Genomic DNA, 72089 nt, shown 5'->3' on the forward strand with positions numbered 1-72089 from the left:
GATCTTGTGCAAAACGGAGAGGTAAGCTGGGAGATATTGTGAGATAAGATAAGAGATGTACAGTATGTTGGATTAGTGTGGTTTATAGAATTATGTGGAAGTATCTTATAGGGAAATCAGAAGTGATAGTGATGTGCACCGGAAATTTTTCGGGTTTTGGTTTTGGATTTGGTTCCGCTGCCGTGGTGGTCCGGAGCCACTGCGGGTGGAGGAGGAGAAGTTGCGGGGGTGCCCCGGGTGGGGGAGGGGTGGATGCGGCGGGAGGGGCGGGTGCGGGGTTCCTGCGGGTGGGGGAGGGGGTCCGGAGCTACCGCGGGTGCTGGAGGGGTGTGTGGGAGTGCCACGGATGGGGCCCGGAGGTACTGTGAGTGGGGGAGGGGTGAGTAATGCTTATCCTGCTTCTCCTCCTGTCAGCAGCTAAGCTGCTGTCCTCCCTTTGGCAGTGGCTCTCCCGGAGACTCGCACAGCAGCCAGTCACTATTCTTAGCTCCGGTGTCCCAACGCGCCGCATTACAGGGAAGAAGATGCACTCAATAAACTACAGCTCCCAGCAGCCCTAAGGGCCGGAATGCTTCGGGGCTAAGAGCTGCTGGGAGCTGTAGTTTATTTAGTGGGTCTACTTCCCTGTAATATGGCACGTTGGGACACTGGTGCTAACAATAGTGACTGGCTGGCAGAACTGAATGAATGACTGAATCAATGTAAAAGGTGAGAGTGCTGTGCAGTGTCAGTGACACTGCACACAGGCCCGGCGCTAGCCGCTCAGCAAAGGGATGCAGTGCAGGGAGGCACCAGGAAGAAGAGACATTCTCCCTGCTCTGCATCCCTGTGCTGAGCTTCTGCTGCTATCTCTGCTGCTGCCGGCTGCTGTCACACATGCAGTGGCGCCGGAAGCACAAAACCTTCTCTCCCTCTCGGCGCCGGCAGCACAAAGCCTCCTCTCCCCCTCAGCGCCGGCAGCACAAAACCTCCTCTCCCCCCTCCCCTCCCCTGTGTGACATTCAGTGGCCGGGAGGGAGCCAAAGGGGGTGGGGCTAGATGGGAGTAAGGGGCGGAGCTACACGGGACCATGCTGCAGCAGGAGGATGAGCTGCTACAGCTTCGGCCAGCCAGACTTCATTAGATAAGTGTCTGGAAAGGAAGTGAATGTGTGTGTGTATATACAGTGTCTGTGTATATTGTATATATATTAGAGATGAGCGCCTGAAATTTTTCGGGTTTTGTGTTTTGGTTTTGGGTTCGGTTCCGCGGCCGTGTTTTGGGTTCGACCGCGTTTTGGCAAAACCTCACCGAATTTTTTTTGTCGGATTCGGGTGTGTTTTGGATTCGGGTGTTTTTTTCAAAAAACCCTAAAAAACAGCTTAAATCATAGAATTTGGGGGTAATTTTGATCCCAAAGTATTATTAACCTCAAAAAACATAATTTACACTCATTTTCAGCCTATTCTGAACACATCACACCTCACAATATTATTTTTAGTCCTAAAATTTGCACGAGGTCGCTGTGTGAGTAAGATAAGCGACCCTAGTGGCCGACACAAACACCGGGCCCATCTAGGAGTGGCACTGCAGTGTCACGCAGGATGTCCCTTCCAAAAAACCCTCCCCAAACAGCACATGACGCAAAGAAAAAAAGAGGCGCAATGAGGTAGCTGACTGTGTGAGAAAGATAAGCGACCCTAGTGGCCGACACAAACACCGGGCCCATCTAGGAGTGGCACTGCAGTGTCACGCAGGATGTCCCTTCCAAAAAACCCTCCCCAATCAGCACATGATGCAAAGAAAAAGAAAAGAAAAAAGAGGTGCAAGATGGAATTATCCTTGGGCCCTCCCACCCACCCTTATGTTGTATAAACAAAACAGGACATGCACACTTTAACCAACCCATCATTTCAGTGACAGGGTCTGCCACACGACTGTGACTGATATGACGGGTTGGTTTGGACCCCCCCCAAAAAAGAAGCAATTAATCTCTCCTTGCACAAACTGGCTCTACAGAGGCAAGATGTCCACCTCATCTTCACCCTCCGATATATCACCGTGTACATCCCCCTCCTCACAGATTATCAATTCGTCCCCACTGGAATCCACCATCTCAGCTCCCTGTGTACTTTGTGGAGGCAATTGCTGCTGGTCAATGTCTCCGCGGAGGAATTGATTATAATTCATTTTAATGAACATCATCTTCTCCACATTTTCTGGATGTAACCTCGTACGCCGATTGCTGACAAGGTGAGCGGCGGCACTAAACACTCTTTCGGAGTACACACTTGTGGGAGGGCAACTTAGGTAGAATAAAGCCAGTTTGTGCAAGGGCCTCCAAATTGCCTCTTTTTCCTGCCAGTATAAGTACGGACTGTGTGACGTGCCTACTTGGATGCGGTCACTCATATAATCCTCCACCATTCTATCAATGTTGAGAGAATCATATGCAGTGACAGTAGACGACATGTCCGTAATCGTTGTCAGGTCCTTCAGTCCGGACCAGATGTCAGCATCAGCAGTCGCTCCAGACTGCCCTGCATCACCGCCAGCGGGTGGGCTCGGAATTCTGAGCCTTTTCCTCGCACCCCCAGTTGCGGGAGAATGTGAAGGAGGAGATGTTGACAGGTCGCGTTCCGCTTGACTTGACAATTTTGTCACCAGCAGGTCTTTCAACCCCAGCAGACCTGTGTCTGCCGGAAAGAGAGATCCAAGGTAGGCTTTAAATCTAGGATCGAGCACGGTGGCCAAAATGTAGTGCTCTGATTTCAACAGATTGACCACCCGTGAATCCTTGTTAAGCGAATTAAGGGCTGCATCCACAAGTCCCACATGCCTAGCGGAATCGCTCCGTGTTAGCTCCTTCTTCAATGCCTCCAGCTTCTTCTGCAAAAGCCTGATGAGGGGAATGACCTGACTCAGGCTGGCAGTGTCTGAACTGACTTCACGTGTGGCAAGTTCAAAGGGCATCAGAACCTTGCACAACGTTGAAATCATTCTCCACTGCACTTGAGACAGGTGCATTCCATCTCCTATATCGTGCTCAATTGTATAGGCTTGAATGGCCTTTTGCTGCTCCTCCAACCTCTGAAGCATATAGAGGGTTGAATTCCACCTCGTTACCACTTCTTGCTTCAGATGATGGCAGGGCAGGTTCAGTAGTTTTTGGTGGTGCTCCAGTCTTCTGTACGTGGTGCCTGTACGCCGAAAGTGTCCCGCAATTTTTCTGGCCACCGACAGCATCTCTTGCACGCCCCTGTCGTTTTTTAAAAAATTCTGCACCACCAAATTCAAGGTATGTGCAAAACATGGGACGTGCTGGAATTTGCCCATATTTAATGCACACACAATATTGCTGGCGTTGTCCGATGCCACAAATCCACAGGAGAGTCCAATTGGGGTAAGCCATTCCGCGATGATCTTCCTCAGTTGCCGTAAGAGGTTTTCAGCTGTGTGCGTATTCTGGAAAGCGGTGATACAAAGCGTAGCCTGCCTAGGAAAGAGTTGGCGTTTGCGAGATGCTGCTACTGGTGCCGCCGCTGCTGTTCTTGCGGCGGGAGTCCATACATCTACCCAGTGGGCTGTCACAGTCATATAGTCCTGACCCTGCCCTGCTCCACTTGTCCACATGTCCGTGGTTAAGTGGACATTGGGTACAACTGCATTTTTTAGGACACTGGTGAGTCTTTTTCTGACGTCCGTGTACATTCTCGGTATCGCCTGCCTAGAAAAGTGGAACCTAGATGGTATATGGTAACGGGGGCACACTGCCTCAATAAATTGTCTAGTTCCCTGTGAACTAACGGCGGATACCGGACGCACGTCTAACACCAACATAGTTGTCAAGGACTCAGTTATCCGCTTTGCAGTAGGATGACTGCTGTGATATTTCATCTTCCTCGCAAAGGACTGTTGAACAGTCAATTGCTTACTGGAAGTAGTACAAGTGGGCTTACGACTTCCCCTCTGGGATGACCATCGACTCCCAGCGGCAACAACAGCAGCGCCAGCAGCAGTAGGCGTTACACGCAAGGATGCATCGGAGGAATCCCAGGCAGGAGAGGACTCGTCAGACTTGCCAGTGACATGGCCTGCAGGACTATTGGCATTCCTGGGGAAGGAGGAAATTGACACTGAGGGAGTTGGTGGGGTGGTTTGCGTGAGCTTGGTTACAAGAGGAAGGGATTTACTGGTCAGTGGACTGCTTCCGCTGTCACCCAAAGTTTTTGAACTTGTCACTGACTTATTATGAATGCGCTGCAGGTGACGTATAAGGGAGGATGTTCCGAGGTGGTTAACGTCCTTACCCCTACTTATTACAGCTTGACAAAGGGAACACACGGCTTGACACCTGTTGTCCGCATTTCTGGTGAAATACCTCCACACCGAAGAGCTGATTTTTTTGGTATTTTCACCTGGCATGTCAACGGCCATATTCCTCCCACGGACAACAGGTGTCTCCCCGGGTGCCTGACTTAAACAAACCACCTCACCATCAGAATCCTCCTGGTCAATTTCCTCCCCAGCGCCAGCAACACCCATATCCTCCTCATCCTGGTGTACTTCAACACTGACATCTTCAATCTGACTATCAGGAACTGGACTGCGGGTGCTCCTTCCAGCACTTGCAGGGGGCATGCAAATAGTGGAAGGCGCATGCTCTTCACGTCCAGTGTTGGGAAGGTCAGGCATCGCAAACGACACAATTGGACTCTCCTTGTGGATTTGGGATTTCAAAGAACGCACAGTTCTTTGCGGTGCTTTTGCCAGCTTGAGTCTTTTCAGTTTTCTAGCGAGAGGCTGAGTGCTTCCATCCTCATGTGAAGCTGAACCACTAGCCATGAACATAGGCCAGGGCCTCAGCCGTTCCTTGCCACTCCGTGTGGTAAATGGCATATTGGCAAGTTTACGCTTCTCCTCCGACAATTTTATTTTAGGTTTTGGAGTCCTTTTTTTTCTGATATTTGGTGTTTTGGATTTGACATGCTCTGTACTATGACATTGGGCATCGGCCTTGGCAGACGACGTTGCTGGCATTTCATCGTCTCGGCCATGACTAGTGGCAGCAGCTTCAGCACGAGGTGGAAGTGGATCTTGATCTTTCCCTAATTTTGGAACCTCAACTTTTTTGTTCTCCATATTTTATAGGCAGAACTAAAAGGCACCTCAGGTAAACAATGGAGATGGATGGATTGGATACTAGTATACAATTATGGACGGACTGCCACGGTTAGGTGGTATAAAAAAACCACGGTTAGGTGGTATATATTATAATAATAATACAATTATGGATGGACGGACTGCCTGCCGACTGCCGACACAGAGGTAGCCACAGCCGTGAACTACCGCACTGTACACTGGTTGATAAAGAGATAGTAGTATACTCGTAACAACTAGTATGACACTATGACGACGGTATAAAGAATGAAAAAAAAACCACGGTTAGGTGGTATATATTATAATAATAATACAATTATGGATGGACGGACTGCCTGCCGAGTGCCGACACAGAGGTAGCCACAGCCGTGAACTACCGCACTGTACACTGGTTGATAAAGAGATAGTAGTATACTCGTAACAACTAGTATGACACTATGACGGTATAAAGAATGAAAAAAAAACCACGGTTAGGTGGTATATATTATAATAATAATACAATTATGGATGGACGGACTGCCTGCCGACTGCCGACACAGAGGTAGCCACAGCCGTGAACTACCGCACTGTACACTGGTTGATAAAGAGATAGTAGTATACTCGTAACAACTAGTATGACACTATGACGACGGTATAAAGAAAGAAAAAAAAATACCACAGTTAGGTGGTATATATTATAATAATAATACAATTATGGATGGACGGACTGCCTGCCGACTGCCGACACAGAGGTAGCCACAGCCGTGAACTACCGCACTGTACACTGGTTGATAAAGAGATAGTAGTATACTCGTAACAACTAGTATGACACTATGACGGTATAAAGAATGAAAAAAAAACCACGGTTAGGTGGTATATATTATAATAATAATACAATTATGGATGGACGGACTGCCTGCCGACTGCCGACACAGAGGTAGCCACAGCCGTGAACTACCGCACTGTACACTGGTTGATAAAGAGATAGTAGTATACTCGTAACAACTAGTATGACACTATGACGACGGTATAAAGAAAGAAAGAAAAATACCACAGTTAGGTGGTATATATTATAATAATAATACAATTATGGATGGACGGACTGCCTGCCGACTGCCGACACAGAGGTAGCCACAGCCGTGAACTACCGCACTGTACACTGGTTGATAAAGAGATAGTAGTATACTCGTAACAACTAGTATGACACTATGACGACGGTATAAAGAATGAAAAAAAAACCACGGTTAGGTGGTATATATTATAATAATAATACAATTATGGATGGACGGACTGCCTGCCGACTGCCGACACAGAGGTAGCCACAGCCGTGAACTACCGCACTGTACACTGGTTGATAAAGAGATAGTAGTATACTCGTAACAACTAGTATGACACTATGACGACGGTATAAAGAAAGAAAAAAAAAATACCACAGTTAGGTGGTATATATTATAATAATAATACAATTATGGATGGACGGACTGCCTGCCGACTGCCGACACAGAGGTAGCCACAGCCGTGAACTACCGCACTGTACACTGGTTGATAAAGAGATAGTAGTATACTCGTAACAACTAGTATGACACTATGACGACGGTATAAAGAAAGAAAAAAAAATACCACAGTTAGGTGGTATATATTATAATAATAATACAATTATGGATGGACGGACTGCCTGCCGACTGCCGACACAGAGGTAGCCACAGCCGTGAACTACCGCACTGTACACTGGTTGATAAAGAGATAGTAGTATACTCGTAACAACTAGTATGACACTATGACGACGGTATAAAGAATGAAAAAAAAACCACGGTTAGGTGGTATATATTATAATAATAATACAATTATGGATGGACGGACTGCCTGCCGACTGCCGACACAGAGGTAGCCACAGCCGTGAACTACCGCACTGTACACTGGTTGATAAAGAGATAGTAGTATACTCGTAACAACTAGTATGACACTATGACGACGGTATAAAGAATGAAAAAAAAACCACGGTTAGGTGGTATATATTATAATAATAATACAATTATGGATGGACGGACTGCCTGCCGAGTGCCGACACAGAGGTAGCCACAGCCGTGAACTACCGCACTGTACACTGGTTGATAAAGAGATAGTAGTATACTCGTAACAACTAGTATGACACTATGACGGTATAAAGAATGAAAAAAAAACCACGGTTAGGTGGTATATATTATAATAATAATACAATTATGGATGGACGGACAGCCTGCCGACTGCCGACACAGAGGTAGCCACAGCCGTGAACTACCGCACTGTACACTGGTTGATAAAGAGATAGTAGTATACTCGTAACAACTAGTATGACACTATGACGACGGTATAAAGAAAGAAAAAAAAATACCACGGTTAGGTGGTATATATTGTAATACAATTATGGATGGACGGACTGCCTGCCGAGTTCCGACTGCCGACACAGAGGTAGCCACAGCCGTGAACTACCGCACTGTACTGTGTCTGCTGCTAATATAGACTGGTTGATAAAGAGATAGTATACAATACATACAACAATATACTACTATACTGGTGGTCAGGCACTGGTCACCACTAGTCACACTGGCAGTGGCACTCCTGCAGCAAAAGTGTGCACTGTTTAATTTTAAATTAATATAATATTATGTACTCCTGGGGGCTCCTGCTATAACAACCTGCAGTGCTCCCCAGTCTCCCCCACAATTATTATAAGCTTTGCCTTTTATACATTGATGTGCAGCACACTGGGCTGAGCTGAGTGCACACAGACTGAGTCACACTGTGTGACTGGCTGCTGCTGTGTATCGTTTTTTTTCAGGCAGAGAACGGATATAGCAGAGAACGGATATATTATATTAAAATAAATAAAAGTTAACTAACAACAACTGCACTGGTCACTGTGGTAAACTCTGTCTGACTCTGCACAATCTCTCTCTCTCTTCTAATCTAATTTCTAATGGAGAGGACGCCAGCCACGTCCTCTCCCTATCAATCTCAATGCACGTGTGAAAATGGCGGCGACGCGCGGCTCCTTATATAGAATCCGAGTCTCGCGAGAATCCGACAGCGTCATGATGACGTTCGGGCGCGCTCGGGTTAACCGAGCAAGGCGGGAGGATCCGAGTCTGCTCGGACCCGTAAAAAAAACATGAAGTTCGTGCGGGTTCGGTTTCAGAGAAACCGAACCCGCTCATCTCTAATATATATATATATGTGTGACTGTGTATGTGTGTAATGTATGTACAGTATGTATGTGTGTGTTTGTATATATATATGTGTCTGTTGTGTGTGTATGTGTGACTGCTGCATAATGTGTGTAAGCGTCACTGGTACAGGGGCCGTTACGTGTGTAAGCGACACTGGTATAGGGGGCGTTACGTGTGTAAGCGTCACTGCTACAGGGGGTGTTACGTGTGTAAGCGTCACCGGTACAGGAGGCGTTACATGTGTAAGTGTCACTGCTACAGGGGGTGTTACTTGTGTAAGTGTCACTGGTACAGGGGGGGTGTGACATGTGTAAGGGGGTGTTACTTGTGTAAGTTTCACTGGTACAGGGGGGGTGTGACATGTGTAAGCGTAACTGGTACAGGGGGCATTACATGTGTAAGTGTCTCTACTACAGGGGTCATTATGTGCGCTGTGCCTTTGTAAAGTATGCAAGGGTGCAAATTTATAGTTTGCAGGGGGGCGCCGAACACTCTAGCAACAGCCCTGAGTGCACACCCACTGCACTGCACAGCACTGTCACCTTTTACATTGATTCAGCATCCATACATTACCCTCCGCGATATCACCCTCTCTATCCGCTACATTAGCCATCTCGGGGCTTCCAGGCTGGCAGGCCAGGTGCTGTGTTGCGGAGTCAGGGCCTCTGGGGATCTGGGTGCGCCTGTGGTGGGGAGGCACTTCTGTGACATCACACGCAGAGCAGGCTCCAGGGCTCAGAGAGTATGCGGCACAGGGAGGGCTATGAAAGCCTTCCGCTGCGTCGCTTTCACACACATCTATGCCGGTGGCCACAGCAGCTTTTGTTCCACCTGCGGCGCGGCTAGGGAGTGAGGATTGTTGATGCCGGAGGGGGCAGGTAAACTGGCAGCAAGACATTGGTGGTCATTCCGAGTTGATCGCTCGCTAGCAGTTTTTAGCAGCCATGGAAACGTTATGCCGCCGGCCACTGGGAGTGTATTTGAGCTTAGCAGAAGTGCGAACGAAGGGATCGCAGAGCGGGTACAAAAAAATGTTGTGCAGTTTCAGAGTAGCTTCAGACCTACTCAGCGCTTGCGATCACTTCAGACCATTCAGTTCCTGATTTGACGCCAGGAACACGCCCTGTGTTCACCCAACCACGCCTGCGTTTTTCCGAACACTCCCTAAAAACGGTCAGTTGACACCCAGAAACGCCCACTTCCTGTCAATCACTCTGCGGATGCCTGTGTGACTGAAAAGCATCGGTAGACCCTGTGTAAAACTACATCATTCATTGTAATAGTACGCCGCACGTGCGCATTGCGCTGCATACGCATGCGCAGAAGTGCCGAGTTTTTGCCTGATCGCTGCACAGCGAGCGAATGCAGCTAGCGATCAACTTGGAATGACCCCCAAAGGGCGCTGCAGTAAAAGGATGTTTTTTCCCCTATCTTTAGTGCAGAGACTTGCTGCAGATGCAGTGGCATACCCTCCAGCTGCACCTTTTTGGCAGGTGCAGTCCCTTTTTTTTTATGGTCTGTACCGTTTTTTGACTCTCCAAGCTTCCATTGAAAGTATAGGAAAAGGGGCGTGGCCACGCTGCTGTACCCATGGCCACGACCCCTTTTCGAATTTGTATTCATGTTTATGTGTACATTGTTGGAGGGTATGTTGCTGTAGATGCAGGGGGCCTATTTTGGGGTGTGGGGCTGGAGCTGCAGCTCCATCAGTCCCATTGCTAATCCTGCTCTGTGAAAACACAGCAGCCAAAGGGCAGAGCCTCCCACTGGATGTAACCTGTGTGGGAGGGTGTTTCTCACCCAATCAGCTGTGGACTGGGTGTGATAGACCTGCTACTAACCCAATGAGAGCTCCTAGCCACGCCCAGCGTTAGAGGCCCAGGCACAGAATCACAGGACTATTATATAGGAGATATATATATATATATATATATATATACTGCTAACTAACTGAATTACCCCTATTGTGCGACACTGTTGGTGAAGTCAACCGCAGTGTGTAATTATTATATACATTTCTGACTCATTTGTGCAATGCCGTCGGTGAAGTCACCCGCAGTGTGTAATTATTATATACATTTCTGACTCATTTGTGCAATGCCGTCAGTGAAGTCACCCGCAGTGTGTAATTATTATATACATTTCTGACTCATTTGTGCGACGCTGTCGGTGAAGTCAACTGCAGTGTGTAATTATTATATATATTTCTGACCAATTTGTGCGATGCTGTCGGTGAAGGTCAACCCCACTTTGTGTTGATAGAAATGGAGGCTACTAGTGCTGAAGCTGCTGCCACTAGTCATGACATTGACAATGCAAGTTCGTCAACGTCATCTGCTAGGGCAGATGCCCAGAGGCATAGAGGTCTTAAGTCATGGTATGTAAAATCATTTAAGTTTAGAGTGGTAAAGAAAAAAAAGTCAAAAGGAAAGTTAGCTGCAGAGGCAGTAAGACAAACTGCACATTCAGAGGCCCTCATTTCGAGTTGATCGCTCGCTAGCTACTTTTAGCAGCCGTGCAAATGCATAGTCGCCGCCCACGGGGGAGTGTATTTTTGCTTTGCAAGTGTGCGAACGCCTGTGCCGCCGAGCTGTGCAAAAACTTACTTAGCCCTTGCGATCACTTCAATCTTTTTGGTCCCGGAATTGACGTCAGACCCCCGCCCTGCAAACGCTTGGACATGCCTGCATTTTTTCCAAACACTCCCAGAAAATGGTCAGTTGCCACCCACAAACGCCCTCTTCCTGTCAATCTCCTTGCGATCGCCTGTGCGAATGGATTCTTCGTTAAATCCATAGCTCAGCAATGATCCGCTGTGTACCCGTACGACGTGCATGTGCATTGCAGTGCATACGCATGCGCAGTAGAGACCTGATCGCTGCGCTGTGAAAAATGGCAGTGAGCGATCAACTCGGAATGACCCCCAGAATACGAACCATCAGGCATTCTTGAGGAACATTTAGGGGTGTCCACGTCAGCTGACATTTCTCACACTGTCCTCATAGAGAAACCTCTTTCACCTCCTTCCACCATTTATGAACCATCTGCACATGTGGGGAGTAGTACAAGTAAAGATGATGATGAATCTGATGAGGAGGGTGATGAATCTGATGAGGATATAATACAAATTGAGGATTCATGTGTGGAAGTGGGACAGGATGAGGGGGATATGTGTGCACTATCTGACCGTGAGGATGATCACGATGTTGTTTGTGAAAGTCAGCCACCTGTGGCTACAATTGTTGACCATGATAAAGAGAAAGCCATTGCGATGCCTGGGCATAAAACCAAAAAAAGCCACCTCTTGGGTGTGGGATTATTTTTACCCCAATCCTGAAAATGTTTATGAAAGTATCTGCTCCATTTGTTAGTCCAAATTTAGTAGAAGTAGAAACGTTTGCCATCTAGGCACCTCCTCCATGTTACATAATTTGTGGCTAAGACATGACATTTATTGTAGAAGATTATAATGTAATTAACACCTCAACATCCTCAGAGTAATTACTTAATGGAGGAAGACCTTCTAGAAAAAATTTTTGTGGGGGCCCAAACAAACCAATCATTTCAGCCACAAGTGACAGTCCCTGTCATTGAAATGATTGGTTTATTAAACTGTGCATGTCCTGTTTCATATATACAACATTGAGCATAGTTTATAAAACTGCCCTACTGTCTGCCACTGCAGTGCCACTCCTAGATGTGGCAGGGGTGTGTGCTACCCACTTCTGTTGCTTAGCTTAGTCATCTAGCTACCTCGGTGCAACCTTTGGGTCTAAACTGGATAAAAACAATATTGTGAGCTGTGAGGTGTTCAAAATAGACTGTAAATGATTAGAAATTAATGCTATTGAGGTTTATAATACTGTAGGAACAAAAATACCCCCAAATTCATTAATTTTAGCTGTTTTTATGATTTAAAAAAAATTAGAACCAAAACCAAAACATACAAGGGCGGTTTTGGCAAAACCAATCTAAAATCAAAACACGAAGAAAAAACCCAAAACCAAAACCCAAAAAATGGACAGGCGCACATCTCTAGTTGTAAATGTCTCATTAACCTGTGTATTACCTTAGCAGTAGAAGGCTCTCTTCTTGATATCCTCTCTTTATGGGTCAGTCATTACCAGAACAATTTTTAGTTACTTTTTTATGACTTACTCTGTAAATTAAGCAAATACATTTTAAGTTTGAAGGCTTTACCCTAAAATAGTCATTGAAAGATATATAAAAGCAGTGAAATTTTTCATGGGATCACATCAATGAGGTCTTTAAGATCTCTTAGACACACTCTTTCAAGAGTTTCAGGTTAAATATCCTATAATTTCTATCACCAAACAAAAACAGGTTAAGATACAGTAGGTACTGTACTGTACAGAAGTTTACAGTAACTTGTGTTATAGATTTAGAATTAGGCAAGGGCTACTGTGTATTTGTTGGCTCTCACTTCATAGGGGTGCTTTTCTTCCTTTTTTAACCGTAGGGCACAGATTCCATCTGCACATGTGCATGACTCTTCTACCCGTCGGGGACCCAGCAATGCCCGGAAAGGCTTCGCTGAAGCCAGAAAGGTAGTGCTGAGTCCCCATTGCTGTCAGTGAGGACTATACTGCTCTTGCCATCTATAGAAAGGAAAGAGTGGTACAGGGGCAAACAGTTAGTTTACAGCTGTTTGATGAATACTGAAAGTAGGACATTCCCCCTTTAGCGAGTGCTGAAGGGGTTATGTCTCACAGATAAATGGGGCCCCATGTTTCAAAATCAGTGACACAATATGTCCTTTCTATGGTAAACCAAATTAGTGTTCAACTGAAAAAAAAAAAAAAAACTTGTATTGGTGCAAGATTTTGCACCAATACAAGTTTTTGTGATTCAAAAGTCTCAGAGTGCCGCCTCATCTTTCTATGGTATATCTACAAGGGATGACATCCCTGGGGAGGTCACCGGCGCAAGACTGTCATTTGCATGGACATCCCTAGAGCCGGAGGCTTAGAGAATATATATATATATATATATATATATACACACATATATATATATATATATATATATAACATCCAAAGTTAGACCCTGGCACTCCGGTCTTATGTTTCACCTGCTCAGGTGCCTTCCCATCAGACCAATGTCTGCTGCATATATTCCCAGGATTCGGGCGGCACTGAGAGACTTTCACAACTCAGATGAAATAGTGAACAAGCCCCGCAGGGCTGCTTTAATGTGACGTTTCGGGGGAAAGATCCCCTTCCTCAGACTGAGGAAGGGGATCTTTGCCCCGAATCATGACATTAAAGCAGCCCTGCGGGGCTTGTTCACTATTTCATCTGAGTTGTGAAAGTCTCTGAGTGCCGCCCGAATCCTGGGAATATATATATATATATATATATATATATATACACACCTTCAGACAGTGGCGGATTTAAGGGATTTAAGGGGGGGGGGGGGCAATTGGAATGAACGCCCCCCTTAGCAGAGTCCGTCGATGTGTGGAGCTGTGCTTCAGTGCTGGGATGGTGTGACGGTGTGTCGGTATGCTCCCAGTGCCGGGCGAGTAGTGGGACGCAACGGCGGACAGCGCTGGGATCGGGTGTCTGATCCCAGCGCTGGTGGAGCTGCAGGTTGTGGCGGTGGTCGGCGCTGGGGTGGTGTATCTGCCCCAGTACCTGTCAGGGTACAGCGGTGGGTAGTGGTGTAGGAGCGGAACTGTTTACATGGTGCCAATCCCAAAGCACCAGCAGCGGGATTCAAATGTTGGCACCCTCTGTGAGCCCATCATGGCTCGCGGACTGACGGCCAATCACAAGCCAACACGGCAAGCCAATTAGCACTCACCGTGTCATAGGCCCTGCCTCTGTCCGACATCAGACACTGGACAGGAGCCAAAGACGGCGCGGAAGAAAGAAGGGATCGCGGCGGCCAGAGAATGAAGAGGAGCAGTTCCAGAGGTTGCGGAAGAGGCTTGAATACACAGCAATCAAGAAGGAAGAAGAGGCTGCGGCAGTGCTGGCCAGGACAGGCCAGCTGCTGAAGATAAAAGTTGAGGACCAGGAAGCGCTGTAGTGGTGGGAAGAAAAAGAGCTGTGATACTCCCCACTGCAGCCTTCTCCAGTGGCACAGGTAGGCCCTCAGTGAGGCGCTCCTGTCACCCAGGGAATGGGAATTAGGCCTGTGGGGTCAAATCAGGCACTAGGCCTGTGGCGCACTAGGCGGGCCCTTTGGCCCGGGGCGCAGAGGTTGGGCACTAGGCCCGTGGAAAAGTAAAAGCTTAGGCCTGTGGGCACATCAGAGGGCACTAGGCCCTATCAGTTAAGTGTGGCCCCCACAGGTGTATAAGGTGACTCTGGGCATTAGGTGCAGGTCGCCAAACCTGCCCCATGGTATGTGGGAACTAGGTACACAGCTAAAAGTCAGGACTTAGGCCTTTGGTCAGTTAGGTGGCACTAGGCCTATTAGTTTGAGTGCCCACAAGTAGGCAGGCCCATAGGCCTGAGCCGTATATATGGGGTGATGCAGGGCGCTAGGCCCAGGTCACTGTAAAGGGAAGGACTTAGGACCTGAAAGGCAAGGTGCCAGGACAGGAAAGAGGAGGAGTCAGGATAAATAATGAAACCGTCTCCCCTAAAATTGAAGTCTAGATCTGCCCCTGCCTTCACAGCGGCACTCTTAGGATTTTTTCATCACTCAATTTTGCTACGTGTCTGTATTTTATTCCAACCGTCATCAAGCATATACAAAACATATAAAACAGCTTACCTTTATAACATACAAACAGCTTGTATTACTGTGCATAGACAGCCAGCTTCCTGGACTTCCACTGACATCACTCAGCATGGACCAACTCAGTGATACAATAATTAACCCTTCATCATAGGGCTAGGAATGGTTCAAAAACATACTAAAATACAAAGTCATGAACAATCAGGATGAATATTTCACATAACAGACTATTTTACAACAGACTTTATTTCAGTTTACTTAGACTGCACAATCAGATACAGGCTAAATTATGGGTGTGGTTCGTTTTATCGACAGTATCTAGGTCGACAATGTTTAGGTCGACCACTATTGGTCGACAGTCACTAGGTCGACATGGATGGAAGGTCGACAGGGTTTCTAGGTCGACATGTGCTAGGTCGACAGGTCTAAAGGTCGACATGAGGATTTTTTTTTTTTTGTGTCGTTTTCTTCGTAAAGTGACCGGGATCCCAAATTAGTGCACCGCGTCCCCTCGCATGGCTCGCTTCGCTCGCCATGCTTCGGGGCATGGTGCCTTCGCTCCGCTACCGCTTTGCTCTGCTCACTTTACCGTTCCAATAGTAGTCCACGTGGATCGTTAAGTATGAAAAAATCCCCCCCCCAAAAAAAATTTGAAAAACTCATGTCGACCTTTAGACCTGTCGACCTAGCACATGTCGACCTAGAAACCCTGTCGACCTTCCATCAATGTCGACCTAGTGACTGTCGACCTATAGTGGTCGACCTAAACATTGTCGACCTAGACACTGTCGATCTTCAGACCGGATCCCCTAAATTATATCTACAGATAAACACCAATGCTATCAAGCAGTTGTATAAAAAAATATACCTTTCAATTTAATAACTAATTTTATGTTCTATATCTATATAACAACTAGATGCCTGACTAATGTGTCTAAACCCCCATTGAGAATAGGACAGTTAAATTCAATAAAACCTTAAAGTTTCCTGCTGTCAAATTAATGAAGCACTGTGGTTCTATAAAAAAACAATGAAAGTACAGAGATTCATTAAACCATGTGGGACTATGGTATTGAGGCAATTGATCCAACATGCCTCACTTTGTAACAAAAGTCTACCCATGACACCTTTTCTCCTCCCTTCGGGGATACTTATATTGTAGGCTAGAAAGGCTATAGTAAATATAAATAAAATGTGGGCGCTAGTTACTCTAATGTTACAATGTTACAATCCGTAATAAGATATGGATTTTCTGGCAGCCCACAAAAGGAGGATCTGGGAGTCCACCGATAATACACACAAAATAAAAAATAAAGTAATGTGGGCGCACTATAGAAAATACTTTAGTGGCAACTGCTGGTTTTGTAAACACAGTTTTATTCTTAAAACATATAATAATTGATAAAACTTTCAATCCTTCACAACACTACATAAGAACAGTTGTAGTAAATTTGGACGCGTGTCCTAAAGCTAAAAACTTGCTAATTTAGCATATTACTGCTGGTTATATAGACAAAAATTGCATGCACACACTAGGGATTAGTAAATATTGCACTTTGAGCACAAATGAGGTGTTAGTAGGCACGGCAGTTCTTATATTATCGAAGCCAGTTTACAAGTATGAAGCCAATCCTATGATCCAGTTACATGTAGATGCACATATATCCTCTCATTGAATAGTATCCACGTGTATAATATAGTCCCATGTGCATGGAATATGGTCACTTGCTAACTGACCGGTTTGTATTGGCCCCTCGGCGGCGGTGCCCCGATGTTGTGTCCTGGGGCTCGGTTGGCATGTGTCTGCCGCAGCCGCGAGGTGGCTACGGTTGTAAGCAAGTCTGTAGCTGCAGGGGACGTTCGCTCGTCGCGTTCCGCGACTTTCGGGTTCGGGGCTTCCGGCTGCGTTCCACCTGCGTTCCAACAGCGTGTGTGAGTCACACACGCTGTTGGAACGCAGGTGGAACGCAGCCGGAAGCCCCGAACCCGGAAGTCGCGGAACGCGATGAGCGAACGTCCGCTGCAGCTACAGACAAATGTTTTGCCTTTGGTTGCTCAACTGATTTTCTCTCCAGTGCTAATTTAATAGCACTTCTATTTTGGGCCATATATGTTTGCTGAAAGTACAGGCTGTTTTACCACACCCTGATGATGTCCACAGGATGAAAATGCATTGGGTATTCTCTGAACGTACATCACTTTTAAAGATAAGCATCTACCATTTGATCTTTTATGTCTCTGTTTTTGGAGCCATTTTTCACTGTATTTTTTGCAAATTTTATAAAAAAAAATGTATTTAACATTTGTTAGCTTCCGACCTCTGTGACAGCATTTTATCAGTATATGTACATATATTTTGTTCAAATAAATTTATGTTTTATATATTTTAAGCTCACTTTTTTAGTATATCTAATTATCTATATATTTATGACACCAGTGGTCACTCATAGTATCCTATCCCTGTTGCTCTCTCTCTCTCTCTCTCTCTCTGTATATATATATATACATATATATATATATATATATATATACTTAGAAGAAAATAGCAGGCACTCTCTTTTCATACAGCCACCGGGGTGCCCTCCTAGCAAAGGAATATATGAATAGTATGGTCCCCTGGTTTGGACTAGCAAGTCTCCTCCACGATGTAGAGACCAGGCGGCACTCAACGGAATTTTGAAAAGCAATTTTATGAAGCTTTACATATTCAGTGCATCATATTGAAGACAGGCATTGTGCAAAAAAACCAACGTTTCAACGCCTCACAGGCGTCTTTTACAAGGTGCTCAGTGCTGCAACGTAACAAAACAAACACGTTATGTTACGTTGCAGCACTGAGCACCGTGAAAAAAATGCCTGTGAGGCGTTGAAACGTTTTTTTTTTGCACAATGCCTGTCTTCAATATGATGCACTGAATATGTAAAGCTTCGTGGAGGAGACTTGCTAGTCCAAACCAGGGGACCATACTATATATATATATATATATATATATTATATACTTGACAATAAAGATCCATTATGAATCAGAAATATATCCATCAATCAGAGAGATGTTGGAACAGAATGTACAGATACTTCTGTTTTATCTCAGCAAGTAATACACGGAGCCATGATAAAATTGCAGTGAATTGTAACACATCTTTCTGGAATGTCAAATAATGTCTTCCAGAGCTACTTAATTAATTGCAATCTATTCAACACATCTTTTTATCTATATATAAAATTGCCTAGAAGAATGTGACATGAGCATATACTCCCCTGCCTAATCCAAGGCAGAATACAAAGTTATGCTGAACTGTCATATATCTCTTTCCAGTTGTTTGTTATGAAAAGTTCTAACTTCCTTTTCTTCCGTGGATCTCTGTCTTCTTCTAGGGTGCCAAATGCGCCATGCTAATTGTCAGCACATATGTAGTATATGTGCATACTCTCAGGGGCGATTCTCCATAATGCACGGGACAGCTACACAAATTCAAATGACATAGGGGGTACTTCAGACCTGATCGCTAGGCTACGTTTTCGTACAGCGAGCGATCAAGTCTAAACTGCGCATGCATATGCACCACAATGCGCAGGCGTGTTGCCCTGGTAGAAAGCGGATTGCCGCTCAGCAATAGGTTTGTGCGAAGGATCCATTCGCACCAGTGGCAAACGCAGGATTTCTAGACGGGGGTTTCCAAATGTATTCCACAGTCTACCACTCTGCAGAACATGGAATACAGTATTAATATGTAACACTATAGACAGTCTATAGTATAGACTGTATCAAGCATTTAAATAATATACAGTAAATAAGATAAGTGGTCACGAAAAAGGTTAAACATACTATAATAAATAAATATGCAAACACAAAGGAATCAATACTACACTTTCTAAGCACACATTCTTCAACCTCATGATAAGGCTCCTGTCTCTTCTTCCTGGTAGCTACTCTCTGGTCCAGTGCACTGATTGGATGCTCAGATCCACACACAGCAAACTTGATAGAAGAAGCTGATACCACTGGGCATGTGTAGCAGCTCTGCTCCAGGGCCGGATTAAGCCCCTGGGGGGCCCAGGGCGCCCAAGACAGGGGGGCCCCCCACCAGCAACCACCCCCCGCAGGGGCAAAAGCAGGATTCGGAAGGGGGGTTTCCTTTGATGCACGCACGTGTGCGTGTGCGTATATATATATATATCCTCCAAAAGTATGGCACTCAGCGGACTTCTTAATCACATAGCACAAACGCCAGCTAGTTCAGCAACGTTTCGGGTTTTATTTACCCTTTGTCAAGCAGCACATACACGACAAGAGGGTAAATAGAACCCGAAACGTTGCTGAACTAGCTGGCGTTTGTGCTATGTGATTAAGAAGTCCGCTGAGTGCCATACTTTTGGAGGTTATGTGAAGGCAATGTAAAGAGCACCACGGCTGTTGACTAAGGAGAGGGCGTGCTGGCCTATCGATTTGTGTGTATATATATATATATATGTGTATATGTGTGTGTGTGTGTGTGTGTGTGTGTGTGTGTGTGTGTGTATGTATACATACATACACACACACACACACACACACACACACACACACACGTTACAAAGATCTCATACACCCACATACACACACAGACATAACATACACATAAAACACATACACACACATAGAAAATATACACACATACATATACACTAATAGAACATATACACATACACACAGTATACACACACAGAGCACACACTTACACTGAAACCTGCCCTGAGCCTGGAAAGGGGTGAGGATGCCGCAGCCAGGAGATATTGCTGGGAGCCAGCCAGGGACACAATTCACCATCAGGCCCCGCCCCCACGGCAAAAATGCCGCGATTCGCGGGTCGACGGGGAGGGGGCGGAGCCAATATGACGTGATTCAATATCAATTATCTCTTATTAGCTCCACCCCCTCTGCTCCGACCCCCGAATCACGGTATACAGCCACGAGGGTGCGGGGCTCTGAATGCCTGCCGTAGGACCGGACAGCGGGCATTGAAAACAAAAAACCTTTGGGCCACCTCCTATCTCCACCCTCCACTCTCCCAGCACAAAGCCAGCCACCGGCTACAGGAGCTGTCAGAGTCAAGGCTCCACTCTGCAGCAGGGAGGAGAAGACTCCCGGCTGCTGGGGAGGGAGGATTCCGCGCTGCCAGCGGGTGTGTGATGTCCCGCTGGTGGCTGTGCGTGTGGCTCCCTCCCCACTCCTCACGGGTCAGCGACTGATACAGGGCAGAGGGAACAGCAGCACCAGAGTGGTACAGACCAGCTTAGGCTGGAGGGCCCCTTATGCCAGGGGGGCCCGGGGTACTGACCCCCTTGGCACCCCCCTTAATCCGGCTCTGCTCTGCTCTGTCTCTTAACTTGCATGATGTGGCAGCAGCTCTAGTAATCATATTATATACCGTTGCTATTGTCAAAATGTGAGCCAATTGCCAAGAGAAGGGGGGTTTCCGGGCAACCAGAACCCCCCCCCCCCCCCCCCCCTGCGTTTGCCTATGCGCACTGCCGTTCGAAGGAGATTGACAGGAAGAAGCTGCTTGTGGGTGGCAACTAACTGTTTTCTAGGAGTGGTTGGAAAAACACAGGCGTGTCCATGCGTTTGCAGGGAGGGTTCCTGACGTCAGTTCTGGTTCCCAACAGGCTGATGTGATCGCAGCGGCTGAGTAAGTCCCGGGCTGCGCAGAGACTGCACAAGATCAGTTTGTACAGCTCTGCTACACATGTGTTCACACACTTGCACAGCTAAAATACACTCCCCCTGTAGGCGGCGACTATCTGATCGCAGCAGTGCAAAAATCGCTTGTTAGCGATCAGATCTGGATTAGGCCCATAATTCTCCAAAATACCAAGATTTTAGTGTGTCTTAAGTTATAGGGTAAGACATTGCTACTAAGCAATTAAGTTTTCACTTAAGAACAATTTCTTAACAGACCAGTTTAAAAGGAAAAACATTAATGTTTTCTTTCTGGAGAATCACCCTCAGGCTTAGGTATGTTCACACTAACTAATTCAGAGATGGACTCTGCAGTGTCTGCCCCTGTATCTGCTGGTGGATCCGCAGGAGCAATAATATGCAAATGCTAGTGTCAGCCTTCCCCTGCTGTGCCAGTGTGCATATGACTGTGCAATCGCTGAGATGTCTGCTTTGCATGCTGTGACAGCACTGGTTATTCTCGACACGCCACCATGGTGCCCCCATCATGCACACCATTGACCTATGGCAAGTGCAGGTTCTCTGACTGATCATGGCATCTGTGGAAGCAGCTACGTGTCTAAGAACAAGTAGATGCTATCACTGACATGCACAGGAACGACCATCACTTTGCCTCTCCATTTCTGATACCGTCTGACCCGATGGCAATAGCACCTTTTTGCATACACTCAGGGTAACACATGCACCGCAAGGTTTTCTGATTTTTTTCCACATGCAGAGTAGCAAATATTCGCTAACTACCTGAACATCGACATTGTGCGTGGCTGGCATATGACTCAGAATCAGGCTCTCACATTGGGGGTAATTCTGAGTTGATCGCAGCAGCAACTTTGTTAGCAATTGGGCAAAACCATGGCCCTCATTCCGAGTTGATCGCTAAGTTTTTCGGTCGCACAACATATTCGCAAAGTTGCGTTAATGTAGTAAATATGCGAATCTCCGCCCCGAACGTATTTTTGCACATTCGTACGCAGTATTACACAAAGTGGGCGTACGCCAAATGACATCGCAGTAATGCGAAACCATCGCAGCATTGCGAATCCATCGCAATAACACATACGTAATCGTAAAAATACTAAGTTTTAGTAGATTTACACATTTTACCGTAAAAATGCACACTTTTAAGGGAAAACGCACCAAATTTTTTTTTTTGCCTATTAAGTTAAATTACACCATTCCTTTTAAAGTCAACAAGCCCTTTTCAATTACGAATCCAATTAGTGTAATGATTGATAATGTTCCTAAACAATTAAGTCTGCAAAAAAAACCTGATTAACACTTTGTTGCCATAATTGCCCATCAACATGTAAAAGTGTAAAAATTTTTAATTTTTCCCATTGTTTGTTTTTAAAGGTGTTGTTTGTGAATGAAGGTGTTTACATGTTTCTTTACACAATAATCTCCTGTTTTTTGTGTTAATAATTATTTATTTATTATTTATTAGCAGTTTCTTATATAGCGCAGCATATTCCGTTGCGCTTTACAATTAGAACAACAATTATAGAACAAAACTGGGCAAAGACAGACAGACAGACAGACAGAGGTAGGAAGGCCCTGCTCGCAAGCTTACAATCTATAATAATGTAACGTTAGATGTGTGTAATGTTTTTTGCAAACAATTTCTGCCTGCCAATCAGCTGATCCTTTTTTGCATTAATAAACACAACACCCGGTTAACTTTAATCAACTTTTTTAATTTTTTAAAGATAAATAAATCTTTTTTTTTTTTAAATAAAATAAACAAAATCAATAAAATTTTTCCAATTGATCAACACAATGTATCAATCCTTGCAGGTGTTGGCGCATGGTGGAAAGAATGGCTCCCAAACTTGGAGGAACTCCAACTGCAACATCTGAAATTAAGATGCAAAACAAACATTAATAACTTAATTACATTACTTATTATCCAAGCAAGGCGCAAAGCACACTTAAATGCAGGCATGTCCAAACTGCTGGACTCCAGCTGTTGTGAAACTACATATACCAGCATGCCTTGACACAGTTTTGTGGTCAGGGAATGCCAAAGCTGTGTCAGGGCATGCTGGGATGTGTAGTTTCTCAACAGTTGGAGGGCCGCAGTTTGGACAGGCCTGCTTTAATGGCAAAGTTACTACATCCTGGCTGTTTTATGGTACAATCATTAGCATAACAACACACAAGCCTGCTCAGCCTTTTTATAAGATTTTAAATTGTTCCAGACCATGGGTTACATTTACTACTATGTGAGTTATATTTAAGATGGAACGTTGCCCATAGCAACCAAGCAAAAATATGAATATTATATTGTAGAAGTGGTTCCAAAGTTTTAAAGTATAAGCTTATTGGTTGCTATGGGCGACATCCCATGTTAAAGATAACTACCATCTTCGTCAATGTTACACCATGTTGGCATTCATTCCCATTTGGATTTTTTTTTTTTTATTTTTTTTTAGGGGGTTGGTCCTGCATCATCACACTGCATATCAACATCTTCAGAAGGACAACATATCCTAGCATACCCACACTCCATGAAAGCTGCCCTTACTAAATAAGGTCAAACAGGTTTGACTTTATCCAATAATCATTTTGTGAGTGTAACTTTCATACCACAAATCATTGTGTCGTTAGGCTGCCTAACAAAGTGAAGCATGTGATTTGTAAGTGTAAATATTAAGAATACACAGGCACAAGTGTAAAAGAACAACAACATACTAAACTCCACTCAGGTCTAACTGTTTCCCAGAAAACCTAACACATATAAACACTGTTGTCCTGCCAACCCTGTTGACCTAATGAGTGTCGACCTAGAGTGGACACACAAAACATGGCACACATAAACACTGGACATATAATGACACTCAAATAAATGTAAATGCAACATGTACACCATGAAGAAAAACACAAATAATTTTCCTTGGTACAAGAATTCCAACAGTACAACACTGCATGTTTTGTCATTGTAAGTGTAAGTAGGTAATCATTTTTTTCTAAATGTTAAAACACTTACTTTCCTCGGCAACATGAAGACTCCCTGAACTGGCTTCAGGGGCTTCCTCTGCCCATTCACTCGGTGGGGAAGGCGGCTGGATGGGGGAAGGAGGAGGGATTGGGGAAGGAGGCTGGATGGGGGAAGGAGGCTGGATGGGGGAAGGGGGCTTGATGGGGGAAGGAGGCTGGATGGGGGAAGGAGGTTGGATTGGGGATGTAATTTCAGAGGGTGGGTCTGATTGAGAGGGCGAGGGGGGCGGTGAAAATGTTAGGCCAATAGAGGGTGAGGGGGGCTGAGAAGGTGAGTTGGAAGTAGAAGGAGAAGGGGTATGGGAAGGAGGAGAAGGGGTCACACAAAGAGAAGGAGAGGTTGGCTGAGAAGGGGAGTGGAAAGTGGAGTGGTCCTGGGAAGCTGAGGGGGCCTGGGAAGCTGAGGGTGATTGGGAAGCTGAGGTGGATTGGGAAGCTGAGGGGGATTGGGAAGCTGAGGGGGAGTGAGAAGGGGAGGGAGTGAGAAGGGGAGGGGGAGTGAGAAGGGGAGGGGGAGTGAGAAGGGGAGGGGGAGTGAGAAGGGGAGGGGGACTGGGAAGTGGAGGGGGAGTGAGAAGGGGAAGGGTGCTGAGCTGGTGCATCATGTGGTGCTTGCCGTTGTGGTCGTCCTAGAATGATTGGTAAAATATAATTAAATTTGCATGTTAAATTACATACTAATCACTTATAATTTTCACTGTTCTGTTCCATGTTAAATTTTTTTGTAAAGTGTTTTTTTTTTTAAAAATTATTCAAACCTCTTCATGTTGCCCACTGCAAACTAAATTATGTTTAATAAAACTTTTGACGGGCATTCCTGTATCTATTCCCTTGAGACATATTGATTTGTCTAGCCAACATCACCAGATCACTATTCAAGCTACCTTATTATATAGCCAGCACTGATCACGTTTTTTGGTACAGTTTCCTGCCTGGTTACTAATTATGTAAAACATGCACTTGTTTAGGGACACTTTGCTACAGTCAGTAATGTTTGCCCTAACCACACACACTGTCCTATTTTTACAAAATGTTCACTCAGTGTTGCAATTAGCCTACCACTTAGTGAAAATTTGCACTATTTATGCTAATAATCTTATGTAATGTTACTTACTGCGTGCATGCATAGTGCGGATTTGCTGGCGGATCTCCGCCAACAGCTCTGGAGTCCTCCTTCGGAGATCACTCCATCTCCGCTCTAACTGGATAATGGTGCGCCTGCTGCGGACGCGAGACCGCAGCAGGCGACGGACCTCCGCGTAGGCCTCGCGCTTAACACGATTGGGGATGAATCGCCCAACGCGGCCTACGCGGCGGTCCATCACCGCAACCAGTACGCGGAGCTCCCGCCTGGTGAAAGGTGCCGCACGCATCATGGCAATGGCGTTTTCCTTATTTGGGCATATATTTATAGTGTCTGTTAGCATGTGATTGGTCCACAATCTATGCTGTCATGTAATTTTTAATAACTTTATTGATCTTTGCAATGCTGTGAAGAGCAGAGTGTTATTTCGCACGAGCGGAACTACGCATTCGCATAAGCAAAATTTAAGCAAAACACAACCAAAAAAAAACAAACCACAGACACAGACACACACACAGTTTTAGATCAATGTCTAAACATATCTGAGTACTCACCTCAGTTTGTGTGGTCTTTCAGCTGGACATTCACAAAGTGGTCAACATTCAGTTTCATTTGTTTGTGTTTTTGTGGAAATCATCATGATGTTAGAATATTTAAAAAATAAGGACACTATTTAGCAACATCACAGTATTGTTTTTCACAAAATTAAATTGTTGTTATGCACACCAGTGCCTGCAGGAAAGTACTAGTGTCAGAACTGTTATGCACTCCAGTGTCTGCAGGAATGTACTGGTGTTTGAACTGTTATGCAAAACAAATGGACTCACAGACAAACTGGGGAATATGACATAACGTACACAGAAGGTGATAGGGTAACAAAATACACACACAGTGAACAGAGAAGCCCAGAGGCTAAGGAACTGGGTATCTCCCTTGTATTAGAACTGCTCAGATGTAAAAAGCAAGATGTTGTGTTTTAATACGTAGAGAACCCGAAATGCTGTTGCTAAGGGCAACAGCAAAACCCTAAAGGGTTACCAACGGGTGTGGCAGTAAACTCCTTGGTCAGAGATGGAATGATAGACACAAGGAGAGCCTCCACAATCCTGATTCTCACTTGCAGTGCACAGGTTTAAGCTTACTGCCACTAAACTGACCCCTGACACCTAGCACAGTGAGACAGGATTAGACAGGCAAGTGTTAGAATACAGCCGCAAACTTGCTAAGTTCACAGAGTAATAACAGAACCCCAGCAAGCTAAACGACTGACTCCAGTCTTACTGCTAGGTCTGGATTGGCAGAGTGTAATACCAAATCCCCAGGCCTATTTGCAGTAAGCAACAAACAAATACAAAGCTACACAGTACTGGCTAACTTTCATGAACTGACTAACCAACAGAGATTCAGCAGCATCTGCTTACCCTGAAAAGAGGCCTTATAAAGCAGGTGCTGTCCACGCCCCACTCAGACCTCACAGACTGTGAGCACAAAAACCAGCACCGGATCCCCTGCCGTGCACAGAGCCTATAACCACTGCACAGCAAAAGACCCGAACCGGAGTATCAGCTGCGCTCAGGTTACTCCACTAGCACTTGTCTCCCGGTTGCCATGACGACGTGGCAGCACAGGGCAGGAGACCCTAACAGTACCCCCCCTCTGACGAGGGGTCAAAGAACCCCTACCACCGGGTTTATCGGGGAACTGCGAGAAGAAAGAGCGTATCAGTCTGGGGGCATGAAGATCACAACTGCGCACCCACGACCGCTCCTCCGGGCCATACCCCTTCCAGTGCACCAAAAATGACAGCCGACCCCGAACCACCTTGGAGTCAAGAATCCTTTCAACAACAAACTCCCTCTGGCCACGTATCAGAAGAGGGGAAGGTCTTCCACTGGAAGAAGGATTACTAATCGCCCGTTTTAAAAGGGAACAATGAAATGTTTTATTGATACCCAAAGAACGGGGCAGATCTAACTGAAATGCCACCGGATTGATAACCCTGGTGATCTTATAAGGGCCGATGAACCGGGGCCCTAACTTATGAGATGGCTGTCTCAACTTCAAATTCTTGGTAGACAACCAGACGAAGTCTCCTAATTTGAAGCTGCAGGGTCTTTTCCGCTTATCAAAAACCCTTTTGGTCACTAATGACACAGACACAAGGGCTTTCTTCACTTTCCGCCAAATACCTCTAAGGACCGAAACCACAGAGGAACCACCAGGCGTGGAGTCCAGGGGGTCAAAAGAATTGGCCTTAGGATGATGCCCATACACACAAAGGAAGGGAGAGATCCCTGTAGCAGAGTGAGCCGCGTTGTTATAGGCAAACTCCGCCATGGACAGATGAGCAACCCAGTCAGTCTGACACTTGGAGACATAACACCTGAGGAACTGCTCCAAGGACTGGTTCACCCTTTCAGTCTGCCCATTAGACTGCGGATGGTAGCCTGACGACAAGCTGACAGAAATCTGGAGATCGGAACAAAATGCCCTCCAGAATTTGGCCACAAACTGGGATCCGCGGTCAGAGACCACATCAAGTGGCAACCCGTGGAGACGCACAACATGCAGCATAAATAATTCAGACAGGCGTCTGGCTGATGGCAGCCCAACCAGTGGAACGAAGTGCGCCATCTTCGAAAACCTGTCAACGACAACCCAGATGGCTGTCATCCCCGAGGATTTGGGCAAGTCCACCACAAAATCCATTGAAATGTGGGTCCATGGCTTAGATGGGATAGAGAGTGGATGTAATGGGCCAACAGGAACCCCTCTAGGAGTCTTCCATTCATCCCCCTCTCTTATTCGGATTAGATTGTACGCACCGCGTAGGTCAATCTTAGAAAAAATGGTGGCAGTACGAAGCTGGTCAAACAAGACCGAAATGAGAGGCAGTGGGTATGAGTTTTTAATCGTGATACGGTTCAATTCCCTGAAGTCGATGCAGGGTCGCAACGAACCGTCCTTTTTACCCACGAAGAAGAACCCCGACCCAACTGGAGACTGTGAAGGTCTGATAAATCCCTTAGCCAAGTTCTCCTGAATGTACTCTGCCATAGCCTGAGTCTCAGGACGTGACAGGGAGTACAACCTGCTCTTGGGAAGCTTAGCATTTGGCAACAAATCAATGGCACAGTCATAGGGGCGATGGGGAGGTAGTACCTCTGCAACTTTTTTGGAGAACACGTCCGCAAAATCTGCATAACACCCTGGCAATCCTGGCAAACTTAGCTGCGAGAGCCTGACTGGAAGGCTCAAGCAACTCCTGAAACAATCAGTACCCCAACTAAGAATCTCCCCAGAGACCCAGTCAAATTGAGGATTGTGGGCCCTTAACCAGGGTAACCCCAATACCAATGGGGCAAAAGTACAGACAGTCACATAAAAGGACAATTTTTCAGAGTGTGTGGCTCCAATAAACAAAGAAATCTGGCTAGTGCAAGAGGTAATTTTACCTTGGGATAATGGTTCCCCGTTTAACCCACAAATCTCAATTTCCGATGCCAAGGGTACTAAGGGAACAGAGTGTTTTAGGGCGAATTGGCGGTCCATAAAAACCCCGTCGGCCCCACTGTCCACAAAGGCCTCAGTCTTGACAGTTTGACCGAGGATCTTCAAGGTCACCGGAATGATAAAAGTCTTCTTGGGAAATTCTGACTTCTGGCCTGACAGGATATTTCCCATCACCCTCAGGCCCTGAAGTTTTCCGGCTTTTCTGGGCATGATACTACCACATGACCTTTATTCCCACAGTACAAACACAACCCCTGCTGTCTCCTCCACGTCTTCTCACGCGAGGAGAGGCGGGTAGCCCCAATCTGCATAGGCTCCTCAGAAAATTCCTCAGAGTCTGAGGTTCCCTTGGGAAGGAAGGAAATCTCAGTCTCCCTTTCAAGCCTACGCTCTCTCAGCCGTCTATCCACCCGGATGGATAACTGCATGAGCTGATCCAAGCTATCAGGCAAGGGATATTGTACCAGTTGGTCCTTTATCTGGTTAGAAAGACCTCTTCGGTACTGGTGTCTCAGGGCTGGGTCATTCCACTGGGTATCATGGGCCAACCTCCGAAACTCCGTACAGTAAACCTCAACTGGCCTTCGCCCTTGCTTAAGGATCGAAATCTGAGCCTCGGCTGAGGCCGTCTTGTCAGGGTCATCATACAACATGCCCAGTGCCGTAAAAAAAGCATCAACACTTTTAAGCGACGGACAGTCAGGCTGCAACCCATATGCCCAGACCTGTGGGTCTCCTTGTAGCAAGGAAATCACTATGCCCACCCGCTGAATCTCCGACCCAGAAGACTGAGGCCTAAGCCGGAAGTATAGCTTGCAGCTCTCCTTGAAACAAAAGAACTGCGAGCGATCTCCAGAAAAACGATCCGGGAGATTTACTTTCGGCTCCTTAACCCCTGCAGGTGCTGCTGCTGCGGGAGCTCCGCCAGCAGCCTGGGAGGTGTGCATTTTAATGGACAAATCATTAAATTGTCGAGTCAGGACCTGCACCTGATCGACCACCTGTTGCAACGTATTTTGAGGGGTATGCTCCATATTCCCACAAAATTTCAACAGGAGTATTAGGCTGCTGAATATGTTATGCACACCAGTGCCTGCAGGAAAGTACTAGTGTCAGAACTGTTATGCACTCCAGTGTCTGCAGGAATGTACTGGTGTTTGAACTGTTATGCAAAACAAATGGACTCACAGACAAACTGGGGAATATGACATAACGTACACAGAAGGTGATAGGGTAACAAAATACACACACAGTGAACAGAGAAGCCCAGAGGCTAAGGAACTGGGTATCTCCCTTGTATTAGAACTGCTCAGATGTAAAAAGCAAGATGTTGTGTTTTAATACGTAGAGAACCCGAAATGCTGTTGCTAAGGGCAACAGCAAAACCCTAAAGGGTTACCAACGGGTGTGGCAGTAAACTCCTTGGTCAGAGATGGAATGATAGACACAAGGAGAGCCTCCACAATCCTGATTCTCACTTGCAGTGCACAGGTTTAAGCTTACTGCCACTAAACTGACCCCTGACACCTAGCACAGTGAGACAGGATTAGACAGGCAAGTGTTAGAATACAGCCGCAAACTTGCTAAGTTCACAGAGTAATAACAGAACCCCAGCAAGCTAAACGACTGACTCCAGTCTTACTGCTAGGTCTGGATTGGCAGAGTGTAATACCAAATCCCCAGGCCTATTTGCAGTAAGCAACAAACAAATACAAAGCTACACAGTACTGGCTAACTTTCATGAACTGACTAACCAACAGAGATTCAGCAGCATCTGCTTACCCTGAAAAGAGGCCTTATAAAGCAGGTGCTGTCCACGCCCCACTCAGACCTCACAGACTGTGAGCACAAAAACCAGCACCGGATCCCCTGCCGTGCACAGAGCCTATAACCACTGCACAGCAAAAGACCCGAACCGGAGTATCAGCTGCGCTCAGGTTACTCCACTAGCACTTGTCTCCCGGTTGCCATGACGACGTGGCAGCACAGGGCAGGAGACCCTAACAATTGTCAGCTTAACGTGTAATTGTTTTTTGAAGATTAAAAAAAAAAAAGATTCAAACACACAAAAAGCATTACACAATGACCTTACAATAGCAAACACAATTTATACATTTAAATAAAAAATGATGCATACTGTGCTTTTATTTTGGTAACAATAGAGTAAAAATAAACACTATACCTGAAAAATTCTGCAACAATGCTTGCCCTGACTTGGCTCCCCCTCCTTGTAACACTCCCCCCACCGAAGTGTCGGACAACCCCTGGCTCCTCATCAGGCAATTCCTCTGTCTGAGGAAGCTCTACGCTACTCCTTACCGCGATATTGTGGAGTATAGCGCACAGGACCACTATTTTACTTGCCATCTCCGGCGAATACATGATGTCGCCACCAGTGCGGTGGAGCACACGAAACCGCCCTTTAAGGACCCCAATTGTGCGCTCCACCAGCTGCCTAGTGGCAGTAAGCGCGGAGTTAAATGCCGTCTGTGGTCCTGGCCTGGGATTACGGTAAGGAGTCATGAGCCAGGGGGTGCAAGGATATCCACGGTCTCCTGTTTGAGGAAAATCAAAAATTAGAAATAGACAATTTTGAAAAATATACAAAATGTTGATCAAAATATGTGCAACAACTCACCCAATAACCACATGTCTGCTCGTTGACTTGATCTTAATCTGTGCCATATCCCTGATTGTCTAATGACATACGCATCATGGGAACTTCCAGTAAACTTGGCGTTCAGGGAAAGGATCTGGAGGGATGGCCCACAAACAACCATTACATTCAGAGAATGAAACAGTTTCCTGTTTCTATAAATTTCTTCATTATGTTTTGGTGGCTGAAGAGCTACATGTGTGCCATCCACAACCCCAATAACATGTGGGAAGCGACTACCACCTTCCGCAAATTGCCGCTTCACCACATCTAGGGCACCAACATCCAAAGGCATAGCAATAAATTGCTTCACACGCTTGAGGAAAGCCTGGCAGACACGCCGCAGGACCTTACTGAACTGGCCCTGCGACATGCCAACCAGGTCTCCCACCACATGCTGGTAAGACCCTGTTGCCAAAAAATGTAACACAGCAAGGAATTGTGTCAATGGTGGTATTGCTGTAGGATACCGAATTTCAGACTCCAGATCACTCTCTATTATGGAGAGAGTGTCTAGGATTAGATGTGGTGGCAGCCTGTATCTACGTACAACCACATCATCTGGCATCCCAAAAAGTAGGACACGGGCTCGAAAAATTGGTGGCCTAGCACGCCTCCGTTGCCTTGGTTGATGAGGAGCCGGTTGTGGTTGTGGGGCTGGCGGTTGGGGTGGGAGTGCTGGCGTGGGTTGGGGAGGTAGGGCTTCTGCTGCGATAAATATAGACATCACACACTTTTAAAAAAACAAAAATAAAAAGTTTAATAAGACAAAAACAAAGTCCAAAAAATATGCAAACAAAAATTTTGAAACAAAAGGGGGTGTCAACTTACTGCAGGAGCGTAAGACATTTTTTCTGGCTTCAATTCAGTACCAAAACGAATATTATAAAAAAAACAAAAAAAAAAAATTATAATGACAGCTACATATGTTAAATTGTAATTGTTAAACATACTATTCTTTGAAAAAAAAGAACATCAAACACATCACAAACAACTACTACAAAATTAAGAATAATTGGTTAAAAACATTTAAAGAAAACAAAAAAAAAATTAGCCCTTTAGTAGCTAGCCCAGACAAGAACAACACTACTTTGCTGTTCAATCCTGGTAAAAAACATAACATTTATTATCAAGATGGAAAACAAACATAATCAAAACACTTTAAACAAACACAAACAGGCACCAACACAGGCCCAGGGAACTTACCTGATCCAAAATAAAGAAAAGAACTCTTTGTGTTATATAACACCCAAAAAGAACAAAATATAATAGGGTTACGTCACCCCAAAAAACACTCCTACAAGAGAGCAAATATGACAGTCAAAAACAACATACAGACCAATAAAACAAACAGCCACCAACACAGGCCCAGGGAACTTACCTGAACCAAAATAAAGAAAAGAACTCTTTGTGTTATATCACACCCAAAAAGATCAAAATATAATAGGGTTACGTCACCCCAAAAAACACTCCTACAAGAGAACAAAAATGTCAGTAAAAGCAATGAAGCACAGGTTTATTTGCAATAATGGACTAGCTAAATATATATGTGTACAAAATAATAACAAACAATCAACATAAAATACACACTTTTAAAACAAAAAATGAACAACAAGACGAATTCAAGAATACTCACAAACGAAAATTCACAGACAAAATGCGACACTGACTATATTCTAAACGCAAACGAAAGGACAAATGTATGCTTTACTATTACTCACTCTGAAAATTCCGATAGCACCTTCACGCACAAGCAACCAAACTCAAGTGAAAGAAACTCCAAACTACCTACACTCACAGCGTGCAAAGTAGGCACTTAAATAAGCAGTGCAATCATTAACAAGATTAACAGTGTACACCTGTGTGAATTAACGCTACGCACGTAGGTATATAAGCACACACCTGGGCGTACACACTTCATCACAAACATGGCTTCTCGTGAGCAAATCGCAGCAGAGATGGACCGCATTGCAGAGCAGGAGATGGCATTGCGGAAAAGACGCATAGATTGCCAACGGCGCATGCTGGAATACGCCTCTGCGGATGTTGAAGAGGCAGGACCTAGTACTCTGCAAATGTCTGCTTCTGAACCACAACAATTGACTGGGGATACTCTGCCACACACACAAAGTGACCAAACTGAGGGAGAATTGGCTTTAGCCACACAAACACAACAGACAGAAGCTGCTAGTGAGGAGGAAGATGGTGATGAACAACAAGAAGAAACCTCACAGGCTACCTCCAGATGGAAGAAAAGACAGCCTGCATTCACTAAGAGGGAGTTGCGTGTCTTGGTCACGCAGGCCATGTCCAAAATCCATAGAGGGCCAAAAAACATGGGGGCTGCTTTAAAAGAACGAATCTGGAGAGACATCACAAAATCTGTGAATGAAGTTGGCTCTGTCGTCAGAACATCACAGGAAGTGAGACGACGGTAAGTGCATATTGACAGTCCTTTTTCTGTGCTAAGTTGACTAAAAAATGTAGTTACATGTGATGTTATGTCTAGCAAACACAAGCAGAACACGTGTCCTATATATTAGCTTAGACAAATAATAAGACTCTACTTTGTCCCTCTTTCACAATACATATGTAGGTGGGCCGACTTCAAATCCCGCCTGAAGGCAAAGAGGGCTGCGGAGTGGAATGCCTCAAGGGCTACAGGTGGAGGAGCACCTGTCGCTGTGGAGTATACTGACTTGGAGGAGATGGCGATGCCCTGTGTCAGTTATGAGGAGGGCCAAGGGGTGTCTCATATGGACACGGACCTGCCTGAGATCCTGACGGGACATGACTTGGAAGGTAAGTTTACACATTTAGTTGTCTGTAATTTTGACAGTATTTATAATAATAAACTAATTTTGTATCCTACTTTTTTCCCACACATTCTTCTATTTGCTTGCCACAAAACACAGCACAGGGGGGTGATCCGTTTGAGTCACAGGACGGTTATGTGGTTGAGGCTGAGGTGGAGGGACCTAGTGAGTCTGGCAGTGTGGGCCAACAAATCCCACCTCTGCAGGTTCCTACTGGCCCCCCCACCCAACCCTCTGCTATCCCGGAGATCCTGCTTGAAATCGCTAGGTATGGTGAGAGCCTAAATCGGTTTCAAGACGGGGTCATCCGGGAGGTAAGCCAGATAGCTGTCCGGCTCACTGAGCACCGAACCTGTGTTGAGCAAGGTGTTGCTCAACTCTGCCAAGGTCTGGCAGAGATCAGGCAGGGCCAAGAACAACTTGCCTCCTCATTCCAAACCCTTGCAAATAACATCTTGCAAGGGCTCCAGGCCATCGCTGTCTCCCTTGCCCACAGTGGCAGAGAGCCACCCACATCGGCTCCCTCCCTTTCCCCTGCCCAGGAAGAACAGCCCACTGGGCAGGCCCAACGAAGGTCGCTCCGCAGACCTTCCAAAGAAGAACAGCCTCAGGCGGGGAGAAAAAGAAGAAAATGATGTCTATCCAGATGGGCAGCACCCATGTTTTTGATGTTGCCTCTATGTATTTTTGGAGTTGGCTTGTGTGACCAGAATGGATAACTCCCTCTTAGTGAAATGTATTCTTTCTGTTTGGATGTATTGTAGCCTGTGAGTTTATGTGTATAAACACCAGAGCCATCTTCCTCTTACTAGTGTGCTATGTATTGTTGTGTTTGTGTGGTGGATCCTAATTCTTTCTCATTTGGTTTAAAATTTGTGTGTGGCAGGGTGTGTCATGTTTTATTTATGCTTTAAAAATATACTTTTGTCAGAAGCAGAATTTTGCAGAGTACTGAGTTCTGCTATCTAATGATTGTCAGTGCCATCTGCTTGCTGCTTGGTCCATCTCTGCCTGTGCGACTCACGTGGAGCCATGTTTAAATGTTGTCAAAAAATTATATAGTAATAAAAAATATATTTCAAACATTTGAGCAGTTTCTTCCAGGTAATGCAGTTCCAGAAAGATTAGGTCAGCATACAGACACTTGTAGACCAATCTGCTAATTCTCCTTAAAAATTGAAAAAAAAAAAAAAAAAAAAGGTATGCTTTGCACCACACTTTAATGTCCATATTAAGTAAACAGACACGACGCTTTTTAAAAATATCTAGGGTCAACAGGACATCATTTCAAACATTGTCAGATATTATAATCAAATATTATTGTGACTTTTAAGACTAAATTAAAGTGTATGCTGCATTATGTTGGTGTTGGTTTATTTTTAAACAATTTTGCAGATTTCAAACACTTTCACAAATATTTTCATTTGCTTGTATTTGGGAGTCTTACACACATTAAAACAAGTTTTAAAAAGGCTTACACAACAAATTCCCAAAAAAACACACCCTTATTTGGCAGTGTGTGAGATTTATATGTGAGTAGAATAAACATGTAATGTGTGTTCAGACAATTGCTGGTTGGTAACTTTCATCTGCTCATTAATTAACAAGTAATTGGACATCAGATGAATGTGATATCCAATTAACTGCTAATTACTGCATACACACTTGTACCAGTACTTCGCAAATGTAGAGTAACTGCAGACCTACTCGGCTGCTGCGTGAATGTTGCTACGGTTTCCTATGTTAGATTTAACAGCGACAAGGTATAATTGCGAAAAACACGCCCATTGCGAGTTGCATACTCCCACACTGTACGCCCACTTTCACGCCCATGTCGGAGCATTGCGAAGTCTCGCCTCCGCCACGCCCACGCCACTCCTCGTTTTCGTTTGCCAGTTACGGCTTTTTTTTTTCTGAGTAATTTTGCCCCGTTGTCGTACGTATGTACTCGCGCGTGCGTAATCACGCATTTGCGCATGCGCAGATACTTACATTTCGTACATTTGCGTTGCGAAGACTCTTAGCGATCAACTCGGAATGAGGGCCCATGTGCACTGCAGGGGAGGCAGATATAACATGTGCAGAGAGAGATAGATTTGGGCGTGGTGTGTTCAATCTGCAATCTAAATTGCAGTGTAAAAATAAAGCAGCCAGTATTTACCCTGCACAGAAACAAAATAAGTTTAACCCACCCAAATCTAACTCTCTCTGCAAATGTTATATCTGCATCCCCTGCAGTGCACATGGTTTTGCCCAACTGCTAAAAAATTTCCTGCTGCGATCAACTTGGGATTACCCCCAAAATTTTGCTATCCATTCACTGTGACTTGTCCCTGGAGGCAATTCAATTAAGTGCACGTTATCTTGCAGATCATTTTAATGCGGGTAAAATGCTGAGACCTATTTACCACCACAGGAGTTACAAGCATAAATGAAGGATGTTTTCCAGGGCACTGCTCATTGCCGAACTAATAACTGAAGGGGTCTTGGCAACTTGCACTTAATGTAATCGGCCATTCTATATCTAGCAATCATCTTTTGCTTATAAATGACTGCCCTTGATTACCTCAGCCAGTTTATCCCTTGTTTCATCCCTGAGTGTGATTCTGCTACTGTGTTCCCATTACATCTTACCATAGCATTTTTACCTTACCTTAGCTATGCCACATGGTTTCATTAGATAGCTTGGCTCCAGGCCAGAGGCAAGTTCATTAATGTACTGTGGGTCTGCAAGTTTTCTTATCTTTGCTTGCTCTCTGTTCTGTCTTTTCTCAGGTCTAGTATGCCCCTATACTGTGTATTCCTCAACAAAGAAGATCAATGCCATTGTAACTGACAGTACATTTTTCATTCTCAAAATGAAATACATTCATTACAGTAGACTGAGATTATAACATTAACAACAAGTCAGCACAAAGGTGCTAATTCAGATTTGGAAGCTGCTTTAACCATACAGTACCTCCCAACATGCATCATGGTGAAGTAGTAGTCTTATTATACTATCTCTTTAAACCGGGACACACATGGATTACGCAGGTTCTCTAGCTGAGTAAAACCAGTTGAAATGCAGATTTGGGGGTTATTCCGAGTTGATCGCTAGCTGCTGTTGTTCGCAGCGCAGTGGTCAGGCTAAAAATCGGCATTTCTGCGCATGTGTATGGGCCGCAGTGCGCACGCGCGACGTACTTTCACAAAAAACTATGCAGTTTCACACAAGGTCTAGCGACGCTTTTCAGTCGCACTGCTGATCGTTGAGTGATTGACAAGAAGTGGGTGTTTCTGGGTGGTAACTGACGGTTTTCCGGGAGTGTGGTAAAAAATGCAGGCGTGTCAGGTAAAAACGCAGGCGTGCCTGGGGAAACGGGGGAGTGGCTGGCCGAACGCAGGGCGTGTTTGTGATGTCAAAGCAGGAACTAAACAGACTGAAGTGATCGCAAGGTAGGAGTAGGTCTGCAGCCACTCTGAAACTGCTTGAAATTTTTTTAACCCCGTTCTGCGATCCTTTCGGTCGCACTTCTGCTAAACTGAGATGCACTCCCAGAGGGCAGCGGCTTAGCGTTTGCACTGCTGCAAAAAGCAGCTAGCGAGCGATCAACTCGGAATGAGGGCCTTGAAGTCAGCCAGCCACTGAACCTGTGTAATTCATTAGTGTCCCGGCTTAAAGGGATAGTATGCTAAGCCAATGATATAAGGCAGGCATGTCCAAACTGCGGCCCTCCAGCTGTTGTGAAACTACATATCCCAGCATGCTCTGACACAGTTTTGCTGTCAGAGAATGCTAAAGCTGTGTCAGGGCATGCTGGGATGTGTCGTTTCTCAACAGCTGGAGGGCCGCAGTTTGGACATGCCTGAATTATAGGGACTCCTGCTTGTGCATCTGAAAAAGGGCATGGCCTTGTCAAAAGGGTGTGTGGCTTCATGGGAATGCAGCGATAGCGAGCCACGCCTCCCATTTTCGGCACTGTTGGGGCATGCCCAGTGCTCTGTAAGCAGCTAGCCATGCCCCTAGCCCCTGTGTCTCCCGTGAATAGACTCTGATGCGCACAGCATCTATTCTTCGTTGCTCTGCAGAGCAGCGAGTGACAATGTCCTTCCAACTTCCACCCCCCTCCCCACCACAGGACAGTGTAGCCCACAGGTGGGACAGCGGGACAGTGCCCAACATTCGGGACTGTTCCGCGCAAAAATCAGGACAGTTGGGGCAGAGCCGGCCATAGGCATAGGCAAACTAGGCAATTGCCTAGGGCATTTGATATGCCTAGGGGCATCATCAGCTTCTGCTGAGTAAAATGATATGCGGCATGCCTATATTCTGTATGTAGCATTTCATATGCAGATACAGCCACAGTCTCACACAGTATATAGGCATGCTGCATATCAGTTTAATCAGCAGAAGCTGCTTGTGCATCCTAGCCACATAGCAATGCAAATAAGATGCATTTTCATTAAAAAAAAGGTGCCTGACGTTAGCACTGAGGCATGATTTATGAGGACACATCTGTATCCAAGCAGAGGCAGAGGTCACAGTGTTAGTGGCAGTGTGATTGCTGTGGGCATGTGAGTGGGTTGGCTGTGCAGTAGTGTTCGGAATATGTGTAAGGAGCATTATGTGTGTCATATAAAAATGCATTAATAATGTGCAACATATGTGTAAAGGGCCACTATGTGTGTCATTATGTGTATAAGGGAATTAATAATGTGCGGCATATGTGTAACAGGGTACTACTGTATGTGTGTCATTATGTGTATAGGGGCACTAATAATGTGCAGCAAATGTGTAAGGGGCACTATGTGTGTCATTATGTGTATAAGGGCATTAATAATGTGCGGCATATGTGTAAGGGACATTATGTGTAAAAGGGCATTAATAAAGGTTATCATAATGTGTAAGGCACATTATGTTTATAAGGACATTAATGTGTCTCATATGTGTAAGGGGCATTACTGTGTGGAATTATGTGTATAAATGTGTGGCATTATGTGTATAAGGTGCTCTACTATGTGGCATTGCATATAGAAAGGGCACTACTGTGTCATCTAATGTGAATAAAGAGCAATAAGGTGTGGTGTAATGTGAATAAGGAGCAATTCAGTGTGATGTAATGTGAATAAGGGGCTCTACTATGAGGAGTAACGTTTATAAGGTAAAGTGATACTACTGTGGGATGTAATATGAATTATGGACACTATCGCAAGATAAAATGTGAATAAAGTTGCAGTACTGTGTGGCGTAATTGGAATTGGGGTTACTATTGTGTGGCCATGCCCCTTCCCAGCAAGAAGATGCCCCTTTTTGGGCTGTGCGTCAAATGTGCAAACTGTTCCTATTTAAAATATAGGGGGTACAAGGACTGCTATGGGTGAGGGGTGATGGTGCTGGGAAAGAGGTGCAAGGTCAGAGGCAGAACCAGCGGTGGTGCTAGGGGGCACCAGCCAAAATTTTGCCTAGGGCATCATATTGTTTAGGGCCGGCTCTGAGTTGGGGGATATGCTTTAACAGGTTTGCCTTTTGCTGTAGATGCACTTGTGGCTTTATGCTAATGTAGTTTCAGTCAGTGTCAGACTAGGGCATGAAGAGCCCACCAGGGGAATGCAATCAAAGGGGCCAAGTAAGAGGTTTGGCCAATCAGATGAAGGGGTGTGACTAACCACCAGAGAGGTGTGGCCAGCCATTATAGGAGTGTCATAGTAAAATATATACACAGTAGAATATAGGGGACATAGGTATAGGAGAGGCAGAGAGCTGTATAAGGGCCACAACCACCTGTGGACCTTATATCTATAGGGGGACACAGGTATAGGGGACAGAGAGATATATAGGGAACACAGAGAGGTATGAGGTACACAGGTATAGGGGACACAGAAAGGTATAAGGGATTCTGGGAGAGGTATAAGGGACACAGGTACAGGGGACAAGAGAGAGGTGTAAAGGATACTGAAAGAGGTATAATGGACATAGAAAGAGGTATAATGGATACTAAAAGAGGTATCATGGACACAGGTAGAGGAAACATTGATATACTGTAGGTATAGGCAGGGCTGTAACTAGGTGTGTGCAGAAGGTACATTGCCCACAGCGCATTTGCCCTGTGGGTGCATCTTATACATACACCCTGAGTGGCAACATATTCCCCCTCTGATGGACACTCCTCCTGCTCCCACTCCCGCTCCCCTGTGGCTGGTGTCAGCAGCTCCGACCAGTGGGAAGCTCTGCCACTGGTCACTGCATATAGTCAGCGGCAGCCCTGGCCAGTAAATCCCCCATGTGCTGCACTCCCATGGCCCGCCCCCTCTCTTATCCTGCAGTGTACAGAGGGAGTGAGTTCTGGATCTGGAGCCGGCAGCAGCGCAAACAGAACGGAGAAATTATGTAAATGCCTACACACTACACTACTCTACACTATATTACACTATACTATACTACACTACACTACAGTACACTACACTACACCCTAAGGGTAGGAGGGGGATGTAAGGTGCTCTGCCTGCTGTAATGTGTAAAAGGGGACTCTACCTGCCGTAATGTGTAAAAGAGAGCTCTGCCTGTCATAATTTGTAAAAGAGGGAATCTACCTGCCATAATGTGTAAAGGGGAGCTCTGCCTGCCATAAAATGTAAAAGGGGACTCTACCTGCCATAATGTGTAAAAGGGAGCTCTGCCTGCCGTAATGTGTGAAAGGGGGCTGTACCTGCTGTAATGTGTAAAAGGGGACTCTACCTGCCATAATGTGTAAAAGGGGACTCTACTTGGCAAAATGTGTAAAAGGGGCTCTACTTGGTGTAATGTGTGGTAGGGGCTCTACCTGGAGTAATGTGTAAAATGTGTCTCTACCTGGCTTAATGTTTTAAATGGGGGGGTGCCGATGCTGTTTCTTGCACACAGCGCTAAAATGTCTAGTTATGGCACTGGGTATAGGGGACACTGTGATATGTATAGGGGATACACAGGTATACAGGACACAGAGAGGCATAGGGAACACACAGGTATACAGGACAAAAAAGAAGCATAGGAGACATTGAGATACTGGTTGTATAAGGGACAAATAGAGACAGTGAGGGGTATAGGGGACACTGAGAGCAATATATTTAAAGAGAGGAGTCAGATGCCAATGACAGCTTACAGAAGGGATCAGATTCAGTACTCAATGTAGTCAACCCGAACCACTGCCTCAGTCTGCAGAGCAGGCACAGCCTCACAAATAAGTCACTCCCATGAGGCTGCACTATAGGCTCCTCCAATCAGATATCAGCACATGCTCCTCTGACCCGTCTGCAGTGTCTCATGGGAATTATTTCCCAGTAGTGCACTGCCCACGTCCTCATTAACCCATCCGCTTCCTGTAGCCGCCAGCCAGGTCAGTTAGACAGTCAGCAGCCTCTGACCTGGCTCCTCTGTGTCTCCTACAGCAGCCTGGGCTGAGCTCCTTTCCCTGCTGACATCACAGCATATGCAGCCACCACCAGTCAACAGCCTCTGGTGACTGCCGGCAAGCAGCTGTACTGTGCAGCCCACTATAGTGAATGGTGCCGGTAAGTTGGTGACTTGTGCTAGGCCCTTCCCTCCCATGATAGAAGAGGTATCTAAGAATCACCAGGGCCGATCAGTGATTTCCAAGATTACCCGGCAACCCAATCTGAGCATGGTTTCTGCCTTGTCTATGGTGTACAGCCATGGGTCAGAATGCTGAAGGTCTGGGACTCTTACTTTGAATGTCTGCACTATCAACCATCGGAAGCACATTTGGGACTTGCCCCAGTCCAATTCTAGATGCTGAATTTATGTCAGAGTATGGACCCCAATATACATGATCATGCATCTGAGTCCAAAAACCAGACCTGCTCTATTCCCGTAACGCATCTACTGTATAAGACAGAAGATATTTGTGTGGCCCAACTCACAATTACCATCCAATACATTCCAGAGTTTGTGCCGCTTTATTGGCCATGCAATTGTGTGCAAAAGCACTGTGGGATGCATGCGCAGTGTGACTTTTAGGGATTTAGTAGCATGTGCAGTGGCATTGCTTCTGTCTCAGATTCAGACCCAAAAACAAGCTGTAATTAGTAGTGTATCCAGTGTATATCACAGAGTTATTCTGTGCTTCCCTACTTGGCATGTAATGTTGCGTAACACGTAATAAGCACATCTACTTAACCTACTTACTGGATTCATTTCCTTGTTCATAGGAACATTTTATTCTGATCAGGACAATATTTACTTTGAAATCGGAGAAAAATAGCTATTCAATGTTGCTTTTCCTGTATGCAGAATTTGTTGTCCCACTTTTACTTAGAATTTATTTTATTTTCCTACTTCTTGTGCAGAAGTCTTTACATGACGTATAAGTCTGAACTATTGTTTATTCAAAAATTTTTAGCTTTAAACAAGCCTAGTAGAAATCCAAGGTCATCTGAATCTTAATGTCACTTACTAGAGTATTCCTAGAGTAAGATGACAGGGGTAATATCTTTTGATTAGTTTGCGCTGAGCCACTGGAATAGCTTGCCAGTGGATTTGAAAAATGCAGAGAATGTTTTAAAAATGTTTTAAAAATGTTACAAAAAAACCTTTACTGTATCATTGCTAAATGATTACTGTAATGGGCCCTACAGACTCTGCGATGTGCCGCCGAGCTGCCCGGCCGCTTATACGGCAGACGGGTGACCCGGCGGGGGGGGGGGGGGGGGCAGTGACGGGGGGAGTGAAGTTTCTTCACTCCCCCGTCACCCGGCTCCATAGCAGTGCAGGCAAATATGGATGATCTCGTCCATATTGGCCTGCATGCACAGCCGACAGGGCACCAGCAATGAACGAGCGCGGGGCCGCGCATCATTCATCGCTGCTGCCTCCACACTGCACGATATGAACGTTATCTTGTTCATTAATGAACGAGATCATTCATATCGTGCAGTGATGTCGGCCAGTGTGTAGGGCTGATTAGACAGATTTTGTTTATGATGAGGATCATTACTGTCGATCTTGTTTATATTATATATCCATACTTCACAAGTCATCCCTAAAAACTGAACTGTGGGGTGCCTTGAGGACCGTGTTTGGGAAAGTTAAATAAATAATACAAGTAGTGCCTGTGTACTTTACTTTATTTACCATTATATACACAACCACAGCATACCAATACTAATGGACACAAACAGCAGTTAGTAGACTGACTTAAAGCCAGAGCATGTGCAGGTGTACGGGAACATGGCACCCGTGTATTGTTCCTGGGGACACCTCTAAAGCACATGAGCAAATCACTCAGAAATAACTTCACCGGCCATTTTCCAAGTGATTTGTGCCCATACTGCAGAGCAGTCACAGCGGGACTCCGAAAGGGTAAGTATACTCTATGGGTGCAGTATGTGCTGCGTGGCCCCCTACGGACATAGGGACACATGTGCACCACACACTGCACCCATTATAATAAATAACAGTTTGTATAAATTTACAGTAATACAGGTTGAGTATCCCATATCCAAATATTCCGAAATACGGAATTTTTTGAGTGAGAATGAGATAGTGAAACCTTTGTTTTCTGATGGCTCAATGTACACAAACTTTGTTTAATACACAAAGTTATTAAAAATATTGTATTAAATGACCTTCAGTCTGTGTGTATAAGGGCCCTCATTCCGAGTTGTTCGCTCGGTATTTTTCATCGCATCGCAGTGAAAATCCGCTTAGTACGCATGCGCAAAGTTCGCACTGCGACTGCGCCAAGTAACTTTACTATGAAGAAAGTATTTTTACTCACGGCTTTTTCTTCGCTCCGGCGATCGTAATGTGATTGACAGGAAATGGGTGTTACTGGGCGGAAACACGGCGTTTCAGGGACGTGTGGCTGAAAACGCTACCGTTTCCGGAAAAAACGCAGGAGTGGCCGGAGAAACGGTGGGAGTGCCTGGGCGAACGCTGGGTGTGTTTGTGACGTCAACCAGGAACGACAAGCACTGAACTGATCGCACAGGCAGAGTAAGTCTGAAGCTACTCTGAAACTGCTAAGTAGTTAGTAATCGCAATATTGCGCATACATCGGTCGCAATTTTAAGAAGCTAAGATTCACTCCCAGTAGGCGGCGGCTTAGCGTGTGTAACTCTGCTAAATTCGCCTTGCGACCGATCAACTCGGAATGAGGGCCCAGGTGTATATGAAACATAAATGAAGTGTGTGAATGTACACCCACTTTGTTTAATGCACAAAGTTATAAAAAATATTGGCTAAAATGACCTTCAGGCTGTGTGTATAAGGGCCCTCATTCCGAGTTGATCGGTCGCAAGGCGAATTTAGCAGAGTTACACACGCTAAGCCGCCGCCTACTGGGAGTGAATCTTAGCTTCTTAAAATTGCGACCGATGTATGCGCAATATTGCGATTACTAACTACTTAGCAGTTTCAGAGTAGCTTCAGACTTACTCTGCCTGTGCGATCAGTTCAGTGCTTGTCGTTCCTGGTTGACGTCACAAACACACCCAGCGTTCGCCCAGGCACTCCCACCGTTTCTCCGGCCACTCCTGCGTTTTTTCCGGAAACGGTAGCGTTTTCAGCCACACGCCCCTGAAACGCCGTGTTTCCGCCCAGTAACACCCATTTCCTGTCAATCACATTACGATCGCCGGAGCGAAGAAAAAGCCGTGAGTAAAAATACTTTCTTCATAGTAAAGTTACTTGGCGCAGTCGCAGTGCGAACTTTGCGCATGCGTACTAAGCGGATTTTCACTGCGATGCGATGAAAAATACCGAGCGAACAACTCGGAATGAGGGCCAAGGTGTATATGTAACATAAACGCATTCTGTGCTTAGGCTTGGGTTCCATCGCCATGATATCTCATTATGATATGCAGTTATTCCGAAATACGGAAGAATCCGATATCCAAAATACTTCTGGTCTCAAGCATTTTGGATAAGGGATACTCAACCTGTACATAAATGGATAAAGAAGCTTTCACAAATAGACAAACACAGAGCAATACACAGCAGTCCTTGCATACAGGTATTCTGTACAGTATATACACCTGTATGATCATACAAAGTAAAAGAAACACTTGATACTGTACCATGTGCATGGCCACATGATTTTAATGATTAGAATTTAATTCAGAAGCCTCCTAAATCACCAGATCTCAATCTGATAAAGTACATGCGGGATAATATGAAAAAAAGTTGTTCATAGAGCCACACCTAGCTAAGTTACAGCACTGTATTTAAGAATCTTTGAATTTTGGCCCCAAAAAGTGAAATTGCTTAACACCCGTATTGCAGTGATAATAATGGACCTTACTCAGAGGGGGACACTATTCCGATTCGGTCACAAATGACCAATGGTTTTAGTTCTATGAATGCGTTAGAGCCATATTGCATATATGTCACGATGCTCTTGCGATGGCGTCGCAATGCAGCTCTAGACACAGCTTGATTGACAGGTTGCTGGTGTTTGGGGGCGGTGTCGTATTGTGGAGAAAATGAAGGCGTGATTCCTCTGTTGTGGGTGGCATGTTTAAGACAGCTAATGCATCATCCGACGCAGATTAACTGGCCGTGGCAGCTTAGTTGCAGTGATCCTACGGGTTGCTCAGTTGTCCAATCATCTGCATGATGTTCCCCATGTTGATCCAATGCTCACTCTACAGACACAAGCAGTGAATCTGATACGTCACAGATGGCATTGTTTTTAACAAAAGATGGCTCTTGTGTGGCATTGGCATATGTCCCTCTTGTGTCCACCTCTGAATCAGGGACAATGTCTTTTAGGTAATATCTATGAAAATTCTGTTGCTGGACAGCGTCTTCGCGAAGGTCTCGTCCTTGCTAAGGGTGAACAATAAAGTTATATTTTTATACCTCGTATTACTGCCAGATTTGTTCATCTGCATCTCACTTACCAGCGTGCTGGTGTGCAGGACTCTGGAGGTCATGGCCCCAGTTGCGGCTGCATGGATGCGCTGACTGTGAGCGCCATCTCCTATGTCACTGAGTACCCCTGAGTCTGGTCCTGTGTGTGTATTCTGCAGTGTGCCGGCGTCCGGCCTGTGTGGACGCTGCCATGACACCTGCACTCAGCTGATCCAGGCATCCAATCCAGTGCTGTGCTTCCAGCCAGAGTTCAGTGACCAATCACCGCAGAGCATGGAGTATAAGTTCCAGTCTGTGGCTCACTCACGTCGCCTCGGACAACGAGTCACATATGGTGTGTCTAGTTCTCCTGGTTCCTGTGTTCCTGTTTCCAGCGATTCTCCGTGGTTACCTTCACTGTTCCACACATCTACCGCTCTCCTGTTTACTCCGGACTTCAACCACAGCAAGTTACAAGCTCATCAGCAGTCAGAGACTCTCCTCAGGTGTTCCTTTCATTGCCTTACCTGTGCACTTCATTATCAGTACATCAACCTGTGTTTCTCAGCAGTTTACCAACTAATTGCATTGAGACTGTCTCCTGCTTGGGCCTAGTGTGGCCATAAGGACTTGTGCTATATAGAGACTGTTCAAATCCATTTGCATTCAGTTATCCGTTCATTTCATATTGTTATACAGAGACTGTGCTTTCAAGTATTACCGGAGTTTTGTTTATTCATTTGCATTCAGCCAATTAAGTTTTTTTTATATTCTGTTGCAAGAGACTTTCAGTTACTTTTGGATTCAGTTATCAATCATTGTTTGGTACATTGCCGGTCTTCAGTTATTATTCATTGTTATACCATCTGCTCTGTGACCTCGCACCAACACTGACCCACTAGTGCCCCCACTGGGGACAGATAAAACCAGAGACCTGACAGTTTGTCCAAGGTCCATGGACCCGGACGGTGGTCAGAGTGTGGGGTCAGGGGCACTCCAAAGTTTAGTGTCATGACTGGATGGTCAAGAGGCTGCGCAGCAGCAAATTATACAATTCTTGCAAGAAATGTCTTCTCGTTTAGATACTCTGCAACAATCCTTTCCAACTTCAGCTTCTCCAGTGTCATCTTCAGTTTCTGCTCCAGTTCCTAGTTCCTCAGTTTCCAGCTCTCCAGTTGCTTCTGTACCAATGTCTCGCATTCATCTTCCTACACCAAGTAAATTTGATGGTAATCCTAACATGTGTCATGGATTTCTGAATCAATGCGAAGTCCACTTTGAATTGCTGCCACAGAACTTTCCAACACCCAGAGCAAAAGTTGCATATATTGTTTCCCTTTAGTCTGGCTCTGCTCTGAACTGGGTCTCTCTGCTGTGGGAGCGAGCAGATGCACTGCTGAATAACTATACGGAGTTTGTTGCCGCATTCCGATGCATCTTTGACGAACCTGGGCGTACGACTTCTGCTTCTTCAGACCTCCTTCAGATCTGCCAGGGAACATGTACTGTGGGTCAGTACGTTATCCAGTTCCAGACATTGGCATCAGAGGTGAAGTGGAACAACCAGGCATTGGCTGCCGCCTTCTGGCATGGTCTTTCCGACCGCACAAAGGATGAGTTGACTACCCGAGATCTACCAGAGCAACTGGAAGCCCTAATTTCCCTATGTGTCAAGTTGGATTTACGTTTACGCGATCGAGCCTGTGAACGTTCCAAAGGTGATCTACGCAAGCACCGAGTTATGCCTCATGTACAGTCTCTACCTATTACTGCTGATGAACCGATGCAGGTAAACAAGTTTCGTTTAACACATAAGGAGCGGTCCAGAAGATTAAGGGAAAGACTATGTCTCTATTGTGCTGCTTCTGGTCATCTGATTGGTTCCTGCCCTGCTCGGTCGGGAAACGCCAGGTCCTAACTTGTAAAGGAGGAGTCAAGTTAGGGACCTTAAATAAAGCTCCTTCATCTCAAGATCTTATATTGCCTGTCACTTTGGAAATACAAAATGGTCTTCAGTCTTTGTCTCCTTTAGTGGATTGTGATGCTGCCGGGAATTTTATCACACAAGCTGCAGTGGATAGACTACATCTCCCAGTGTTAAAGCTGTCTCGTCCAGTTTATCTTACTGCCGTGGATGTAAGCCGTATTGCTGAAGGTTCCATCACTCAGCAAACCAAGCCGGTAGTTCTGGGAGTGGGCTTCCTGCATTCTGAGCTCATCGAATTCCTGGTCATACCAAAAGCTACCTATGAGATTGTACTGGGTATGCCCTGGCTCCAATTGCACAATCCACAATTTGACTGGTCTACATTACAGTTGACGGCATGGAGTTCTTCCTGTCTTCATTCATGTCTAGCTCAAGTGTTTCCAATAAAATCTGCAAGTGTAAAACCTCAGTCTGGCCTTCCAGAGGCCTATCAGGAATTCACTGACGTCTTCAGTGAGAAAGCTGCTGATATCTTGCCTCCTCATCGAGAATGGGATTGCCCCATCGATTTGGTTCCAGGGAGCAAGCCACCTAGAGGGCGCACATACCCTTCTCTCAGTTCCTGAGACCCAAGCAATGAGTGAATATATAAAGGAGAATCTACAGAAGGGGTTTAGCCGTCCATCCTCTTCCCCGGCCAGTGCGGGATTCTTCTTCGTTAAGAAGAAAGATGGAGGAATACGCCCCTGTATCGACTATCGGGGTTTAAATGACATCACGATTAATAATAGCTACCCGTCACCCCTCATTACAGAATTATTCGACAGAGTCAGAGGTGCCAGCATCTTCACAAAACTAGATCTTCGCGGGGCTTATAATCTCATCAGGATCAGAAGTGGTGATGAGTGGAAAACCGCCTTCAATACTCGTGATGGCCACTACGAATATCTAGTGATGCCCTTCGGTTTGAGTAATGCCCGGCTGTGTTCCAAAACTTTGTCAACGAAGTGTTCAGAGATCTTCTGTATAAGTGTGTGGTAGTTTATCTCGATGACATCTTGATATTTTCCCGTGGTTTATTTTCTCATCGCCAGCAGGTAAAAAAGGTTCTTCGACATCTTCGACCGAATCATCTGTATGGCAAATTATCTAAATGCACGTTTGAAGCTCCTTCAATATCTTTTCTGGGATATATAATTTCTGGGACAGACCTTCAAATGGATCCAGCTAAATTAGAAGCTATAGAGAACCAGTATCTTCCAACAACACTCAAGTCAGTTCAACATTTTATTGGCTTTGCTAATTACTACAGAAAGTTTATTAAAGGCTTTTCCACATTAATAGCTCCAATTACCTGCCTTACTCGGAAAGGGGGAAACCCTTCCCAATGGTCTGACGAAGCACTGTCTGCTTTTCATAAAATTATAAGGCTTTTATTTCAGCTCCTGTGTTACAACAGCCAGATGTCTACAAGGCTTTCATTCTGAAAGTTGACGCCTCAACGGTTGGTGTGGGCGCAGTCCTGTCCCAGGTGGGCATTGATGGTAAGACTCACCCTTGTGGGTTTTTCTCTCATAGATTCTTGCCCACTGAGATGAACTATGCCATCGGAGACCAAGAGCTGTTGGCAATTAAATTGGCCCTTGAAGAATGAAGGTATTTGCTGGAAGGTGCGAGATTCCCTATTATCATCTACACGGATCACAAGAACCTCCTCTACTTAAAGGCAGCGCAGTGTCTGAATCCCCGGCAAGCAAAGTGGGCGTTATTCTTCTCTCGTTTTGACTTTAAGTTAATGTTTAGACCTGGCTCACAAAATGTTAAGGCAGATGCATTGTCTTGCTCTATGAGCTCAAGTGAGAATCGTCAGAACAAACTTCTCGACCAGTACTAAATCCTGTGGTATTTGCAGCTATGGGTGTGTCTCAAGTTCCACCTCCAGGCAAGATGTTTGTTTCTCCTGAGCTTCGTCCAAACCTTCTGTCCTGGGCTCATACGTCCAAATTTACCGGTCACCCTGGTGTCTTAAAGACTTTCAAGTTCCTATCTCAAACCTATTGGTGGCCTCACATGAAAGTAGATATCCAATAATTTATAGCTTCATATCCCAAATGTGCCCAACATAAAGTTCCTCGTCTGGCTCCCGCTGGCCAACTACTACCAAATTCTATTCCCAGGCGTCCCTGGTCTCAGTTATCGATGGATTTTATTTCGGATCTTCCTCCTTCTAAAGAGTATGATACCATCTGGGTAGTGGACAGATTTTCGAAAATGGCACATTTTGTTCCACTCATTGGGTTGCCCTCTGCTCAAAAACTGGTACAGTTATTTCTTCATGAAATATTTAGGTTACATGGAGTTCCAACAGAAATAATATTTGATCGAGGTGTACAGTTGTGGCAAAGTTCCGGAGGGCTCTGTGTTCTGCGCTAGTTAAGTTAAACTTAAATTCTCCACGGCCTATCACCATCAAACAAATGGTCAGACAGAGAGGGTAAATCAAGAGCTTGAGACCTATTTGAGACTTCATATTTCTTCTTCACAGGATGAGTGGGTAGATTTATTGCCTTGGACGGAGTTTGCTCATAATTTCCGTTATCATACTTCTACTGATACTACTAATTTTTTCGTAGTTTATGGTCAGCATCCTAGAGTGCTGGATTTTCAAGATTTACCCATTATAGATGTGCCTGCGGCTGCTTCTGCCCTTCAACGGTTTTCTCAGATTTGGAAGAAGATTCATTTATCTCTTAAAAAAGTTTCTCAGTGGTATAAAGTTTTTGCTGATCGAAAGAGACGAGCAGTCCCTAGTTTAAAGCCTGGCGACAAAGTCTGGTTATCTACCCGTCTTAGAGTTCCCTCAATTAAATTTGCTCCACGGTTTATTGGGCCATTTCCAATAGAAAGTGTTATTAATCCGGTGGCTTATAAATTAAAACTGCCTTCTTATTTGAAAGTTCCCAACTCATTCCATATTTCTCTCCTCAGACCATTAATTCTAAATTGTTTCCAGAGAACTCTTCCAGTAGCTCCAAAGGTACAGACTCATCGGGGTGTGAAATACGAGGTGGAAAAGATCTTGGACTCTCGATATCGCTATGGTCATTTGCAATATCTAATTGACTGGTCTGGATATGGTCTTGAAGAGAGGAGTTGGGTCAATGCCACGGATGTGCACGCTCCACGGTTGGTACAAGCCTTCCACAGACTCTTCCCTGCCAAGCCTCGTGGGTGTTCGGTGCCCACCCATAAAGGAGGGGGTACTGTCAGGAATCGGCGTTCATCTGCATCTCACTTACCAGCGTGCTGGTGTGCAGGACTCTGGAGGTCATGGCCCCAGTTGCGGCTGCATGGATGCGCTGACCGTGAGCGTCATCTCCTATGTCACTGAGTACCCCTGAGTCTGTTCCTGTGTGTGTATTCTGCTGTGTGCCAGCGTCCGGCCTGTGTGGACGCTGCCATGACACCTGCACTCAGCTGATCCAGGTATCCAATCCAGCACTGTGCTTCCAGCCAGAGTTCAGTGACCAATCACCACAGAGCAAGGGGTATAAGTTCCAGTCCGTGGCTCACTCACATTGCCTCGGACAACGAGTCACATATGATGTGTCTAGTTCTCCTGGTTTCTGTGTTCCTGTTTCCAGCGATCCTCCGTGGTTACCTTCACTGTTCCACTCATCACTCTACAGCTCTCCTGTTTACTCTGGACTTCAACCACAGACAGTTACAAGCTCATCAGTAGTAAGAGACTCTACTCAGGTGTTCCTTTCATTGCCTTACCTGTGCGCTTCATTATCAGTACATAAACCTGTGTTTCTCAGCAGTTTACCAACTAATTGCATTGAGCCTAATGTGGCCATAAGGACTTGTGCTATATAGAGACTGTGTGTTCCTAAACTATACCGGAGTTCTGCAGTTCAAATCCATTTCCATTCAGTTATCCGTTCATTTCATATTGTTATATAGAGACTGTGCTTTCAAGTACTATCGGAGTTTGTTTATTCATCTGCATTCAGCCAATTAAGTTATTTTTATATTTTGTTGCAAAAAACTTTCAGTTACTTTTGGATTCAGTTATCAATCATTGTTTGGTACATTGTCGGTCTTCAGTTATTATTCAATGTTATACCATCTGCTCTGTGACCCCTGTGCTAATAAACATCAGCGCATATGCGCAGGACTTTTATATTGCCTCCACGCTTTGTACATCGCACCAACTCTGACCTACTAGTGCCCCCACCGGGGACAGATAAAACCAGAGACCTGACATCGGGATCCTGGCGATCAGGAGACATCGGGATCCCGACAGCCAGAATATAATCGGTGACCACAGCATGTCCCCTTGCAGCGCTCACCACAGGGTTATATTCCCTGGTGGCATGGTACTTGGAGAACCACAAGTACCAGCATGTGGGGTAGTATTAAGGTCCCATAGGCCCCATGTAAAAGACATATTAAAATAAAAAATGACACCAAATGTTTTAATATTTTATTATGCAGCACCTTCACCTGGGAGGCAATGGCCTTTAAGCTCTTTTTCATGGCCACTGCCCACCCAGGTATTTCCTGGCATCTTCTCTCTTCAGGAGCTCTTCACCGCTCCTCCTTCGCCATCAGTCGTTGCCTCGCACTGGCTAATATTAGCCAGCACAAGGGGGTGGGGCGATGATGTGGTGAGCCGTGATTGGCTCGCTGCAGGCATTTAGAATTTTTGCATGCACTGCTTCCTTTTTTGAAACTGGAAGCAGTGCCCCCCTCTATTAAGCATGCCGCCGCTGCCGAACTCTGCACAGGTAAAGTCAATTGTCTCGGCACTTTGCTCCCAGCCGCCATATCCTCCGTGGATGGTGCTGGCTTTCCTTCGGATTACACAATGGTGATAATGTGCTGGGCTGCTGGGGTGGGAGATCAGTCGCCTACTCCAGTGTCAGCAGCCTACACACTACAGTGTCAGTCGCCTGGACAGCAGCGGGTCTCCTAGTTTTTAAGAAGGTTTAAAAAGCAGGAAACCCGACAGGTGACCAGGATCGGGTGTGCAGGTCAGTCGGCGGTTGCCGGGTACACACTTGTGTTTAGTGTTTTAGTGTTTCAGGGCTGAAACTGACGGGCAACAATGCAATCATGCAGGACCTTTTGATAGTGTTACGGGAGTGTTTTCGGCGTGTACTATATATAGAACTCCATGTGATTCTGTTTCTGATGAATCTCTTGCACCTATAATGAGATTGGTGCAACAGTTGATACTAATCATGATGGTTGCTGGCGTAAAATCAAAGGATGGCCCGGCTTTCCACTTGCAGTGATATGGAACATCACATGAGCTGAATGTAATCTTGCATTAGCATAGAGTACGGCATGTGTGCTTGCCGGCATATACGGTTACTTTGCAAGTGATTTCTAATTAGCCCCACGGTCTCCATGCACTCACTGATATAGGATGAACTGGGAATCTATTTACTGGTTTACTTCAATGTACCCTATATACAGTAGTTGTTACACACTATATAAGCACAGTGCTGAATACTAACATTTGGAAATTGCTTTACTATTAAAAATTGCAATTTAATTAAAAAAATTATCACATTTTGCATTAATCATATATTTTACATTGTGCTTGAATGCATATTATGTAATTGGGTACTGGGTCTGTTAACCTATAATAAATATTTTTATAGGTATACTATAATTTATGAATGTGTATGAAGGAACCTAAGAAGCTATGGATCTGCAGTGTTCCGTTCCCCATACCACTGCCTGCAACCTGCCTCTCGCAAAGACTATAGTGTAAGACGGGTATATGTTACAAATGCTTGCGATTGCAGTTTCAATAGAAATACATAGTTCATTAACTTTTCAACAGTAATTTTCTGAGAAGTGACCTTAATGTGTGTTAGCAATAGGGATGTGAATTAATTAATTTCTATGTTTATCCTTCATGTCAGATCTGCTATGAGTGTTGAACTGTTACCAATTTCTTTTTTTAGCAGCATTTACTACGGGAACCTTGTTTCCTTGACAACCACAAACTTCCCTGAGCTACTTTTTTACTGAGTTCATCTAAGGACAGACACAGTAGACAGATTTAGATCAAATTTGGGAATATATTTGCATATATATTTAAACGATAGGAAATATTGCTGAATAGTATTGTTGAATATTAACATTTTCTGTCACATGAATACGTTGAACAACTTTATTAATAAAATGCATTTTTTTTTAACAGTATCTAAATATTAAAATATTCATGAAAAACAAAAAGGTTTTGCCAAAATTTTCCTTGGTTGATAGTTCATATGTAAAGATTAGCAAGATGTGAACTTTTGTATGCCTATGCTTGAGTAACACAGTGTATACACTATTATAGATATGCAAAGCTAATATAGCTGAAATATAGGTGACTATATCATTGTATCTAATCCCTATCCTGTATTACTATACTTGTTGTGTTAAATAAATCAACAAATACCCCACAGCTGTCTTATATACAGTGTATGTTTTATTTTTATTTCTTATCTCCACTGTACCATTCTTCAACATTCTAATCTATTATTCCACTTTCTATCCTTTTTTGCCAAACTCCCTTTAGCCCTTCATCTTTGGCTCAACTTCTTTGTCTTAAGCTGGGTACACACCAGGGACATGCAGGGAGGTACATAAAAACATAGAATTTGACAGCAGATAAAAACCACTTGGCCCATCTAGTCTGCCCCTTTTTTTTATCGTTTAGGCAATCTCAACCCTTTTTGAACCTTAATTCTTTGTAAGGATATTCATATGCCTATCCCAAGCATGTTTAAATTGCTCTACAGTCTTAGCCTCTACCACCTCTGATGGAAGGCTATTACACTTATCCACTACCCTTTCTGTGAAGTAATTTTTCCCTAAATTTCCCCTGAACACCCCCCCCCCTCCAGTCTCAGTGTATATCCTTGAGTTCTAATACTTCTCTTCCTTTGAAGAATGTTTCCCTCCTGAACTTTGTTAAGACCCTTGATATATTTGAAAGTTTCTATCGTGTCCCCCCTTTCCCTTCTCTCCTGAGATGGTAAATGGCTGAGGAGGCACTGGCTAGTATCAGAGCCATACACACAATATATGAGTCAAGGGGTTCATGGGGCATTATACACAGGTGCAGCAGTATATACTGCTGGGAATTTGGTGAGTTTTGATTAGAGATGTGCGGAAAGATAGGCAGGTGAGGTCATAGACTTTTTACTTCAGAGTTTTGACTATAAAAAATACTAGAATAATACACAAAATGTATTTCTAAAATATTCTTTGTATTTTTCATATACTTTATAAAGTCAAAACTCTGGCTTATACATTATTATGACAGGAAAGACTCTGCTTCACCTGCCTCACCCCACCGCACGTCACTGGTGCACACTGAGCGACATATAAGTTGTTAATTCGAAACCCCGGTGTGTACCCCCCAATATGCTTGTGAACAAGGTTGTTTACAGACTATAGGGTCTATTTACTAAGCCTTGGATGGAGATAAAATTTACGGCGCTAAAGTCCCGGCCAACCAGCTCCTAACTGTCCTTTTTCAAACACAGCCTGGGAAATGGCAGTTAGGAGCTGATTGGCTGATACTTTACATCCAATTTATTGCTATCCAAGGCTTAGTGAATAGACCCCATATTAAATTGCAGCACAGCTGATGGCCAATACATCTACAGATATATCAGAGCATCTGGCTGTGTGTACAGGCGGTCTACCAACCGCCCACACAGCTGCTGCAGGGACCGTTGGTGACTGACATCTCAACTGGGCGGAGGCATAACACATAGGGAGTATAATTGGTAAGTGTGTATGCACATATCAATCATCAGATAGGTTGCTGGATCAGCCAAATGGCTGATCCATCGGCAAGATCTTTACCCAGCTTAGCTATCTCTTTACCATAACACAACGGTTCCCAATCTGGGTGCCGGTGCACCCTGGGTTGCAATGGTCCCATATGTTGGTGATCCTAGACCAAATAAAATTATTAATGTTCAGTGTAATAGGCAAAACCATATAAAGTTATTTATAAAATATGTGTACAAACAAAAGTGCAACCCTGTACACCACCACATAACTACACCTAAGGATGACAGGTAAGCACAATTTACAAAATGTAATAATAATTCTTAATTTCTCAGTAAGAAACTTTTGGCCTAAGGTGTAGTGAAAAAAATGCTGATACTCCAGGATGCTGTGATGCAAGAAAGGTTGGGAACCACTGCCATTGCTGTCATCATGTTCCTTTGTTATGGTATGAAGGATTTCCCCCATACCAAACCACGATAACCATCCTTAACATCATTTAAAGACTTATATAAATCTGCATGTTAGCAACATTTGTGGAAATAGTTATAACAGTTGTGCATTGTAGCCAAAGAAACTTTAGCACATATTTTATAATGTAGATGTACAAATGGCACTGTACTTACTGTATCTCATTAAGTACAGAAGGATAGTAACTTCCAAAGAGAACTGTAACTCCGTGTCAGCAGAGATCATTATCTATGGACACATACGTTAAAAAGGACATTAATTAGGATTGTCAGATCTTCCTTAATCCACCAGTGTTCTTATTATAGAATAATCCCAAAGATCTACACTGTGACAATTTATACAGTAATTACTTAAGCCTTTGAAGTAGCAGACTGTATAGGACTTTCTATATGGCCACACCAAACGTAAGCAAAAACCATGATTAGATATTAAAATTTTGTTTACAAAAATGAACAAGCATTAGAAGCCTATTTATTAACATTATTTTTACTAAAATAATATGAAAAAGGGTATTTTCACACTCTTTTCATATTATTTAAGTATCACTCAAATGTATTACAGGGCATTTGGAGCAGTTTTCATGAGAAACTGCTTTAAACCCTTTAATACACTTTTTTTTTAGTAACTCACAGAGCATTTCCCATACTTATAATTAGAGATGAGCGGGTTCGGTTTCTCTGAATCCGAACCCGCCCGAACTTCATGGTTTTTTTCACGGGTCCGAGCAGACTCGGATCCTCCCGCCTTGCTCGGTTAACCCGAGCGCGCCCGAACGTCATCATGACGCTGTCGGATTCTCGCGAGACTCGGATTCTATATAAGGAGCCGCGCGTCGCCGCCATTTTCACACGTGCATTGAGATTGATAGGGAGAGGACGTGGCTGGCGTCCTCTCCATTTAGATTATAAGAGAGAGAGATTTACTGGAGCTTAGGACTAGGAGGAGTACTGTAGAAGTGTAGAGAGTGCAGAGAGTTTACTAGTGAGTGACCACCAGACAGTGCAGTTTATTTAATATATCCGTTCTCTGCCTGAAAAAAGCGATACACACAGTGACTCAGTCACATACCATATCTGTGTGCACTGCTCAGGCTCAGCCCAGTGTGCTGCATCATCTATATATATTATATATCTGTCTGACTGCTCAGCTCACACAGCTTATAATTGTGGGGGAGACTGGGGAGCACTGCAGTGCCAGTTATAGGTTATAGCAGGAGCCAGGAGTACATAATATTATATAGTGAGTGACCACCAGACAGTGCAGTTTATTTAATATATCCGTTCTCTGCCTGAAAAAAGCGATACACACAGTGACTCAGTCACATACCATATCTGTGTGCACTGCTCAGGCTCAGCCCAGTGTGCTGCATCATCTATATATATTATATATCTGTCTGACTGCTCAGCTCACACAGCTTATAATTGTGGGGGAGACTGGGGAGCACTGCAGTGCCAGTTATAGGTTATAGCAGGAGCCAGGAGTACATAATATTATATTAAAATTAAACAGTGCACACTTTTGCTGCAGGAGTGCCACTGCCAGTGTGACTGACCAGTGACCTGACCACACTGACCACCAGTATAGTTAGTAGTATACTTATATTGTGATTGCCTGAAAAAGTTAAACACTCGTCGTGTGACTTCACTTGTGTGTTGTTGTTTTTTTTATTCTATAAAAATAAAACTAATTCTGCTGACAGACAGTGTCCAGCAGGTCCGTCATTATATAATATATAATATATACCTGTCCGGCTGCAGTAGTGATATATATATATTTTTTATATCATTTATCATCCAGTCGCAGCAGACACAGTACGGTAGTTCACGGCTGTGGCTACCTCTGTGTCTGCACTCGGCAGGCAGTCCGTCCATAATTGTATACCACCTAACCGTGGTTTTTTTTTCTTCTTTATACATACATACTACTACGACATCTCTTTATCAACCAGTCTATATTAGCAGCAGACACAGTACAGTACGGTAGTTCACGGCTGTGGCTACCTCTGTGTCTGCACTCGGCAGGCAGTCCGTCCATAATTGTATACCACCTAACCGTGGTTTTTTTTTCTTTCTTCTTTATACATACATAGTTACATAGACATCTCTTTATCAACCAGTCTATATTAGCAGCAGACACAGTACAGTACGGTAGTTCACGGCTGTGGCTACCTCTGTGTCTGCACTCGGCAGGCAGTCCGTCCATAATTGTATACCACCTAACCGTGGTTTTTTTTTCTTTCTTCTTTATACATACATAGTTACATAGACATCTCTTTATCAACCAGTCTATATTAGCAGCAGACACAGTACAGTACGGTAGTTCACGGCTGTGGCTACCTCTGTGTCTGCACTCGGCAGGCAGTCCATAATTGTATACTAGTATCCATCTCCATTGTTTACCTGAGGTGCCTTTTAGTTGTGCCTATTAAAATATGGAGAACAAAAATGTTGAGGTTCCAAAATTAGGGAAAGATCAAGATCCACTTCCACCTCGTGCTGAAGCTGCTGCCACTAGTCATGGCCGAGACGATGAAATGCCAGCAACGTCGTCTGCCAAGGCCGATGCCCAATGTCATAGTACAGAGCATGTCAAATCCAAAACACCAAATATCAGAAAAAAAAGGACTCCAAAACCTAAAATAAAATTGTCGGAGGAGAAGCGTAAACTTGCCAATATGCCATTTACGACACGGAGTGGCAAGGAACGGCTGAGGCCCTGGCCTATGTTCATGGCTAGTGGTTCAGCTTCACATGAGGATGTAAGCACTCAGCCTCTCGCTAGAAAAATGAAAAGACTCAAGCTGGCAAAAGCAGCACAGCAAAGAACTGTGCATTCTTCGAAATCCCAAATCCACAAGGAGAGTCCAATTGTGTCGGTTGCGATGCCTGACCTTCCCAACACTGGACGTGAAGATAATCTGTGAGGAGGGGGATGTACACGGTGATATATCGGAGGGTGATGATGAGGTGGACATCTTGCCTCTGTAGAGCCAGTTTGTGCAAGGAGAGATTAATTGCTTCTTTTTTGGGGGGGTCCAAACCAACCCGTCATATCAGTCACAGTCGTGTGGCAGACCCTGTCACTGAAATGATGGGTTGGTTAAAGTGTGCATGTCCTGTTTTGTTTATACAACATAAGGGTGGGTGGGAGGGCCCAAGGACAATTCCATCTTGCACCTCTTTTTTCTTTTCTTTTTCTTTGCATCATGTGCTGATTGGGGAGGGTTTTTTGGAAGGGACATCCTGCGTGACACTGCAGTGCCACTCCTAAATGGGCCCGGTGTTTGTGTCGGCCACTAGGGTCGCTAATCTTACTCACACAGTCAGCTACCTCATTGCGCCTCTTTTTTTCTTTGCGTCATGTGCTGTTTGGGGAGGGTTTTTTGGAAGGGACATCCTGCGTGACACTGCAGTGCCACTCCTAGATGGGCCCGGTGTTTGTGTCGGCCACTAGGGTCGCTAATCTTACTCACACAGCTACCTCATTGCGCCTCTTTTTTTCTTTGCGTCATGTGCTGTTTGGGGAGGGTTTTTTGGAAGGGACATCCTGCGTGACACTGCAGTGCCACTCCTAGATGGGCCCGGTGTTTGTGTCGGCCACTAGGGTCGCTAATCTTACTCACACAGCTACCTCATTGCGCCTCTTTTTTTCTTTGCGTCATGTGCTGTTTGGGGAGGGTTTTTTGGAAGGGACATCCTGCGTGACACTGCAGTGCCACTCCTAGATGGGCCCGGTGTTTGTGTCGGCCACTAGGGTCGCTAATCTTACTCACACAGCTACCTCATTGCGCCTCTTTTTTTCTTTGCGTCATGTGCTGTTTGGGGAGGGTTTTTTGGAAGGGCCATCCTGCGTGACACTGCAGTGCCACTCCTAGATGGGCCCGGTGTTTGTGTCGGCCACTAGGGTCGCTAATCTTACTCACACAGCTACCTCATTGCGCCTCTTTTTTTCTTTGCGTCATGTGCTGTTTGGGGAGGGTTTTTTGGAAGGGACATCCTGCGTGACACTGCAGTGCCACTCCTAGATGGGCCCGGTGTTTGTGTCGGCCACTAGGGTCGCTTATCTTACTCACACAGCGACCTCGGTGCAAATTTTAGGACTAAAAATAATATTGTGAGGTGTGAGGTATTCAGAATAGACTGAAAATGAGTGTAAATTATGGTTTTTGAGGTTAATAATACTTTGGGATCAAAATGACCCCCAAATTCTATGATTTAAGCTGTTTTTTAGTGTTTTTTTAAAAAAACACCCGAATCCAAAACACACCCGAATCCGACAAAAAAAATTCGGTGAGGTTTTGCCAAAACGCGTTCGAACCCAAAACACGGCCGCGGAACCGAACCCAAAACCAAAACACAAAACCCGAAAAATTTCAGGCGCTCATCTCTACTTATAATGGGAATTGCGATGTGGCCGAATTTACTAAAAAAAAAAAAATGTAAAAAAACACTGCAGTGTGCCCTGTGACAAGGCTGGCAAATTCACAGGGCAGCACTGTGACAGCCTTTTTCCCAGCTTTCTCTGCCAGTGGCAGAGAAAGCTGTGCGGGCACCGGCCTCTGGTGATCAGCTGTGTGTGTGCGATGGACACAAAAGCTGATCACAGTCTTACAAAAAGAAAAAAAAACGTACTTACCAGTCCTAGTAGCCAGTGATCGGTGCTCCGGTGAGCGCTGCCGGGCGCCGGGACCTCCATGTGCTGTGACTTCGGTGCAGTAAAGTGATGCTGCAAAGCGGCAGCTCACTTTACAGCACCGGGGTCACAGTGCAGAAGAAGGACCCGGCGCCTTGCAGCTTCCTGGAGCAGCGGACTCATGTGACTGGTAAATAAAATCTGGGGGGTGGGGGTGCTTTTTTGCGGTGTGGGGGTAGTAGCGATGGGGGGGGGGGAGACCCGGCAGCGGTAGTAGCGATGGGTGGCGGCGCATGTGCAGCAGGACATTGGGGTGTTTTTTATGAAAAATACTCAGATGATGCTGCGGAGAGGCATCGCAGGGACAGAGCTTGCCCGGAAACTCTGTCCCTGCATGCGATAATTGATACATCCATGCAATGTAGTCAATTATAGCAGTGCGAGTTTGGTCTAGTTTATCACCTGTCATCCGCATCATCAGATGCGTATGTGATAAATAGTCCTCTAAATTAGTATTATATTAGCTGCAATCCCTTTGTTATCAACCAATCATCCCAATGTACTGTACATTTTCTTTTCTAAATACATCTGTTTTTCTTCGGATGATATACTTTTTATGTAGTAAAATGTTGACAAAGTATAAATAAGGGAAAATGACTGGATTAAAAAGTAAATATTACATGTAAATAATGAATCTTTTATTCAAGATCTATTGCTACAAAACATACAATAATTTGCCTCCTGATTTACCATCTTACATTGTTTTTTTTATTTTTTTAGCTTTAAAAATAGTTTCAGTTATTCTCTGTCTCTCTCTCTCTCTCTCTCTCTCTCTCTCTCTATATATATATATATATATACATACATATATATATATATATATATATATATATATATATAGGTGTGTGTGTGTGTGTGTGTGTGTGTGTGTGTGTGTGTGTGTGTGTGTGTGTGTGTGTGTGTGTGTGTGTGTGTGTATATATTTTCCAGCATAACTCTGTAATGCCTGGAGCAATTTTCACCAAACTTGGTACACATATGACTTACAATCTGGGAAAGAATACTGTATGAGTAAGACCCCCCAAGCACCCCTAGGGGTGGGGGTGGGAAGAGGGTGACATGTAAAAATCCATAGATTTTGGCATAACCCTGGAATGCCTGGAGCAATTTACACCAAACTTGGTACACATATGACTTACAATATGGGAAAAAATATTGTGAGGGTAAGACACCCCTAGCACCCCTAGGGGTAGGGGTGGGAAGGTGGTGACATGTAAAAATTCATAGTTTTCGCCATAACTCTGGAATGGCTGGAGCAATTTACATAGAGGCACCCACATGTAGGGGCAGAGGCACCCACATGTAAGGGCAGAGGCACCCATGGATAGGGGTAGAGGCACCCATGGGTTAGGGGCAGAGGCACCCATAGATAAGGATAGAGGCACACACAGGTAGGGGCAGAGGGTAGGGGCAGAGGCACCCACAGGTAAGGATAGAGGCACACACGGGTACTGGCAGAGGCACACATGGGTAGTGGTATAGGCATATGGGTAGGAGCAGAGGCACCTACAAGTAAGGGCAGATATACACACGGGTAGGAGCAGAGGCACACACAGGTGGGGGCAGAGGCATACTTTAGTGTCAAAGCTAAGCAAGGAGACCTAGGGCCTTTGACATAGAGTTAGCCTGCAAACCTAACATAATTAACATACAGCCTGTGGAGCTTGGCCTGTCATCCCAGCATTTACAGCACTGAACAGGGCAGAGAGGGAGGCAGATTATTCTGCTCAGCACCAGCTTTTTTACAGCATCAATCCGGGAAAGCCCAGATGTGTGGCCTGACAAAGATTGTCATTATTCTTTAAATTCCGCAATGAAGCATGGGTATTCAGCTAGTATGTATATATATATATATATATATATATATATAGTGGCCTCTGCACTCCCACAAAACAGAGGCGACGTACCTCTGAAATGTGAAATGGTCCCCATCTACTACCCAAAACGCTAGCAGTCTGTTAATCAGGCTGCAGCATCCAGGGCACTGTGACCAGAGCTTCAGCAGCATTGCTACACATGTGCGTTGCGGCTCCAACACATGCGCAGTCCTGGAGACATTGGTCAATTGCAACCAATTTGTGACTGCTTGCAGGGCTGAATCAGCCCCTGTGTGGTATATGTAATAGTGTCTGAGTTTACGGATATGTGGGGTGTCGACTGAGAATGGCCGTATTTTTAAAGTGCCAATCATTTACAAAGCAAACCTAGGCTCTTTTTTTTTTCATTTAACAGTAAAATACCTTCTTTCATCTTCTTTTAGATTCTGCAATAATAATTTTGTAAGCAATAGAAGATCACTCATGGCAACATTGGGGGTCATACCGAGTTGTTCGCTCGTTGCCGATTTTCGCAACGGAGCGATTAAGACAAAAATGCGCATGCGCATGGTACGCAGAGCGCATGCGCTAAGTATTTTAGCACAAAACTTAGTAGATTTACTCATGTCCGAACGAAGAATTTTCATTGTTGAAGTGGGTGTTTCTGGGCGGAAACTGACCGTTTTCTGGGAGTGTGCGGAAAAACGCAGGTGTGCCAGGATAAAACGCGGGAGTGTCTGGAGAAATGGGGGAGTGGCTGGCCAAACGCAGGGCGTGTTTGTGACGTCCAACCAGGAACGAAGCGGGCTGAGCTGATCGCAGTGTAGGAGTAAGTCTCGAGCTACTCAGAAACTGCTAAGAATTTTCTATTCGCAATTCTGCTAATCTTTCGTTCGCAATTCTGCTATGCTAAGATACACTCCCAGAGGGCGGCGGCCTAGCGTGTGCAATGCTGCTAAAATCTGCTAGCGAGCAAACAACTCGGAATGACCCCCATAGCTCCTTAGAGAAAACGGAGATTTGATAAGTTAGTTATTATTTTGTATACTGTTTGACAAATACATATTTATTTACAATTATTTTAAGTACACATATTTTATTATGAGAGCTTAGAATTATTAACTATTTATATGAACCATATTAATAACTGGTGAAATGTGAAATTTAAATTTAACATTATTTTTTATATTTAATTTACTATTAAACATTAAAAATATTACGTACTATATGTGTATATACTATTATTATGGATTAGCCATAAAATGTTAACATTATGAGATGCATTGTCATATGATTTACAATAAAGCACAGTGGCTAATTGTAACGTGTTCATTTTGATAAAGCCTCTTTTTCACACTTGACACAAGTAAAAGCAGATACATAAAGTAGAAATACTGGGTGCATTGTACATTTGATACAAAGCATGACATTCACCATTGTTCATAGCTTACAAATCTGTAGATCAACATACTTTAGGTAAGGATAACTTCCTAAACCCAAATGTCAATTTTTATTAGTAAACTTAATCATCATGTATTTTTTTTATTCAGTCCAACAATGAGACTTTCTGCTTTGTCAGTTCTGATAAAAACAAAGCATAAGCTTTAATGCTCTTTTTTGGATCAACATTTAAAATTGTGGAAGAGATCAAGTTGTGAATTCAATGAGCTCATTTAATTTATTTTAGTTAAATGCACCACAGAAACTTCTAAGCCATGTACTTTCACGTTATCTGTCAAATAACCATGAACAGCAATCTACATAGTATATTATAATAGCATGTAATGCTAAAAGCAGAAATCAGTAAATTATTTTTATACACATTCCAGTGATTTTTAAGCCCCATACACACTGGATGATTATTTGGAATGATGTGAACAAGGACGACACATTGTTAAAATAATCGTCCAGTGTGCATGCACAATGGGGGTCATTCTGAGTTGATGGCTCGCTAGCAACTTTTTGCTGTGCTGCGATCAGATAGTCACCACCTACGGGGGAGTGTGAACGCTTTTGCAGCCGACGGCACAAAAAAGTTTTTTGCAGTTTCTGTGTAGCTCTGGACTTACTCAGCCGCTGCATTCACTTCAGTCTTTTTGGTCCCGAAATTGATGTCAGACACCCGCCCTGCAAACGCTTGGACACGCCTGCGTTTTTCCAAACACTCCCAGAAAATGGTCAGTTGACACCCATAAACGCCCTCTTCCTGTCAATCTCCTTTGCGATTGGCTGTGCGAATGGATTCTTCGTTAAAGGTTTAGGCACCCCCAGGGAGGGTTAGGTTTAGGCTGCTGGGGGAGGGCTAGGTTTAGGCTGTGGGGAGGGGGGTTAGATTTAGGAACCAGTATACCTTCCCCTGTCGGGATCCTGATCATTGGGATGCTGCATCCCAACAGCCGGCATTTCCAGCCCAACCCGTTTAGACTACAGCAATTGTAACAGATTGCTGGTACAGGTTGAGTATCCTTTATCCAAAATGCTTGGGACCAGAAGTATTTTGGATATCGGATTTTTCCGTACTTTGGAAAAATTGCATACCATAATGAGATATCATGGTGATGGGACCCAAGTCTAAGCACAGAATGCATTTATGTTTCATATACACCTTATATACACAGCTTGAAGGTCATTTTAGCCAATATTTTTTAATAACTTTTTGCATTAAACAAAGTGTGTGTACATTCACACAATTCATTTATGTTTCATATACACCTTATACACACAGCCTGAAGGTCTTATAATACAATATTTTTAATAACTTTGTGTATTAAACAAAGTTTGTGTACATTGAGCCATCAGGAAACAAAGGTTTCACTATCTCACTCTCACTCAAATAATTCCGTATTTCGGAATATTTGGATATGGGATACTCAACCTGTACAACAATCAAATTAAGCAAAGCAGCACTTCATTATTTATTTTAAAATAAAATATAAATTATTATGACAAGTGTCACATACTCAAAAAAATTAAGTATCATAATAGCAAGTTCTCAAGGGCGCAATAACATGGCAAATAGTTTTAGACCTGATATGAAATTTTTTCAAACAACCTCATCTCATTACAGAGCTGCTTAAAGACATTAGTGAGCCCAAGGCAAAGATAATATCAGTTGCCACCCTTTCCCCTGGAAAGAAAATACAAGATTACAAATCTATTAAGAATACTCAGGATAGTATTAGATAGGATTTTGGCTTGGATTACAGCTTCAGCTAATAATAGCTAATAATAGGCCTAGGGTTAAAGGTTGGTATACGGTAGGTTTAGGATTTGGTGTCATTTTAGGCTATGTACTGTATGAGTTAAGAGTAAATATATTCTGAAAATATTTGTTTTTAATTAAAATGTTTAACATTAACATGCTTGAACAATGTCCTGAATTATCTGCTGCTAACAAACAGTGAATTGGGAGCAACATTGGACTGTACAGTATGTTAATGTATCTGCTGCCAACATACACTGCACTCAGTAACATATATTGCCGGTTACACCATAATTATGGACTGTCCTGCAATATTTTTAAATCCCAGCCTGTCCCCAAAACAAATTTTGAGATGTAGACACCATAGGCACACAAGAGCTAGAAATACATAGAAATGTTTCAGTCTTAAAATGTTCTGTAACAATATCTCATAATGAGTCAGTTTAAAATGTTACGTAATTGTGTATATGTAAATGCAACAATAAGTCATAAGCAATTACAACTAAAATTACAAATTAACTCCATTGCTAAATATAAAAAAAGCTATTTATTTAGTAAAAACTAGTTGTACAGGATGATGATGATGATTATCATTTATTTATAGGGTGCCGCATGTGGTCCGCAGCGCTGTTCAGATGGCAAATCACAAGACAGTATATGACAGTACAACAGTACAATATAAGGCCTATTATAGAACTGATAATATTCTCCTTTCCAACTCCCTATTAGCTCATGCTTCCTTCTCAGGTATTGAACTGGTGAGTCTGTCAGACCACTCCCCAATTTGGGTCACCCTACGCTCTTTCATTTCCAGAGGTGACTTTTGACACTGGCATTTTCCATAATCCCTCACCTGTTCCTCTAAAGGTTACGATATGCTACAGTCCTCTTGGAACTCATATGCTTTTGTCAATGTACAACATCTGGATAATCCTTCGATTTAATGAAAGGCAGCTAAGGCAGTTCATAGCGATAACATACTTCATATTACCTCCCAGTTTAAAAAGCACCGGTTAGAGATGATTCGTTGGCTCAAGTAGACCTACCATATCCCTCCACTAGAGAAATGTATTTTGGAATTATTATTTCTTGCTCTTGATCTTGTCTATATGTAAGGAATTTTCTCCAATCACTGGTAAAATAATGATTGATGTATACATGTATATCTCTTCCTTTATCTCTGGTAGGATTGCTGTTTTTAAAAGTGTTATTTTCCCTAAATTACGCTATAAATGTGCCCTATTTTTCTTACTAAGGGGGAATTCTTTTTTAACTTTTTTATTTTTTTATCTTTTTATTAACTTTTTTTTTTACTCTTGTCGCAACTGACACTGCAGAGTAACACTGCAGTGCTTATATGTGAACGCAGTGGGGTATGGCTTGCAGAGTCAGTCAGATCTCCAATCGCCGCATGTTCCTATACAGAAACCGAATTAGAGTAATACCCCTTTCATACTGCCAAAAATAACCATATATAGTATCCAAAACCCACGAGAATCTAACACTGGGATGATAACATTTTGACTCAATTCAGAATCTGAGCCTAGGCAGAAAACCCGAGCCAGGGCTTGGATGTACCCATTTGCCGTAAGTTTGGTGGGCTTAGATTGCACAAACTTCAAACTGCTCATCTCTAGTTTACAGCATAGTAAACTACCTCCTAGCATTACGTCCCTTCCTGTTGATACACGTACTCTACACACACTCCTCTCATTAAAGCTGGATACACACTATACGATAAATCATGCAATATATCATCTCAATGCAAATTGTAACAATATGGGGGAGATTCAATTGTGTGAAAAGTCGGTTGGGTGTCTGATTTTCCTGTCTATTAAATAGGAAAAAACAGACCCCCAACTGACTTTTCAAACATTTGAATCTCCCCCTATATATTGTACACATCGTATAGTGTTTACGGTCAGACTTTTTTGCTGTCATTCATTGAATTGTCCCATTGGATGTGCTGTACGTCCAATGGGACAATTCCATGGCTGACACAGTATAATTACATACAGCATATAAGGATAGATTGCACTGTTATACTGGGGATCATTTTGAGTGTATGGCGGATGTGATGTATCATTACATTGCTGCCTCCTGTCAGAAGGTGTGTGCTCAGCTTTACCTCTACTTACAAGATTAAGCTGTATTACCTCTACCTGGATATTCTATTCACTGATGTAGACAAACTGTGGTTGCAAGTCTGGGACTCTTGATAACAGGATTTCTCTGACCTGACCTCTATTCAGTGGCATATTTATAATGGGTGCAGTGTGTGTGGAGTACATAGGCCCCTGGGTCCAGTGGAGACCACACCGCAAACCCTGTACCTATTTTTATTAATACTTACCCCTCCGGAGCAGTGCTACAGAAATCTACTAGTGACCCTAGTGCTCAGAGTATATGCACTGCTGACTTGAGAGAAGTGAGCCTGGATGGAGACTGCATATGGGCCCTTTCTTCTCTTTATACACCCCTGTCTCCACTTTTTATACAATCAAACCTCTGGCAAAAACGTTAGTATGACAGGAAAGGCTCTGCCTCACCCTACCGCACATCACTGCTTACTATACTGTGTTACCAACAAAGTCAGATTACTGTCCAAAGTGCAGGGCATCTCCAGCAACATTCATCCACAAAATATGGTATTGACTAAAATATTTTTTTGGTTCAAAATTAGAAATTTCATGGGCTAATCAGTACACAAATACTGGGAAGCATTGCTTTTTGCCTGCTTTGACTCATGAACCCCCCACCCCTCCCACACACTCAGGTCATTTGTTAACCTTAGTTGTAACTCTAGCCTGGAAGCAAATTATTTTCCGTGTGGCTTTCCTCAATCCCTCCTTCTTTGGGACTGGTTATTTTGACAGGTGTACTGCAATGTTTGATATTGAAAAGGGAGGTAAAAAGTTTTTTAAGAAATGGCAACCTTATCTTGACTATCCCACCAAGATCAAGAAGGTGTTCAAAACTATCTGGTCTCTATAGAAATTTTTGCTGATTTCTGATATTTCATTTATTCTACCCTTTTGAGTATTCTATACCTTTATGTAGTGAGAAGTGTATAATCCCCACACACACACACCTTCCCCCTACCTACCCCTCTCACTAAAATTCAAAGTTATTTGATTTTCATATTTTTATTTGGTATTGTATCTCATGTAACTTCTTATCCATAGATTGTGAGCTGAGCAGGGCCTTCCTACCTCTATGTCTGTCTTTTAGTTTTTACCCAGTTTTGTTCTATGACTGTTGTTCTATTTGTAAAGCGCAACGGAATATGCTGCGCTATATAAGAAACTGTTAATAATAATAATTATAATAATAATATTTATAAGGGTTGTATTTAGCACTTTTGTTTCGTTAGTTTATGTTCCCAAGAAGGTATTTTTTTGTCTGTATTTGCAACAATACTTTTTCTGGTATTGTATGCCTATGTTCATTCATCTATAACTCTTTGTTATACTGTTCTTTTATTTGTGAAATGATCAATAAAATTGAAAAAAAAAAAAAAAGTATCAACTAATATTTTATTTTATTTTATTTTTTTCCAGGAACAATTTGAGTTTTTGTATGATCCAGTAAGAATGCATTTGTACTTGCATAAACAAAACTATAATAATTAACTCCTGGCAATAAGTACATTTGTGTTAGGCTTTACAGTTCTTTGGATAACAGTCCCTTTCATAGGAGACATGCCTTTCACTCACCACTTTCTGTAATCATGATAATCAGTATTGATTTTTTGTGCTTCCAATGCAATTAGATCAAGTATTTCAAGAAAGAAGCGATCTATAATTATTATTGTAACAGTAAAAGCTATAAATTTCTGCTATCAAAATTTCCTTGACTTGACGATTATGTTGCTATTATTACTGTAAAGGATATTTTAATTTCCCAAAAACCTGTACAACCACTGTGAGTTGAAAAGCAATTGTGGAGTTTTAAATTACACAATAATGGATGATGGGTAAATAAACTACCTGTTGAGCTTCTAATTCATTCTAAGAGTGATATCTATTCCTAGAGACACAATTCTGTAGTGTAGAATTATTTGCTTTAACATTTTTAGAGGCCAATTCATGAAATTTATTTAGTGAAACTTATGGATTGGATTCACTGCAAGTTCAATGTAGGTATTGGAGCCATTTACCATGCTTCCTTTACTGAATCTTTTTTCAAAAGCTGCTCTTTTTGTGGAGAAAACATTTCGGAAGTGTGTTACTGTGTTAGCTTCCTTCCCACATCTCCCCCCCCCCCCCCCCCTCCAATGACTGCTCCCAAAAAACATCCTCTGCCCAGTGCCTGCTCAGAAACAGCATCATGTGACCAGTGCCTGCTCCCATACTGCATGCTCTACCCAGCACCCACATGTATCACATATGGCATCCCCCTGCCTATTGACCGCTCATACACCGTATGCTCTGATCAGTGCCTGCACTGCATTCCACACAGCATCCCACTGCCTAGAGCCCACCCCCTCACAGCATCTATCTGGCAGGAGCATCTATCCATTGTCTTGTCTCCACTCCCACCACCCCCCTCTTCCGCTGGCCACTCCGCACTGACAGCAGGAACTGGCCTACCAGCATTGTGCTGTTAGCCTCTGGACTGACAGCTGTGAGCCAGTCTGCAGCCAAAGCTCTCCTGATGCGCTTCTTTCGCAACTCCTCTCTCCCTCCAGCCCCAAGGATGCAGCCAATCTGTGAGCCCTGATGGATGCAGTCATAGGCGTAACTATAGTGGGTGCAATTGCTATGGGACCCAGGCTTAGGGAGGTCTAGACCCAGGATATAAAGTTGCATACCAATTTCCAAGATTTGCCTGCTAAGCAATAGGGTCTGAATTGTGTGATATTACATTTTCAGTGAGAGGTGTGTAGTGGATGTAACAATGTCAAGGAGGCACTGTACTGTGGCATAATTTGAACTGGATGTGTCTGTGATATGGCACAATATGAACTGGAGGGCATTGTAATGCATCATAATCTGATCTGCTCATTATAATGTTACATAAGGACTGGGACACTTTAATGTGGCAAAATATAAATTCATAAAATAAACTAGGGCACTACTATGGGGCATAATATTATCTAGGGCACTACTATGGGGCATAATATTATCTAGGGCACTACTATAGGGCATAATATTATCTAGGACACTACTATGGTTTAGAAAATAATCAAGGACACTGGGGAATAAACTTGATAACTGCTGCAGAGGTGTCTCTCAAGAATCATTAGGACAGGGGCCCCTTCAAAATGTTGCTATGGGTTACACCTCTGGGTGCAGTGGAGTGGAGACTAGGGAGAGAGGTCAAACTAAAGGTGCCCATACACCTAAAGTTTTATCTTCCAATCTGGTTGGTTGGAATGAAAATCTATTAATGGATGGATGCAAATGACAGTTGACCATTTGAAATGGTCAACTGTAATTTGCTCCCATCCATGTAATTTGCTCCCATCCATTACCAGATTTTCGTTCTAACCAGCTACATTGGAAGATACATTTTTAAGTGTATGGGCACCTTAAGAGCCGCATGGAGGACACAAACCTTTACACTAACAATCTGCAGTGGGAAAGGCAGCTTGTATTGGTATTAGGGTGCTGTACACATTCACACAATGCATACAGCATATACCCCCTGGCCAGGATGGCGCTCTCCATGGGCGGTGGCTGACAAAGGTGTCCCAACCAACAGTCCCACCCACAACCAAGGGACAAAATAACATAGTAGTTCAGAACTACTTTTGGATTTCAGATCTCCTATCACAGCTTGCTACTGACGGATCCTGCTGCTTGGCTTGCAAGGAGCTGGCTGAGGTAGTCTCTGGTTCAACTCATCATAAAGAGGAAGACTGGAGGCTGCAAGAGGTGGAGGACATGGCTGGGTCTGTTAAGAAGTAAAGGAACAAGGGTGGCTTTCAGGTACCAGCCCTGGACATGATGTGATGGGATGACATGTATTGATAGGATTGGGGGGTTGGTGTTTGCAGCTCATTGCCAGACTGTATTGCTCTCCATGTATGTATTATACCCCACTTTCTCACTGACTGCTTCTCTCTCCTAGGGGGGCTTTATTCCTTTCCATGTATGTACTATACCCCCACCTCTCCTCTTATCAGTGACTGCTGCTCCCTCCTGGGGGTCTTATTTCTGCCCATGTATGTACCTCCTCATTGACTGCTGCTCCCTCCTGGGAGAATGTATTCTTCCCCATGTATGTACTACCCCCCACCTCCTCACTGACTGCTGTTTCCTCCTGGTTGCTTTATTCCTCTCCATGTATATACTATTACCCCCACCTTAGCCTCCTCACTGACTGCTGCTCCCTCCTGGTGGCTTTATTCCAGTTTTAATTTTCACTCACTTTTGTAGAAATTAAGGGATGATGAATAGATTCCTTAATATCAACAAATCATTATTGTACAGGTAGTGGGTATGCTAGCATTGTTTAATGCTAGTAAAATGCATGACAATGGGTATAAATCTAGAATTAATTGATTCCAATG

Source organism: Pseudophryne corroboree, chromosome 6 (assembly GCF_028390025.1).
Source record: "Pseudophryne corroboree isolate aPseCor3 chromosome 6, aPseCor3.hap2, whole genome shotgun sequence".
Classification (NCBI taxonomy): domain Eukaryota; kingdom Metazoa; phylum Chordata; class Amphibia; order Anura; family Myobatrachidae; genus Pseudophryne; species Pseudophryne corroboree.